Source organism: Cyprinodon tularosa, unplaced genomic scaffold (assembly GCF_016077235.1).
Source record: "Cyprinodon tularosa strain WSP-4 unplaced genomic scaffold, ASM1607723v1 ctg478, whole genome shotgun sequence".
Taxonomy (NCBI): Eukaryota; Metazoa; Chordata; class Actinopteri; order Cyprinodontiformes; family Cyprinodontidae; genus Cyprinodon; species Cyprinodon tularosa.
The window spans coordinates 616,162-680,370 of record NW_024039205.1 but is presented as its reverse complement, the minus strand read 5'-3'; the positions used below and the strand labels follow the sequence as shown (position 1 = coordinate 680,370).

Here is a 64,209-nt window from a genome sequence, read left to right as displayed (position 1 = left end):
TGACGGGGTTTATAGGCATGTCAGATTGTGTTCCCCCCTGATGTAATTTACGCTGAGTTGCAATAAATGCAAAACTCTCTGCAGGTTCTTGTCTTTGTCGTTCGCTCTATTCAGCTGGCTTTTGAAACACACAGCGAGAAGGTGGGGGCCGGGTGGTGAGGGTTACAGGGGCGAGAAATGCAAAAGTAACACAATAGTTACTTTTACTAGTAACTAGTTACTCAGTTAGTAACTCAGTTACTTTTTGGGAGAAGTAACTAGTAACTATAACTAATTACTTTTTAAAAGTAACGTGCCCAACACTGACAGTATGTCCTTCTAGATCAGTGTTTTGGGCAATTTTTCGTACCATGATTTCCCCTCTCAGTAAAAAGTATTGATGATTATCCAAAAGTGGAACGTACAATACCTAAAATAAAGACTATTTTACTTAATCTTTTAATTTGAGCATTTCATTTTTATAAATGTATGCCTTCCATCTCAAATGAAAAAAACAAACAACATAAATATACGTTACGTTTTGGGGGGAGGTAACTAGTAACCAGTGGTGTCAAAAGTACACACATTTGTTACTTAAGTAGAAGTATAGACACTGCAGTTTAAAAACACTCTGGTAAAAGTTGAAGTATCAACTTGACCTCTTTACTCAAGTAAAAGTGAAAAAGTTTGTAATCCAAAACTACTTAAAGTATAAAAGTATAAAGTAACCTTTAAAAAAACAGCCAGATGCCACTATATGAATTGAAAGCTCAATTTTTCAACTATTTCTAAAAATTCTTTGAGATAGGGCCAAGGATGAGGGAGGTCTTGTTGGTCTACGTCTCCCGATACGCTCTCGCCTGTGTCAGACCTTTCAGACAATTCAACATCTTTTTCAGAATCCCACATTGTAGCATGGCATAGACAATTCACGTTTGCAGTTTGTAGAACACCTGCTTGCTTCTGATGATTTCCTTTAGCTAACCAATGAGTTGGATGTTCTATGACTCATCCAATTACACTAGTTTCACTAGATTTGGATGGAGCCAATGATCTGCATTGGATGGAGCACATGACGGGAAATAAATATTTACAAACATTAAACCAGGGGTAACCAATTAAAAATCAGTGGGTCTGAATAAAGAAAATAATCAACCAGTAAAGGTCTGGAGACATTTTTAATGATCTGTTACTTTAAACAGAATTTAACACTGAAACAAAATGAGGTATTTATGCATTCATGTTATACATTGAATTTTTAAATAAATAAAAAAATAGAAATTGCCAAAAAAAAAAGCATCCTGTGCTACCTCAGAGGAGTTGACACTTGTATGACTGTATTCCTGTATATCCATCAGTAGTTAAAGGTCAAGGGTCAGCAAATGCAAATTCTACCTATAAAACAATAACAGCGTAATTGTCGCTGTCTGATCTGAAGCCTCATTTGGAGCTTCTAAACTGGCTTTTGAAAAACTTTGATAATTTGCTGCGAATATTACAGATTTTTTTTAGAATAAAAAACTAGCAGATGTGCACAAACAAAAATTAGAATTACAATTATAGAGCAATCAGTATTATAAAAAAAGCCCACACTGTTTCTGAATAGATACATTATTGTATTAATTAAGTTCCGTTCCGTTTATTTATCTTTCCTTGAAAATATGAAATGTCCCATGCTCCTGAATGCACCATAGCTATCTGACGCTCGTGAATGCATCACACTGGTCTGTGAACGCTGTGCTGTGTTGATACGCGTTTGATTTTCCGCTTCAGACAAAGCTTTGCAGTTTCCAAACTCACGTCAGCATCACTGTTTATTTTTGTGTGTGAAAAACAAGAGACTAGAACGGGGGTCCCCCTTGCGGCTTCCTGGAGCTTTTCAACAATTTATGAAAATTTATTTTTTTATTTATTTATACGGTGTGCAGGAGGTCAAAGGAAAATTAATTATGTTTTCCAAAGCTGTAAGCATTTGTATAATAAATAAATAAATTTAAACATTATTTGCGTCATAGCCATACAGTTTAGTGGTCATAACTTGCAACCCGCATGGCGCGGTGCCAGGCAAACAAAGCTGCAGGTGTGTCTCCCATGATCCTAAAGGGAAAAAAGGAAATAGCTGATGAGAAAAGAAGATTCAAATATACCGAATAATTTGCTTTCATGATCAATGCGGAAGGATTGCCTGCATTTTTGCTTTGTAATAAGAGGTTGTTAAAAAAAAAAAAAATTTAGAAAAGCAATTCCAGGGAAGGCTGCTAAATATGCAGCCGACCACCAAGCTGGAAGGGAGAGAAAAGGTGCGATTGCAGAACTTATGGATAAATTAGAGGAGCGCAAAGAAATATTTAAGAAGTGGATTATATCTCCAAACTCCACTACTGCTGCTAGTTTTGTTGCAAGGATGGAAAACCGTCCACAGATCAAACAGGTAGCACTCTGATGCAGTGATGGGAACTTTCTTCCATTTTTTCCCCAAATCCTAACAATAGAAATCACATCAAAGAACGCTGGTGACGGAGGATGTGGGATTTCAGGGTTAGAGAGCTCTGCTCTGATGGATGTCAGTTCCTGCTTGGTTCCTCACGACTCAATCAACTCCTCCCAAAAGAAACACGTCCACCATAGAAAGATTTATTTACCGTATCTTGTTTCTATAATTTCATCAATGCAACAAAAACCTAAACTAGGGTGACCAAACGTCCGTATTTCCCAGGACATGTTCGTATTTCACGTCCTGTCCTGGGCGTCCCGGGTTTTTTTTAGAAAGTGAGGAAATGTCCTGTTTTTTAAGTTACCTTCATTGGACCATTAAATTCACAGGCACTAGGGCACTGCGCACGGGGCTGCGTGTGACGTAATCCCTGAGCCGCGTCAGTGCGGGCAGCCCTGTTCTTAATTAGAATATAGATAGCGTGGCTGTCAGTACGCCAACATGCAAAAGCGCAAATGTATGTTTACTGACGATTTACAAAAGAGTTTCCCCGCTTTCAGACCGGGTCGAGACAAATGGGAGGCCTTGTGCACAGTGTGCAAAGCAGGCACATATGTCTCGGTGTCCAATGGAGGTGCAAGGAATCTGAAAAGCCACCTGGACTTCGAAAGTCAAGATATTCTATTGATATGTTTGTTCGTTTTTGGTACATTTTGAGTTATTTTTGCTACAAAAGAGGTATTTTTTGTTAATTAGCTCATTTGTTTATTTTTTCCAATAGCCTACAGAACAGACATTATTTCGTTCATTGCTGAGGCTGAGTATCATCTGTTATTGGGAGTTGAGAGTTATTGTTAACTTTTATTGTTAAGTGAGGGATGTTTAGATGAGACATGATTTCTTTCATTGTGCTATTCATTCATTACAGGATTTTTTAAGCATTTTTAATAAATACATTTTGAATAAAATTATCATTTGTTATTGGAGTTATTGCTGTTGACTTTTACTGGAAAGCATTTTTAATAAATCAACTGTTAATATCATGTTATTGTAGGATTACCTAGGCCTATGCATGGGAACAGATCTCCCGCCGCCCACAGTCCTTTTCTATAGTGGGATAATACACGGGATAATGGCCCCATGTTGCCATATGAGGCATATATAAGACTTTTACATTTTTTGCGGCTCCAGACAGATTTATTTTGTGTTGTTTTTTTGTCCAATATGGCTCTTTAAGCAGTTTGGGTTGCCGACCCCTGGACTAGAACAAATAAATCAGCCGTTTCTCGGACAAAATCTTTGGATTTAATGTTGTTCATAACACCCATATATTTTTTAAATGAATCCACCAAATAACCACAAATGTTTTCCCCACGAGAGGAATATTTAAACCTTTTTATATCATTAATATAACAAGTAGCTCCATTGGTCATAGTTTAATCCGTTTCCCTCATTGACATGTGGTTGTACAGAGCGAGGCACGCTCCCGCTACTGGGGATGCATATTCAGCAGGGATGCACTTTTCCGCATAACACCGGACCGCGGTCCGCTAATCCGTGACCTCTGCATTAAACCGAAGCCAAAAGTAACGAGTAACGGTTGTTTTAATAATGTAAGGAATAGAAAGTACAGATACTCGTGAGAAAATGTAATGAGTAGAAGTCAGAAGTAAGAAGAAAAATTTGTAATGGAGTAAAGTATAGATACCTAAAAAGTGTACTTAAGTAGTAACGAAGTATTTGTACTTCGTTAATTGACACCTCTGCTAGTAACTATAACTAATTACTTTTTCAAAGTAACATGCCCAACACTGGTGACCATATCATTATCATGGGGAACAATATGATCCTTTATTCTGACTCAATACATTAAAAAATTATTGACCCCCGTTTCTTTTTTGTTGTCATTATTGTTTTCTTTTTTCAATTGTTTCAGGGGTTTTCTTTATACAGGTTTTTAGTTTTTTAACTCAACACTGCTCAGTTGGTCACTAAGCTCATCAAAGTAGTTATCAACAAAGCGAAGCATCTGGATGACGGCGCTAAGCAGCAGGATGTCACAGTTCAAGTCCAGCTCCAACTCCTCGCTGTAGTTCTTCACTGGAACAACGCAGGACAGAGGTACACCCACCTTAGCACTGACCTCCTGCATCTGGATCACAGAGGGGTTCAAACTAGTATTCAGAAGCGGTTCATCAAGTTTTTAATCAAGACCAATATTTCTGTATAAGTACAAGAATCCTCACTATTTCCTTGATGTATCTACTCCTGTAGATGTTTCTCAGATCCTCTTTTACCAAAGGACAAGCTTCATCTACTTTAGCGAGCAGCACCAGCTGAGGAATGCCTACAACCAAGAAAGATTAGATTATCCACAACATGCTGTAAACAATTGGAGTTTAAACTTTATTCAAAAATATTTCAGTGATAAATTGTACTGACCCAACAGGTTAGCCTTTCTGCGGATGGCTTCCAGCTTCTCCTCCAACTTTGTGGGCATAATGGAGACCTTGCAGGCATCGATGACATAGGCCACACAGTGGATCTTGTCTTTGAGGCCTGGAGACTTGCGATAGCCATGAGCGTCATCATGCAGAGGAGCAGCAGGGTTGAACTGTGTCGGTGTGAATGAAGAATATCTTTAATCTATTTCACGTTACACAAGTTATCTCCACTAGCTATAATCAATATCACACCTGGTAACGATCTGGCATATGTCCTTTAAGAATGCTGCTGATGTCATCAATATTAATCCCCGCCCCTTTGCTGTCTTCCAGGCCCATGGTATCACATAGGACGATTGGCAGAGGTTTGCCTTCTCGTCCTGCTTTCAGAGAGTAGGTTCGGAACTGGAAAAGGTGAAATATTAGACATAGAAAAACCCAACTGGAAGGATTTCATTTAAATGAGACGCAAGAAGCTGAATGAATAAGAAGCAGAGACACACCTGAGTGGTGAGACTGGTGGAGGAACAACCAGAGATGGCCTGGCAGGTGACATGACCTCTGAATACAGAGTTGATGGAGTTGAAGAAGCTGGACTTTCCAGCTCCAACTGGTCCAATGAGTAAAACTCGAGCCTGGGACACAGAACTGACTGTGGGCTTGTAGGTTTGGATGCTCTCCATCAACTTCTTTTTATTCCTGTAGAGAAACATCAAATAACTGAGATGCTTAAGCCAATTAACATCAGCGACCTGCCCTGGCTCTCACTAAATGTACCATTGAGATAGTTCCCTCTCAAATTTACACGGATTTTAATTTTTACTGCATGTTTGTATACCAAAAAATGCAATGTCTGTTTAATTACGTACACCACCCTCCAACTTTGCATTATTTGCATTTGTTATCCTTTGTTTTCCCCCTTTCCTCTTCAGACTGTAGAAGCTACACCTGGCCTGGTGTTCTATTAGGGGAGTGGCAGCCTAGCGTTTAGGGCGTGGAGCTTGGAATCTTGAGGTTCTGAGTTTTAATCCCACTCCCACAGACTCACTGATCAATATTCTTATCCTCACAATGTTTCCCAGGTGCCACTCAATGGCAGCCCACTGCTCCCCAAGGGGATGGGTTAAATGCATAGAGTCAACTCTCTGTCTACTACTACTACTCTGTCAACTCTTACCCATTGGCCATGAGACTCTCGTATCTCAGTGTCTTTACACATTCTCACTCCATATCCACAATTTTCACGCTAAACAATGACAGACAATAAAACTCAACTCCATTCCACTTATTTATAAATAAAAATACCATGGTAATAAAAATCCAGTCCACGTTTGCAACAAAACCTTAGTACTAACACGCAAGGACATGCAAGGTTTATTCCCAGTCCGTTTTTTTTACCAGCTCACCTGACAGCAGGAGCTGAAGGATCTGTGCCAGATATTAAAAAGGACCAGGATTTCTGAGCGGTTATTATTACGAGGTATGTCATATGATTTTTTTTTATCTTATCTTGACTAAGATAAATAGCTTTGTTAATTAATGAATATTTTAAGCAATCTAGTACTTGAGTAAATATTGATAAAATATACAGCAGCTTAAGTTATCAATGTGGAGACTGAGTGTAGGATCACATCAAATGGTTTGTTTTCTCTATACATGGTGCAGTTTTAGTAAGCTTTACTCCTTGTTTGCTCTAGTATATCCTTCTGATTTAGTCCCAGTTTTAGTTTATGTTTTGCTCGCTAGTAAAATAATTATTGCTCAGTATAGTTTAATAATATCTTGTTGGAATTTAGGACTAATTGAACCAACAAAAATATCTAAATTCTTAAAGCTTTCAGGTATGCCTCACAAACCCATAGGAGGTCCACAAAAAAGAAAAAGAACCATTGCACTTTATTTTTCAAAAGATCAGCCACCCAAGAGAAGACCTTCCACATCCAGAGAGGATGTGCAGAACAGCTCAGTTATCCAGGAATTATAGAGGAGGGAATACAGGGATGTTCTTATTTTATTATTACTCATCTCATTCATTTATCCTTATTTTGGTCCATTGAATATGTTTAGAAACTTAATGTCCATGACATTTTCCAAAATGAGACATTCAGAGAAGTGCTGTCTTGAGTCACTGAAAGTTTCTATAGACTCTACATCCTCCTAGAAGGTCTGAATGAAAAAAATAATAATAATAAGATAATGATTTTTAATCCTTAGCCTTGGTTTACACGGAATTCAATTTCAGTGGTTCCTATATTAGTGTCAGTTACCCAGGAATAACTTTATTTTACTTGAAATGCATAGAATAGTTTATACAATTCTTGAAAAACTTTGTTTACAGTATATTTAAGATGCAATTATTTTAGCAGGGCCCATTCTTCTTTACTTCAGTTCTCTGAAAATCACCTGAATGTAGAAAAAATGTATATTGTGTGAAAAATATTTCCACATAACTACAGATCACTAATTGTTCCTCAGTAACATTCACTGTTCTATCAAAAAATCCACATTTTGCCACTTTCTTTCAGTTAAATCCTCTGAAAACCTACAACCTATAGGTGCACCTATCCTCATAGCCTTTCAATCTAACCCTGACAAGGGTTGCCTGTCCAAGCTATTTCAATATCTCACTCACAGGTTTGGTAAAAGGTTGGCGGCCCTGGAGTTCATTTCACTGCTCTGATGCAGTGGAATGTTGCTTCTTTAGAGTTGCCATGGGCCCTCCTTCTGCTTCTTTCATTACAGCACTCTTTGGCTGCCTGTCCTGTTCCCAAAGCTCAGGATATTATGTTATAACTTAATTCCGCTACAGTTTTATACTAATATGTCTGGTGTGTGACCTTGGTCTTGATAAAGATTTTTTTCACTAATGTTCTCTAAATTGGGGTCCTATTTGATATTTACACATCACATTATTATAAAGGATGTTGGTTGCACTGCATATTATTAGATGTATCAGAGCAAAGGGGGTTTAGTATATATCTATATACCACATATTTGTTTTGGAATTTTGTAATCAAATTTTGTAAAATCTAAACTAAACTAATTTTTACAGTAATGTAAAGATTATAAGTTGACACAATTTGGAAAAAGTTCAAGGGATGCAAATACTTTTGAACCTACCCAGATTCCCAGATGACAGTCCTCCATGGCTTCTCAAATTCAGTAAATTCTGTTAAAATAAGAAAACCTGTTTGATAATTGAACTTTATCAACTATAGCTTTTATTTTATAATAACAAACCTTGTCTACAAGACAGTGTTGATATAATGAAGTCATATTTGAAATATACACTATATTGCCAAAAGTATTTGCTCACCCATCCAAATTATTGGAATCAGGTGTTCCAATCACTTCCATGGCCACAGGTGTATAAATTCAAGCACCTAGGCATGCAGACTGTTTTTACAAACATTTGTGAAAGAATGGGTCGCTCTCAGGAGCTCAGTGAATTCCAGCTTGGAACTGTGATAGGATGCCACCTGTGCAACAAATCCAGTCGTGAAATTTCCTCGCTCCTAAATATTCCACAGTCAACTGTCAGCTGTATTATAAGAAAATGGAAGTGTTTGGGAACGACAGCAACTCAGCCACGAAGTGGTAGGCCACGTAAACTGACGGAGCGGGGTCAGCGGATGCTGACGCGCATAGTGCGAAGAGGTCGCCAACTTTCTGCAGAGTCAATCACTACAGACCTCCAAACTTCATGTAGCTCAAGAACAGTGCGCAGAGAGCTTCATGGAATGGGTTTCCATGGGCGAGCAGCTGCATCCAAGCCATACATCACCAAGTGCAATGCAAAGCGTCGGATGCGGTGGTGTAAAGCACGCCGCCACTGGACTCTAGAGCAGTGGAGACGCGTTCTCTGGAGTGACGAATCGCGCTTCTCCATCTGGCAATCTGATGGACGGGTCTGGGTTTGGCGGTTGCCAGGAGAACGGTACTTGTCTGACTGCATTGTGCCAAGTGTAAAGTTTGGTGGAGGGGGGATTATGGTGTGGGGTTGTTTTTCAGGAGCTGGGCTTGGCCCCTTAGTTCCAGTGAAAGGAACTCTGAATGCTTCAGCATACCAAGACATTTTGGACAATTCCATGCTCCCAACTTTGTGGGAACAGTTTGGAGCTGGCCCCTTCCTCTTCCAACATGACTGTGCACCAGTGCACAAAGCAAGGTCCATAAAGACATGGATGACAGAGTCTGGTGTGGATGAACTTGACTGGCCTGCACAGAGTCCTGACCTCAACCCGATAGAACACCTTTGGGATGAATTAGAGCGGAGACTGAGAGCCAGGCCTTCTCGTCCAACATCAGTGTGCGACCTCACAAATGCGCTTCTGGAAGAATGGTCAAAAATTCCCATAAACACACTCCTAAACCTTGTGGACAGCCTTCCCAGAAGAGTTGAAGCTGTTCTAGCTGCAAAGGGTGGACCGACGTCATATTGAACCCTATGGATTAGGAACGGGATGTCACTTAAGCTCATATGTGAGTCAAGGCAGGTGAGCAAATACTTTTGGCAATATAGTGTATGTTACTGTGTGTGTATGCTAAGGACAAGGATGAAAGTACATTTAACCTAGTATAGAAATGTGTAATTGATGTATTAATGATGATGTATCACAATTGTTGTTTTTAAATTTCAATGAAAATGAAAGGCTGATAACTCACCCTCCACTTGGTAAACTTCACATTCAGTCAGGTTCAGTCTATTTCCATGCATTTCTGCAGTATTGAAGTAGTAATGAACTCCTGTGTTGCTGCATATCACTGGTTTGCTTCCACACACAAGAACTAGGGAATCCCCAAAACAAGGACCACAGTTGCCAATCATTCTGACGGCATGAGAAGGACTATTAACTGGATATTTGTTTAGTTTTCCACCAGTAAAATTAAAAAGAAAAGCCCGGCTATCACTAACATACACTTCAGACTGACTAAAAGCCTGGCTGGTGTAGCCTCCACACACATAACCAGAAGCGTTGTAGCCCACAGACACAGTGGGTGACCGGTTGTCACATCGCTGGTGGAAGGCGGCACCAGTAAAGCCGTGGACGGTGGCCTTGTAGAGAAGCTTCAGTTTAACTCTTCCCAGCTGAGAGCAGATGGTTCTCTGCTGGTCCCTGGAGAGCTCTGACTTCAGAGTAGACATCTGAGCTGCTGATCTTAATGTAAAGCTGAAATTCAAGTTCAGACTGAAAAGAATAAAACAAAACAGATTTGTTAAGGATTTTTGAAAAATAGTTAAACGTCCTTTGAAATCTTTTTTTTAACAATAAGTAATGTTATACATCAAAACCAATAGCTACCGTAGTCTGAAGTCTGATTAATCCTGGAATAATATGCTACAAACTACTACAATAATTACCAGCACAGTAAAATGTTTTTCCAGGAACTTGAATTTCAAATAGAACTATCCAAAACTAGTTTAGAAACAAAAATGTTAAATTTTGATCTAAAAAATCCTGGTTGTATTGAAAGCTGTCCAGCAGACAGACAATGGAGGGCTCCTTAGGAGGAGGAACCAGTAAAGTTCATGCATAGCAACAGGACATGTGGGGGCAGGAAAAAGTGGTAGAAGACGAACAGGTTTAAACACACCCCTGTTAGCACTGTAAAATATGAGCTACAACTGTTTAATTGAGAATGATAACCAACTCCTGAACAACAGAAAACATCAGATACATATTAACTATGCAAATATGTCCAAGATAAACCTTTGTGAATCCTACCAGACTCTACATCTTGTGAATGTCCCCTTAACTCATCACTCTTTTTTTAAATTAACAACACACTTTCGTTTCTCTCAACTTTTCCATTTTATATTATCATGGTTTAATTCTGGCCTCTGTTAATTCACAAGTCTACCTAGATTATTTTCCATAACCCTTTTTTAAATGGTCTTTTGCCTTTTAAGAATCTAAATGAAAGAATTATTTTTGCTGCAGCCTTAATATCAATTGATTTAGATATCAATATTGATATTGAATTTTACTCCTGGAACTGGATGACAATACATGAATTACCTTATGAAGCTGAAGTTGGCTTCCGATTCTAGCTTCCGATTTAGGAAATGAATAAAGGGCGATTCCACTTAATTTTCCCCTGCCTTCAGCATCTTTAATCTACTCTAATTAAAAAACTACAACACCTAAAAACATCAAACCTTGGCTAGATTATTCTGAATTAGTAGTAGAATAATAAAAACCAGGTCTGGGATTTGTGAATTGATAGTGTGCTGAAGTCTCTCTCTCTGTTTTTTTTTTTTTTAAATCAGCCAGTGCAGTGGCCTCAGCAGATGGCCACTCACACTGAGCCTGGTTCTGCTGGAGGTTTCTTCCTTTCCACTGTCACTACAAGCATGCTTAGTGTGAGGGATTGCATTTGAGTCAATGAGTCAATGCAATCAACTGTTTTTTCTTAGAAAACTTTGAATCAATTTGACTGGATGATCTGGTTGAACTGTAAAGTGCCTTGAGATGACATGTGTTGTGAATTGGCGCTATATAAATTAACTGTATTGAATTGAATTGGCAACAACTAAAATAAAGACTATTTTACTTAATCTTTTCATTTGAGCATTTCATTTTTATAAATGTATGCTTTCCTTCTCAAATTAAAAAAACAACGTAAAAATGTTGCCTGGAAGTTAGTAAGGAATCAAAATAAATAAAAAATAAAATCATATTATAAACCTGTATTCATACAAATTGAGCTTCCCTATAATCACATTTAAACTTGATGAATTGGGAACAAAATAATAGAGAAACTGACTTAATTCGTTTTGCTTTGATTTCATCAGAACACCTGAGCTGCTTTGATGAGCTTTGATTGCTCAGTGTGGAAAACAGCTGATCCAGACTGTTCTCTAATTGGCTTGTGTGTCTCAAAGATGAAGGTGAACTCAAACATATAATAAAAACGTACTTTTTGGTTAATTGATTAAAGCTTTTTCAGTTGGGTCCTTACAAAGCAAAACAGACCCCAGCCCTATTTTATTTCACTACCTAAGAAATCAGTCATGTCAGTCACCCTGGCCTGAAAAAATCTCCCAGTTCAGCCCTGTAATCAGGGATTCAGAAGAGTTGGGGGGAAAAAAGTGTGAGAGCAAATTAAGCTTTTCTGACATAATTATTTTAAGTAGTTCAATACAAAAAAAAATGCTGCTTCATCAAATTAAGGGGTTAAGCAGTAATTATGAATCCCACCACACATTGTGAGAGTAAAGTAGCATGTGTATATATTAGACAGTATTTAACCTTAATGATAGTTTCAGTCTTACCTCCGTATATGCCGGTGTAGGTACCAGATTGACTCGGGCTGCCAGATTGACTCGGGGGCCTGCGCCTTTTGAGATGCGTCAGAGCGTCCGCCATCTTAAATGTGGCAAATCTGCAGTTTCTCAGTCACTTAAACAGTATCAGAGGGACTTTAATCTCTGAATCAAAAGGCGCAGGCCCCCGAGTCAATCTGGCAGCCCGAGTCAATCTGGTACCTACACCGGCAGATTCTTATTCTTCTTCTTCTTCTTCTTCTTCTTCTTCTTCTTCTTCTTCTTCTCCTCGAGTTTTATGGCGGTTGGCAACAAACTGTTAGTAGCATTACCGCCACTTACTGGTATGGAGTGTGGTTCGTGATGGTTTAAATATTTATCCTGATATATTCTACCCTAACTTCTTCTAAACATACATTCACACATTCACACTTAAAAATATAAACAAATTTGTGCACAGCTTTGTATATCATTCCTTCACTCACAAACACACTTACTATAATTAAATTCTATGGAATAATTTTGTTTTCTTTAGAAATCGAATAATTATTTGTATGTGTTTACTCCCTAATTTTTTCCTCAGTATATCTAATAAATTAACCTTCTCCTTAATGTCTTCAAACTCTCTTCTCATATATCTTCTCTCTCTTTCATATTTATGACATTCTAATATAACATGTTCTATGGTTTCATATTTATCACAGAAATCACATTTGCCCGTTTTATGTTTTTGTATTTTAAAAAGTGTATAATTAAGTCCTGTATGACCAAATCTTAACCTTGTTATCACTCTTTCCTTCTTTCTATTTCTTCTTCCATTTCTTCTTTCTCCTACCATCTTCTGAATTTTATAAAACCATCTTCCTGTTTTATCTTCATCCCACCTTTTTTGCCAAATTTCCATAAGTTTCTCTTTAATAATACTCTTTCCTTCTGATTTACTTATTTTAACTATAAAACTAATAGAATGTTTAATTGCCCTTTTTGCCATTTTATCTGCCCTCTCGTTTCCTTCTACCCCAATATGTGCTGGAACCCACACAAATGTAACTATCAGCCCCATGTTTCGTATTCTGAACAGTGTATGATTTATTTCTAATAAAATGTCCATCCTACTATCTGTTTGGTTATTTTTTAAACTTAACAATGCAGAGCTTGAATCTGAACAAATGACTGATTTTAACGGTTTTATATCTTCTACCCATTGTAATGCTTGCCGGCAGATTGTTGCAGATCCTTGGTTTTGTACACAGCAGAGCTAAGTGCCTCCAAGTATATCCTGCTGCAGCCTGCGGGAAGGCGGGGCTTGACATCAAGCCCCGCCCACATCAAGGACACCATATTGGAAATGCTGACGTAACAGGGCAGGGAATATATAAAGATATATGTAAAGATAAGTTTTCATCTTAATTGTGAAAAGTTATCCCTCGAGCCCTGACGTAAATAGTCTGTAAATTTAAACAAAAATACGCCGCACAGTGCTGAGGCATCATTAGTGTGTTCAGCTTGAATCAGCATGTTTGAGTAGCAGGTCGACCGCCCCAATATGGCGGCCGTAATTCCTGCGCCGCGACAGCCAATGCGGGGTCTACTGATATTATATTATTATTTGAACTTTCGCACCAGCAAGTACTTGGTTATATTGCTTTTCCTAATCAACGCTGGAGATAGGCACGAGCAACCCCGCGACCCCATGAGGGATTGAGCGGGTCAGAAATTTGATGGATAGATTTTTTCTTAATCTGCGATGGACTGGGAATCTGTCCAGAATCCACTGCACCTGCCCTAACGACACCACTATAGGGATAAGTGTGCGTGTATGACAATTATTGGATAGATAAATGTGTCCTCAATGTGATGTAAATTTGTCTCTAAACTACTAATTTAATTTAAATTTTATGACATTTGTTTTTCATAGGGTTTGAGGATAGATAAATACGTCTTCATAATAATTCCGTATTGTTGTTTATTTTAGACTGTTTGTTACTAATGTTATTTTAACATCTGAAAAATTAATAAAGATTTAAAAATAAAAAGGACATACCACGTGACAGACATACCATGTGACATAACACATTCAGTGGGTAGAGGAGGTTCGACCAGACAGGGTAGTGATATGTACAGACTCTAAAGCAGTGTTAGAAAGTATCCAGGGAGAAGGAAATAATAGGAAAGAGTCAGTATTAGAAATTATGCATAGATTATATAGAGGTGGCATTAATGTCTGGTTCTGCTGGGTTCCAGCTCACGAAGGGGTTAAAGGAAATGAAAAAGCTGATAAATTAGCAAAAAGGGCTTTAGAAATGACAATGAAGATGATAATTCCTTTAGGGAGAGGGAAAGGGAAATCATGTATTAAAATGAAAGAAATAAAAGAATGGCAAAAAAGGTGGAATGAAGATAAGAAAGGGAGAAAATTATATAAAGTGCAAGTCAGTACTAATTAGAAATATTGATGAGAGAAACAGAAGGGAATAAATAATTATGATTAGATTAAGAGTAGGACACACCTATTTAAATGACACTTTACATTTAATAGGGAAGAAAAGTAATGATAAATGTGAAGGATGTGGAGAGAAAGAAAATGTAGAACATGTATTAATGAACTGTAGAACATATGAATCTGAAAGAGAGAATCTGAAAAGAATTGTTGGAAGGACAGGAAAAGAATAGAGTCTTAAAGGAATATTAGGAAATGAAGGAAACATAATGGATATCTATAGAGTAAGGAAAGCTTTATTTACTTTTCTTAAAAACACAAGATTAATAAATAGAATTTAATAAATGTAGAGAAAATGTTGCTACACACTCGTGTACAGCTTGATGTCAAGCCCTGCCTTCCCGCAGGCTGCAGCGGGATGCAAAACGAATCTTAAATCCCGACCAGGACTTCCTGTTCTGGCCATACCGCATGGGCTGCGTTCGAATCAATGGGATGCGTACGGAAGCGTATTGCTGTCACTTGAGAAAATAATTTTTTTTTTGCTCATTATATTGTATAAACGTGATAGTATATTGTATGAATGTGATAATTGTATTAAACGTGACAACTTCTATGCTTTATGCAGTAGTAACCACGAGACTTATTTAAGATGAAGAAGTTTTCACTCTTAGTAGGTTTTTGAGGGAAGTGGAGAGCGGATGGCTGATGGACACCGCTTACTGAGATTCCTTCCAAAGCGCAGCGCACCTGTCACACATGAAGGTGGCGCTCCAAGTAAATGTTTGAACATAATAACTATCCTGACATCGTTATCCAGGTAATCGTGGGACGTTTTTACCCTGCATGTCATCTCGTCTGCAGCACAATGGCGAGTTTACTGGAGTTGATCAAGTTTTACTTGTCGGTCTAAGACAGGAGAGATCCTGATGCTGGATGAGTTAGCCTGCACACATTGAGAAGAATCCTCCACAGAATAGGATTCCATGGAGATAACATCAATTAGATCCTCTAAATGTGGAGGCCTTCCTCGTTGACCAGCTGGAGAGATACTGAAGCCTGCATGGATATACGTTTCACCACCTTAAAGGAATAGTACACCCAAAACATGATTAGCCTTCATTTTCTACTCACCCCCATGCTGAACAAAACTCTGGAGTACTTTTTTGATATCTCAAATGCATCTGGAGATCTGGGAGGCTACTTGCTGTCTGCTGACATTCAAATAATGGAGGTCTACGGTGCCCGAGACAGAAAGGTCCATAAAAGTCCACAAAAAACGTGTCAATATTCCTCCATACTGCTCGTCCAATGTATTCCAAGTGTCCTGAGTGGGTAGCATCCAGAATTTACTCGAAATAAAGTCATTTAGAATATTTTTAGAGCATAAACAGTAGTGTATAGGATTTCCTGAAAGCGCGCGCCGGCACGTTCACGACGCTACAGAAGCCGGCAGACCAAACCAGATGAAAGTGCGCAGGCAGGGTCAAAGCTACAATGGTGCTGACACCAGAAAACCATTCTATGACATCTTACCTTTACAGTGGTACCAAAAGTTTCTTCTTAAATCTAATAGCTGTGAGGCTATAAGTGATTTACTTTTGTGTGTTTTTGTCAGGCAGAAATTTATTTATACCCCCTTAGGGTGTAAGAGGTTAAGAAGGGAGATAAAAATAACTTGAAATGAAATTTTTTTTTTTCTTTGAAACTGATGAAAGGTGCTTGAATGCTGGCTTGAATGAAGAACACCGGATCTCAAGTTCCTGTTAAATAAGACTTAAACCTTTATTTTCCAACATAATCAATATTTTGGTCTCAAGGTGAATCTTGGGCATGTTGCAGGCTGTGAGCCTTGGCACAAATTTTAATTGCCTTTTATTTAGCACTGGTTTCTGGACAGTAATTCTGCCATGTACGGCATTTTGAAACACAATTCTACAAGCTGTTCTTCTTTACACCTGGAGTTGAGGTGACCAAGCCTAGTGAAGCTCTGCTGCAGTGAAAAGAGCTTTGATGACCTGGGATTTTCCAGCCAACAACCAATCCTCCCGAGTAGTTCTTGCGGGATGTGCCAGACCTGGGCTTATTAAAAACATCTTCAGTCTCTTCAACTCTTTTCCTAATTCTATGTACTTGATGCAGAGACATATTGAAGGCGTCAGCCACCTCAGCAGTGAATTTGACCTTCAGCCTCTTGAAAATTGTGGTCAGAAAAATGTCATTACTACTCACATCCATTTTCCTGTTCATTATGAGTCCTAATCTTTACTTACTTACTTTTAAAAGTATTTGCTCAAGCCGAGCATCTCCTAGACAAGGCTGAATTAAGGTCTTATCCAGTGGTGGAAAAAGTACTCCACAGTAATACGTGAGTAAAAGTATTGATACTGTTGTCGGAAAAATTGTATTTATCTTCTATTATATATTAATTTATCCTATTTACTCACTATAAAAGTTTTCACTCAGTCTGTTTCTCTCTCAAGGCCACACAATTCTCTGCAGGATGGTGTTTCTTCCCACAACACATCAGGTTCTTTCTCAAGGTTTATTCATAACATTTTACTGTTTAACCAAAGTGTTTGTAATTTGTTTTGACTCTGACTACTTTCCATTGTTGTAAGTAAGGGGGAACGAACGCTGCCCAGATCAGAACAGGGCAGAATGCTGCGCCATTAGGGCTGTATGATGAACTGTTCTCTCTTTGCAAAGATATGAACAAATGTGCAGACAACAATACTCATAGTAAAATCCTACTCAACTACAAGTAAAAGTTACTTGGTCTAACATCTACTCAAGTCAAAGTATTGAAGCACTCACTTTTGAAAATAATTAAGTATTCAAAAGTACATGCATTTGAAAGTACTTAATAATTCAAAAATCAAAATTACATTTAACAATATAATTATACATTTCTGTATAATTTCCAGTGCAATTTTAAAGAACTTTGTAAATGTCAGAAACCACCTGATGTATTGACATGTATAACCACCTGCTACAGATTCTACACCACCTGTAAAGAACTATTGCATGAAAATGCCAAAAAATTAAGGACAGATATTTTGATTATTATTAATAGTTTGCACTGACAAGGCTTTCCTCCACAGTTTCTCCACCTTTTCCGCTCTGTTTTTCCAGCTTCTATTTTTCCTTCCTCTTTGTGGAAAGCTCAGTGCTTCTCATCACAGCACTGGTCTGAGTGTGAGAGGCAGGCAGGGGCTGAGGGGGGGCAAGGGTGATTATAGGTGCTTAACATCACAATCTCATGGTGCTGAGAGAAGCAGAGGCGATGAGAATTAATTCAAACTGCAATGATTAGAGATTATTTGACATGCTACATGCTTCCCTTTAGTCTGGAATCTTTTTCTACAGTTCTGATCAACATGAATGGTGATTTAACATCTGCTTTTTAGTGTTCATCTGCAAGTTCTGGAGGACCTGAGCTCCATCCTCTGATCATTTATCCCGCTATGTTCGATCCTCTTCTTGTAAACATGCAGCAATTTCTAACATTTTTTCTGCTAAAACCCAGTAAATGGTCTGATTTTTGGTTGTTGTGTCCAGTCCAGCCTTTGAATCTGTCTGCATCTGACTCTTTGAAGCTTTAATGTCTGGTGTGTTACTGTCCTGTCAGAATCAGGTTCGGTGCCACAGACTGCAGGAACAGAACACAATCGTTGCTGCAAAGAACAAAGCTCTGCAGGAGGACACCCTGATATTCTTGAGTGCCAGCAGCAGGAAATGGAGAAGGATATGAGTGAGAATATTAGAATATGAGTGAGATATGAGGTTGAAGAACAGCTGCATGTGGACAAAAGGACCACAAAGAAAGACCTAAAGCTGGTGATCAGACAGGATAGGAAGGAGATGCAGGAGGAATTGATCTTAGGGGAGAGGATGCTGGGTAAGATGCTGACAGAGACTGAAAGCTGCTCCTCCTGACCTTTTGAGGGAACTGATGTTGGTCTAGATGTGGATAGGATCTCTCCTGATGTCTGATGCTAAAGGTTTTTCTGGATCTGATCAGTCTGGTCCCCTGTCTGCTACTGGTTTCCTGTTAGTTTGGGCCTCCAGGTCTGTGAAGATCAGATCATCTCTATCAGAGAACCAATGTCTCTGAACTGCAAACAAAAATTTCGAGTCAGTCAGCAAAGATCACCTGGTTGTATAGGTCCAAACTGAACATCTACACAGAGGTTCCTAAACCTTACAGCTTCTGCCCCACAACACGGTTCTAGAGTTTCATCCTGACCCAAGGAATTTGGTTCTGTCCATTTTTAACCACAATTTTATAATCAGGGAGTAGAAAAGGTCCTGTTCGCAGCAGAAGGTGGCGGGAATAAACTAATTGAACTGAATCAAATCACGAATTCCTCAAACAAACTTTGACCTGATACTCGAGAACAGCATGTTAGTGATTTGTGTCTTTGTTTTCTGTCCCTAACAGCTTCCAGGATAGGGGATCATTAGCAGCAGCTGGTCAGCATGGAGCAGCAGATCCTGAAGAGTGAGTCTCTGAAGGAGATGTTTATTCAGCTAGAGGATCAGGTCAAGGAGGAGAAAAGGTGATTGACATTACACACAGAAGTCCATATTATGGTGTCAGTTTGACAGCTAAGGAGGAGAAGATCAAACAGCAGTTTGAGGAGGAGAGAGGAAAGCACAGCCAGCTCAAATAAATCTGCCAGCTTGAGGAGAAAATAGAGTTGGAGCAGCACAAGGTGAAGAGTTTGAGTCAGACAACAATCAAGCTGAGGATCATCTTCACACAGATCTGCCAAACCCACAGCCTGAAGGAGGTATCATCCTGAGTGGAGGTCTGTCCGAGTCTTTCTTTTTTCTGTAATTCAAAAGAAATGTTCTTCTTAGAGATCAGTGTATGGAGGACCAGTTCTACCATATTTAAAAATAAATACTGAAATAAATAAATGCTCAATAAATAAATAGATAAACAAACAATCAATTTCCCCAAAAAATACAATAAACAATAAAAACAATAAACAAATAAATCTAGGTAGAAATTAAATTATACAGTGAGACATAGTTGTATATATCTCTTTTATTTAGCGTCTTTATTTATTGGCCTTTGTAATAATCACCGTATTTATTTATTGTCTGTTATGATCTTCAACTTTATTTATAAATTACTTATTTAAAGTTTAAAGTATTTATTTATGTGCATGTTATAATATTTTGTCTGTTTTATTCTTCCTTTGTATTGTTTTAACGTATTTATTTTTTCAACGCTATTTATGTCTGCCTGTCGTTTTTACATTCTGTATGCATTTCTGCCTCATTATGCAAATGAGGAGGGGCTGTGTCTTAGAGGGTCAACTTCTGCCCCATAGGGTAGCCTCTTAATGGGAGCTTTGCTGCAGCCAAACAACCTCCTAGACCGCTGCATAAAGACTGGACACTGCCCTCAGTTTGTAGCCGCAATTTTATAAGAAGTAAAAAAATTTAATTGCTATGAATATTTTGCATGTCGTTGTAAAAAGACATTAGGCTGTTTGAGTTTCGGCTTCTAAAGCCATGCTAATATATCAATATGTTAAGCTAGTTGACAATAATATAAAAGGTTGCTACCTCTGTGACATTAACTAGTTATTCCTTTATTCTTCGAATCAACCAAATTGTCTTTCATTTCTGGGCAGAATTTGTGCTCACAATTGCACTCCACATATTTAAAGTCTTTTAGTCTCAATATTGAGGAGGCTCAAGGAAGAAATAAAAAAAGAAAACATTGACATGAAAGGGACTTTAAAGTGTAATGCCAAAGCGATTTTTACTGGTATCTTCCTAATTCTATCTCAAAGTTTTGCTTTGCATGTTTTTTTCATGATTATTGCCTCAATAAAAAGAGCAAAGTCAGGGAGGAGATGGACCAGAGGCTGGCAGCATGAAGAATGATGTAGGGTGAAGATATATATATATATATATATATATATATATATATATATATATATATATATATACATATATACATATATACATATATATATACATATATACATATATATATATACATATCCTCACCTTTATTATATATGTATATTTCATTACAGCAACTCAAAATGGTATTCAGTAATTTGTATGGCCCCCGCATGCATGTATGCAGGCCTGACAACGTCGGGGCATGCTCCTAGTGAGGTGACGGATGGCGTTCTGGGGTATGTTCTCCAGATCTGGACCAGGGCATCACTGAGCTCCTAGACAGTCTGAGGTGCAACCTGACGGCATCAGATGGATCGTAACATAATGTCCCAGAAGTGTTCTGTTGGATTTAGGTCAGGCAAGCATGGGGGCCAATCAATGGTATCAATTCCTTCATCCTCCAGGAACTGCCTGCATACTCTTGCCACATGAGGCCGGGCATTGCCATGCACCAGGAGGAACCCAGGACCCACTGCACCAGCATAGGGTCTGACAATGGGTGCAAGGATTTCATCCTTGCTCCTCCTTGCACAAAGGAGCAGATACCGTTCCTGCTGATGGGTTGTAGGCCTTCTACGGCCCTGTTTAGCTCTCCTGGAATCTCCTCCATGCTCTTGAGATTGTGCTGGGAGACACAGCAAAACTTCTGGTACTGGCACGTATTGATGTGCCATCCTGGAGGAGTTGGACTGCCTCTGAAACCTCTGTAGGGTCCAGGTAGCGCCTCATGCTAACAGTAGTGACAGTGACCCTAGCCAAATGCAGAACTGGTGAAAAACAGTCAGAAAAGATGAGGAGGGGAAACATGGTTTTGTTTTGATAGTCGTCTCGTTGTTGCCCCTCTAGTGCACCTGTTGTTAATTTCATCAACACCAAAGCAGCTGAAACTGATTAACAACCTCCTCTGCTACTTACTTGATAAAATCAATATCCCAGAAGTTTAATTAATTTGACGCTATACTCTGATTACAAAGTCTTCCTTTAATTTTTTTGAGTAGTGTATATATACACACATATACACTACCGTTCAAAAGTTTGGGGTCACCCAAACAATTTTGTGTTTTCCTGAAAAGTCACACTTATTCACCACCAGACGTTGTGAAATGAATAGAAAAGAGAGTCAAGACATTGACCAGGTTAGAAATAATGATTTGTATTTGAAATAAGATTTTTTTTTAGATCAAACTTTGCTTTCATCAAAGAATCCTCCATTTGCAGGAATTACAGCATGCAGACCTTTGGCATTCTAGCTGTTAATTTGTTGAGGTAATCTGGAGAAATTGCACCTCACGCTTCCAGAAGCAGCTCCCAAAAGTTGGATTTGTTGGATGAGCACTTCTTGCGTACCGTACGGTCAAGCTGCTCCCACAACAGCTCAATGGGGTTCAGATCTGGTGACTGCGCTGGCCACTCCATTACAGATAGAATACCAGCTGCCTGCTTCTGCTCTAAATAGTTCTTGCACAGTTTTGATGTGTGTTTAGGGTCATTGTCCTGTTGTAGGATGAAATTGGCTCCAATCAACCGCTGTCCACTGGGTATGGCATGGCGTTGCAAAATGGAGTGATAGCCTTCCTTATTCAGAATCTCTTTTGCCCTGTACAAATCTCCCACCTTACCAGCACCAAAGCAACCCAAGACCATCACATTACCTCCACCATGCTTAACAGATGGCGTCAGGCATTCTTCCAGCATCTTTTCATTTGTTCTGCGTCTCACAAACGTTCTTCTTTGTGATCCAAACACCTCAAACTTGGATCCATCCATCCACAACACTTTTTTCCAGTCTTCCTCTGTCCAATGTCTGTGCTCTTTCGCCCATCTTAATCTTTATCTTTTATTGGCCAGCTCATATATGGCTTTTTCGTTGCCACTCTGCCCTGTAGCCCAGAATCCCGCAGCCGCTTCTTCACTGTAGATGTTGAGATTGGTGTTTTGCGGGTACTATTTAATGAAGATGCCAGTTGGGGACCTGTGAGGTGTCTGTTTCTCAAACTAGAGATATTAATGTACTTATCTTCTTGCTCAGTTGTGCAACGCGGCCTCCCACTTCTTTTTCTACTCTGGTTAGAGCCTGTTTGTGCTGTTCTCTGAAGAGTGTAGTACACACGGTTGTAGGAAATCTTCAATTTCTTTGCAATTTCTCGCATGGAATGGCCTTCATTTCTAAGAACAAGAATAGACTGTAAAGTTTTAGATGAAAGTTCTCTTTTTCTGGCCATTTTGAGTGTTTAATTGACCCCACAAATGTGATGCTCCAGAAACTCAATCTGTTCAAAGGAAGGCCAGTTTTGTAGCTTCTGTAACGAGCTAAACTGTTTTCAGATGTGTGAACATGATTGCACAAGGGTTTTCTAATCATCAATTAGCCTTCTGAGCCAATGAGCAAACACACTGTACCATTAGAACACTGGGGTGATAGTTGCTGGAAATGGGCCTCTATACACCTATGTAGATATTGCACCAAAAACCATACATTTGCAGCTAGAATAGTAATTAACCACATTAGCAATGTATAGAGCAGGGATGCCTAACCAGTCAATCGCGGTCTACCAGTCGATTGTGGGCAGAGTTTCAGTCGATCGCGAGTATGTTAGTTATTTGATTATTATTTTGTTATTGTTTTCTTATTAGTTCCTGTCTTCCAGCTTTTCATTTGTTATCCTCTGCTGGCCTCTTGTGTCCTCTTGCTCTGTTTTCTGTTTTGCTCTCACCTGCTTTCAATTCCCTCATTAGCCTCTCCCTGTCTCTGTCCCCTTTAAAAGCCCTCCCTCTTCAGTTCTTGTTTGCTGGATCCTCGTCTTACTTCTCTTCAACCTCTGAACAATCGTCTGTCTGCCTCATCTCTTCCTGGTTACTTGATTTCTGGTTTTCCCCCTGAAGTACGCCTCCAAGAGTCCCTCAGTGGGCGCGCCAAGCCTTCATGAGCCCTCTGCGGGCGCGGCAAGCCTCCAAGAACCCTCTGCGGGCGCGCCAAGCCTCCAAGAGCCCTCTCCGGGCGCGCCAAGCCTCCAAGAGCCCTCTGCGGGTGCTCCAAGCCTCCAAGAGCCCTCTGCGGCACTCCAAGCCTCCAAAAGACCTCTGCGGGCGCTCCAAGCCTCCAAGAGACCTCTGCGGGCACTCCAAGCCTCTAAGAGCCCTCTGCGGGCGTTCCAAGCCTCCAAGAGCCCTCTGCGGGCATTCCAAGCCTCCATGAGCCCTCAGCGGGCGCTCCAAGCCCCCTCTGAGGCTGTACCTGAGCAACAGTGGGCGGCCCCCTCCATGGTGGTTCCTGTGCCGCAGTGGGCGGTCCCCTCCGAGTCTGTTCCTGAGCCGCATTGGGCGGTCCCCTCCGAGTCTGTTCCTGAGCCACAGTGGGCGATCCCTTCGGAGGCTGTTCCTGAGCCGCATTGGGTGGTCCCCTCCGAGTCTGTTTCTGAGCCGCAGTGGGCTATCCCCTCAGAGGCTGTACCTGAGCCGCAGTCAGCGGCCCCCTCCGAGCCTGTTCCGGAGCCGCAGTCGGCGGCCCCCTCCGAGCCTGTTCCGGAGCCGCAGTCGGCGGCCCCCTCCGAGCCTGTTCCTGAGCCGCAGTGGGTGGCCCCTTCCGAGCCTGTTCCTGAGCCGCAGTTGGCGGTCCCCTCTGTTCCTGAGCCGCAGTCGGCAGCCCCTTCTGTTCCTGTTCCTGAGCCACAGTCGGCAGCCCCTTCTGTTCCTGTTTCTGAGCCGCAGTCGGCGGTCCCCTCTGAGTCTGTTCTTGAGCCGCAGTGGGCGGCCCCCCTCAGAGCCTGTTCCTGAGCCGCAGTGGTCGGCCCCCTCTGAGCCTGTTCCTGAGCCGCAGTTGGCAGCCCCCTCTGAGCTGGTTCCTAAGCCGCAGTCGGCGGCCCCTTCTGTTCCTGTTCCTGAGCTGCGGTCGGCAATCTCCTCTGAGCCTGTTTCCTGAGCTTGTTTCCTGAGCCGCAGTCGGCGGCCCCCTCTGAGCCCTTGCTGAGCAGCTGAAACGGAGGCGGTGTCCTCCTCTGAGGTTCCTGCAGAAACAGAGACGTCGTTCTTCTCAGAGGTTCCTGCAGCAACGGAGACGTCGTCCTTCTCAGAGGTTCCTGCAGCAACGGAGACGTCGTCCTCCTCCGAGGTTTCTACAGCAACGGAGACGTCTGCCATGCCTCCAGCCCTGCGGCTGGCCTCCAGAGCGTCTGCCATGCCTCCGGCCCCGTGGCCGGCCTCCAGAGCGTCTGCCACGCCTCCGGCCCCACGGCCGGCCTCCAGAGACTCTTCCTTGCCTCCGGCCCCAGGGCCGGCCTCCAGAGACTCTTCCTTGTCCACCTCCTGAAACCTTTTGTTGCCCTCGTCCACCCTGGGTGGGTTGTTTTTTGTTGTGGACTTTTTTGTGTTTTCTTGCCCGCCTTGCCTGGTTCCCCCTCCGCCCACCCTGGGTGGGTTGTTTTTTGGTTTTTCTTGGACTTTTCTGGAATCTGGAATCTGGCGTCTGGAATCCGCCCCTGAGGGGGGGGTACTGTTAGGTTTCTGTTATGTTTTTCTTTTGCTCCTTGATTTCTAGTGTTTAGTTTTCTTTTCACCATGTTTCTTTATCCTAGTTATTTGATTATTATTTTGTTGTTGTTTTCTTATTAGTTCCTGTCTTCCAGCTTTTCATTTGTTATCCTCTGCTGCCCTCTTCTGTCCTCTTGCTCTGTTTTCTGTTTTGCTCTCACCTGCTTTCAATTCCCTCATTAGCCTCTCCCTGTCTCTGTCCCCTTTAAAAGCCCTCCCTCTTCAGTTCTTGTTTGCTGGATCCTCGTCTTACATCTCTTCAACCTCTGAACAATCGTCTGTCTGCCTCATCTCTTCCTGGTTATTTGATTTTTGGTTTTCCCCTGATGTCTCCAAGAATCTGGTTCTTGAGCTTTTGTTGGATTTTTTGACTCCTGCCCCAGCGCCTGTGAACCCCCAGCCTCTGTGCCTGTGAACTTTAATTAAACCACTTAAAATTCATCTCAAGCCTACTCGTCTCTGCATTTGGGTCCTCAAACCAACACCACCTAATCCTGACAGAGTAGTTTTACAATATAGACCTATTTATGGCTATGGGAAAAAAAAAAAAAAAGTTTTATAAAACACTAATCGAAACATTGATCACGAGAAGCCAATGTGTATTTTCATAATAATAAAATGAAAAATAAAAAGTATGCAGGGAACCTTTTTTTATGCATGCTGATTACTGGGAAGGGTTTTCCACGGTTGCTAGGTTGTTACCAGGGACTCTAAAGTGCGAAGAGGAATCTGAAGAGATAATGAGATGATGACATCTATCACAACTGATGGGGCTCCATCTATGGTTGGGAGCACTGCTGGATTTGTTGCTCTGTTCCAGCTGTCTGAAACTTTCTCGGATTTTTGGAACGACCACTGCATCATTCATCAACAACAGCTGTGCGGCAATATTTTAGATATGAAGCATGTCATGGATGTTGTGATGAAGATCGCTTGCTCTGTTCGGGCCAGGAATTTTCAGAGGCGTTTATTCCGCGCACAGCTCAAGGAGGCAGGTGCAGACCACACTGATCTGCTGCTGCAGCAGGTGGCTGAGCCGTGGCAGATTCATCGAAAGATTTTTGGAACTTTTGGCCGAAATTAAAGAGTTTCTGAAACAGTCAACAACCCATTCTACGGTATGTTACATCTTCACATCCACATAGTTTGTACTTAGTATTTTCCTATTTTTATCTGTTTTCTGTTGAATTTTAATCCATCTGCCAGTTTCTCTGCCAATGCCAATGCCCAGTGAAGTTGTTCATTCTAAAATAGTGGCTTGTTTACACAAATGTAAAACAAAAAGAAGTTTATGCTGATGAAGATCCTCAGTCATCCAGGTCATAGTCATTGTCAACAAACGACCCACTCATCGGTTTCCATTTGTATGTTTCCAAGCAACACTAGGCCTTGTCTCTATAAAGACTCAAACTCACTGCAGATCCAGACATTTGAATTGAGAAAGCTTCCTGGAGGGGAAGCGAAATGTCTTCAAACCTTGGAAACCGAGTCCAGTGGATTGTTTTTTAAACTTTTACAGAAAAAGAAGTTTAGTTTGGAACAGCTCTCTGGACAATTTCATCTTTTTTAAAAGTGCAGCTTTGAAAAGTAGTAAAAAAAAAAAAAAATATATATATATATATATATATATATATATATATAAAAACAGTGATATAAACATAAGACATATGAGTTCTGTTTTTTTTTTCATCTCTAATGGACTGTGTGTGTGTGTGTATATCAATTGGTTTATTTAGACTTTTTGACTACACAGCCTTTGTCTGTAGAACTTGATTGCTCTTTTCTGTAGTTTTGGTGAGTGAGTGAGTGAGTGAGTGAGTGAGTGAGTGAGTGAGTGAGTGAGTGAGTGAGTGAGTGAGTGAGTGAGTGAGTGAGTGAGTGAGTGAGTGAGAGAAATGGTGTGAAGTTCTTATGAGATTAAGTTCTGTTTTTGCAACCTATTTTTTGACACAATTGATAAATTCCTCATTAGTTGGACATACTGTTTATTCTCCACCTCTGCAAATAAAAAACAAATACTGCCCGTGCCTTGTGTTTGGCTTGGTAGATCTCGGCATGCCATCAACTTCAAAAGTACAGTGCTCAAAAATAAGGACATTTCAATGTGACCCCAAACAGTTTGAACGGTAGTGTATATATATATATATATATATATATATATATATATATATATATATACACTACCGTTCAAACTGTATAGTGTATATATGTTTATGTATGTATATATATATATATATATATTTATTTATTTAATTTTTTTCAAAAAATAAAGGTAGCACTAAGATAACCAATTGTAGGTCTGAATGAAATGTTCTCATTGAATACTGTTGTGGAAAAAGTTGAATGAGCTGACAAAAATCACACAAAAATCATCAATCCTCTGAGACCTGGAATAAAGCACCCGCCAACTCCTGGACAGTCTGTGGTACAACTTGACATTGGTGGATGACATGATGTCCCACATGTGCTCAATCAGATTCAGGCCTGGGGAACAGATTGGCCAGTTCTTAGCTTCAAGGATCATCTTACAGGTGTTGGGAGCTGGAGAAAATCCCATCTTTCTCCAGCAGAGTCCGCCGTGGATCCTCTGAGGGAGCCTCCTGCACAGCTGCAGCTCATCTAGCTCATCAGAGGATCCACTATATAAGCTGTCTTCAGACCTTGCCTCAACGCCGCAGTGTTGTTCCAGTTGGTCAGCGCTAAAGCCTAGATCTTTGTGTTATCTCCATGACTTTGAATCCAGGTTGGATTCTAACCACTCTCTCTGTGTTTCCAGGAAACCCGTGTCTCCTCTGTGAAAGCTCAGGAAGAGCTAACCTGCCGAGCCGACCCTCTGAGCCAAACCCTGAAGATTCTCTGAGAACCCCCAAGCAGCTCAGGACTAGAGCTGGGAAACAAAGCCAAGGTCTGTTCAAACTAGACGTGAGACGCTGAAGCAGCAAACGGACTCTGCTGAATAACTCATCTCCAGAACCAACAGTGACTCTCCCAAAGAGAACCTCAAGAACCCTCAAGGTACAATCTGAGCTCACTTGGAAATCTAATCCTGTCAGCAGTCCATAACCGCTCTGTCCCTCACGCAGACTCCGGTGAAACCAGAACCCAGGCCCGAACCAGTCATCAGTACTTTCTCTGTGTTGTGCTTAATAAACTTGTTAAACTTTTCATCCTCGTGTCCGTCAGTGGTGTTCTGCATAACTGGGTCTCCATTAGAGAACCCATCATGACAGAACACTGCGGCCAAACTCAAGGCCCAGCAGATCACCTCACCCGTCGTTTGGAGGAACAGGATGCTCAACTACAAGGACAAACCCAAACGCTCCGTGAGTTATTCCATCTAGTTGGAACTCATAACCAAATGTTACAGAGTTGCGCTAATTTCCTGAATAACGCTAATGCTGCATCTGTACAGCAACCATTTCCGGGTCCAGTCCCTCCCCCGAGGTCACAACCTGTGACGTCATCAGAATTCCGTCCTAGTCTCCCAGAACGATTCTCCGGTAACATGAAAGATTGTGCCATTGAACTTTTACCTGGTGCTCCTCTTCCTAGCAGCAGATTGTATAACATTTCCAAGCCCGAGAGAGAAACTATGGAAAAATACATCAATGAATCTTTAGCTGCTGGAATAATTCGTCCTTCATCATCTCCATTGGGCGCCGGGTTCTTCTTCGTGAGCAAGAAGGATGGTTCCCTGAGACCTTGCATTGATTATCCAGGTTTGAACCAGATCACTATTAAAAATAAATACCCACTGCCTCTTCTCGCCTCTGCTTTTGAACCAGTACAGGGTGCAACAGTGTTTTCCAAGCTGGACTTAAGAAACGCCTATCATCTCCTTAGGATACGAGAGGGCGATGAATGGAAAACTGCTTTTAAGACACCCTTGGGTCAATTCGAATACCTGGTGATGCCCTTCGGTTTAACAAACGCTCCTGCCTGCTTCCAGGCCCTAGTTAATGATGTTCTCAGAGATTTCCTCAACGTGTTTGTTTTTGTGTACATTGACGACATTCTCATTTATTCCAAGGACCTCCATGAACACAAGAGACATGTTCGTCTTGTCTTACAGAGACTATTGGAGAATAAGCTGTTCGTGAAAGCCGAGAAGTGCGAATTCCATCAACCTTCAGTCACCTTTTTGGGGTTTGTGCTCGAGGGCGGCCAGGTAAAACCTTCAGAGGACAAGATCAAAGCAGTCTTAGACTGGCCAGTTCCTGAAAACCGAAAACAGCTACAGAGGTTTTTAGCGTTCGCTAATTTCTATCGTCGATTCATAAGGAACTACAGTCAAACCGCCCTTCCATAACCTCTCTGACTTCCATTAAACGAACTTTTCAGTGGACTCCCGAGGCTCAAGCAGCATTTGAGAAGTTAAAATCCTTCTTTTCCAGAGCACCTGTACTAATTCAACCAGATCCAGCTAAACAGTTCATCCTAGAGGTGGATGCTTCAGATTCCGGGGTTGGAGCGGTCCTCTCCCAAAGGCTCGACTCAGATCAAAAAATACACCCATGTGCTTTCTTCTCCCGTAGGCTTTCTTCAGCTGAACAGAACTACGACGTAGGTGACCGAGAGCTCCTGGCTATTAAGCTGGCGTTGGAAGAGTGGAGGCATTGGCTGGAGGGAGCTGAGCATCCGGTTCTCGTGTGGACAGACCACAAAAACCTGGCTTACATCCAGTCTACAAAACAGGCAAATCCTCGTCAATCCAGGTGGTCAATCTTCTTCTCTCGATTCAATTTAATCATTTCCTACAGACCCGGATCCAAGAACGTGAAGCCCGATTCTCTCTCTCGTCTCTACTCCGTCGATCATCCAGAGACACCTGAACCTGTCCTCCCAGCTTCATGTACCATAGGAGTGGTCAACTGGGAGATAACGGACCTCATCAACTCTGCCCTAGCCACTGAACCAGATCCAGGTACCGGTCCGTCTAATCGTACATATGTCCCATCTTCTGTCAGGTCCCGTCTTATCCAGTGGATGCATGCCGCCAAATTCACCGCTCATCCAGGAGTGAGTAGGACAGTTGCTCTCATCTCCAGACGCTTCTGGTGGCCCACACTCCACAAAGACGTAAAGGAGTATGTGTTGGCTTGCCCCACATGTGCCCGCAACAAAGCCTCACACCAACCTCCTTCAGGCCTGCTTCAACCACTACCTGTTCCCTCGCGTCCATGGTCCCATATAGCCATTGATTTCGTCACCGGTCTCCCTGTCTCCCGAGGTATGTCCACCATACTAACCATTGTTGACCGTTTCTCGAAATCCTGCCATCTTGTTTCCCTCAGAAAACTTCCCACGGCCTTCCAGACAGCCCAGCTGCTAATTAAACACGTTTTCCGGCTTCATGGCATTCCCCAGGAAATCCTCTCAGACAGAGGTCCACAATTCATCTCACAGGTATGGAAGGCTTTCTGTTCTGCTCTCGGCTGCAAACCATCTCTCACTTCAGGTTACCACCCTCAATCTAACGGCCAGACAGAACGTATGAACCAGCAACTGGAATCCACCCTCCGCTGTCTCACTTCCAATAACCCCGTGGATTGGAGTCAATACCTCCCGTGGATAGAATATGCCCACAACTCTCTCCGTTCTGCATCCACTGGACAGTCCCCATTCCAGGTCAGTCTCGGACACCAACCACCTCTTTTCCCTGCAGATGAGAGAGAGATATCGGTGCTGTCCGTTAATCAACACATCCGTCGCTGCCAGAGGATTTGGAGGGAGACCATCGCCACACTCAACCAGTCATCCGAGTCTGTTAAGCGTTTCGCCGACGCCAAGAGACGCCGACGCCAAGAGTATTCTGTGGGCCAAGAGGTGTGGCTCTCCACTCGAGACATCCCCCTCAAGGGGATGTCTCGAAAACTCTCCCCGAGATTCATAGGACCCTTCAAGATCTCACACATCATCAATCCTTCTGCTGTCCGCCTTCAACTTCCCCAGTCCCTCCGAATCCACCCTACTTTCCACGTCTCCCAGATCAAGCCTGTTTCCTCAAGCCCTCTGTGCCCACCGTCCGACTCCCCACCACCCGCCCTGGAGGTCGATGGCCATCCGGCCTTCACAGTGCGCCGCATCATAGACTCCCGTCAACGAGGTCGCGGATGGCAGTACCTCGTCGACTGGGAGGGCTACGGACTGGAGGATCGTCAGTGGGTCCCAGGCTCGTACATCCTCGACCCTACGCTCATCGAGGAGTACGAGCGTTCCTGCCCATCTACCTCTTCCGGACCGCCAAGGGGCGGTCGTTGAGGGGGGGGTACTGTTGGGAGCTGGAGAAAATCCCATCTTTCTCCAGCAGAGTCCGCCGTGGATCCTCTGAGGGAGCCTCCTGCACAGCTGCAGCTCATCTAGATCATCAGAGGATCCACTATATAAGCTGTCTTCAGACCTTGCCTCAACGCCGCAGTGTTGTTCCAGTTGGTCAGCGCTAAAGCCTAGATCTTTGTGTTATCTCCATGACTTTGAATCCAGGTTGGATTCTAACCACTCTCTCTGTGTTTCCAGGAAACCCGTGTCTCATCTGTGAAAGCTCAGGAAGAGCTAACCTGCCGAGCCGACCCTCTGAGCCAAACCCTGAAGATTCTCTGAGAAAACCCCAAGCAGCTCAGGACTAGAGCTGGGAAACAAAGCCAAGGTCTGTTCAAACTAGACGTGAGACGCTGAAGCAGCAAACGGACTCTGCTGAATAACTCATCTCCAGAACCAACAGTGACTCTCCCAAAGAGAACCTCAAGAACCCTCAAGGTACAATCTGAGCTCACTTGGAAATCTAATCCTGTCAGCAGTCCATAACCGCTCTGTCCCTCACGCAGACTCCGGTGAAACCAGAACCCAGGCCCGAACCAGTCATCAGTACTTTCTCTGTGTTGTGCTTAATAAACTTGTTAAACTTTTCATCCTCGTGTCAGTGGTGTTCTGCATAACTGGGTCTCCATTAGCGAACCCATCATGACAACAGGAATTGCTGACACACTCCAACCACATGAGGTCTAGCATTCTCCTGCATTAGGAGAAAACCAACCGGACCAACATATGGTCTCACAAGGGGTCTGAGGATCTAACCTCGGTACCTAATGGCAGTCATGCTACCTATGGCAAACACATGGAGGGCTGTGCGGCCCTCCAAAGAAATGCCACCCCATACAATGACTGAAACACTGCCAAACCGGTCAAAATGAATGGATGTTGCAGGCAGCAGATCGGTATCCACGGTGTCTCCAGACTCTTTCATATCTGTTACATGTGCTCAGTGTGAACCTGCTTTCATCTGTGAAAATCGCAGTGCAACAATGACGAATTTGTCAATCCTGTCATTTTACTGGCAAATGCCAAGCTTAATGCATGATGTTGGGCTGTGAGCAAAACACTCATCTGTGGAAATCAGGCCCTCATACCAACCTCATGGAGTCAGTCTCTAACCGTTTGTGCAAACACATGCATATTTGTGGCCTGCTGGAGGTCATATTCTGGGGCTCTGGCAGTGCTCCTTCTTGCGCAAAGGTGGAGAACGCGGTCCTATGGTTGTTGCCCTCCTATGTTCTCCTCCACATCTCCCAGAGTACTGACCTGTCTCCTGGTAGTGCCTCCAGCCCCTGGACAATATGCTGACAGACATAGGAAACCTTCTTGCCACAGCTTGCATTGATCTGCCATCCTGGGTGAGCTACACCAACTGAGACACTTGTGTGGGTTTTAGAGTCTGCATTATGCTACTATAACATACCAACATTCAAAAGTGACCAAAATATCAGCCAGCGGGCATAGGTACTGAGTTGGGGTGTAAACAGAGTTCGAAAGCCCCCCCCCCCCCGATATGAGCCACATGTGTGGGTTGTAGAGTTTGTGTCATGCTACCACAAGTTGAAAACACAACCAACATTCAAAAGTGACCAAAATATGAGCCAGCAGGCGTAGGTACTGAGAAGTGGTATGTGGTCCCCACCTGAAGAACAACTCCTTTATTGAGTGTGTCTGGCTTATTGTCAATAATTTCAACCTATTGTCTATTCCATTTGCACAACAGCAGGTGAAATTGATTGTCAGTCAGTGTTTCTTATTGTTAGTATTTCATGCCAAGCTAGTTTTTTTTATTTTTTACCTTGATTTATCTGTTATACTTTAAGACACAAATGTGACAATATCATTATCATGGGGAACAATATGATCCTTTATTCAGACTCAATACATTGAAAAAGTATTGACCCCCTTTCTTTTTGTTGCCATTATAGTTTTCTTCTTTCAATTGTTTCAGGGGTTTTCTTTATACAGATTTTAAGTTGTTTAACTCAGCACTGCTCAGTTTGTCATTAAGCTCATCAAAGTAGGTATCAACAAAGCGAAGCATCTGGATGACGGCGCTAAGCAGCAGGATGTCACAGTTCAAGTCCAGCTCCAACTCCTCGCTGTAGTTCTTCACTGGAACAACGCAGGACAGAGGTACACCCACCTTAGCACTGATGTCCTGCATCTGGATCACAGAGGGGTTCAAACTGGGATTCAGAAGCGGTTCATCAAGTTTATAATCAAGACCATTATTTCTGTAAAAGTACAAGAATCCTCACTATTTCCTTGATGTATCCACTCCTGTAGATGTTTCTCAGATCCTCTTTCACCAAAGGACAAGCTTCATCTACTTTAGTGAGCAGCACCAGCTGAGGAATGCCTACAACCAAGAAAGATTAGATTATCCACAACATGCCGTAAACAATCTGAGTTTAAACTTTATTCAAAAATATTTCAGTTATAAATTGTACTTACCCAACAGGGTAGCCTTTCTGCGGATGGCTTCCAGCTTCTCCTCCAACTTTGTGGGCATAATGGAAACCTTGCAGGCATCAATGACATAGGCCACACAGTGGATCTTGTCTTTGACGTCTGGAGACTTGCGATAGCCATGAGCGTCATCATGCAGAGGAGCAGCAGGGTTGAACTGTGTCGGCGTAAATAAAGAATATCTTTAATCTATTTCATTTTACACTAGTTGTCTCCACTAACTATAATCAATATCACACCTGGTAACGATCTGGCATATGTCCTTTAAGAATGCTGCTGATGTCATCAATATCAATTCCTGCCCCTTTGCTGTCTTCCAGCCCCATGGTATCACACAGGACGATTGGCAGAGGTTTGCCTTCTCGTCCTGCTTTCAGAGAGTAGGTTCGAAACTGGAAAAGGTGAAATATTAGACATAGAAAAACCCAACTGGAAGGATTTAATTTAAATGAGATGCAAGGAGCTGCATAAATAAGAAGCAGAGACACACCTGAGTGGTGAGACTGGTGGAGGAACAACCAGAGAAGGCCTGCCAGGTGACATGACCTTTGAATACAGAGTTGATGGAGTTGAAGAAGCTGGACTTTCCAGCTCCTACTGGTCCAATGAGTAAAACTCGAGCCTGGGACACAGAACTAAATGGTGGCTTATAGGTTTTCATGCTCTCCATAAGCTCCTTTTTCCTCCTGTAAAGAAGCTTGAAATTACTGAACAGTCAGGATACACTGACGTCAATATTGACATCCGCTGTGTTTAGGGGTACCCTGGCTCTCTGCCAATGATTGTTGGAGATAGAAACAGCTCTCCCCAACTCTGTGATAATAAACAGGTAAAGACAGCACATAGATGCTTCTTAGTACTGAAATAAAAATTGTGCATAATAAATTTAAGCATGAAATCTTCCATCTCAATTGTTCTAATTAACATGCTGTGGAGAAATTTGCATTTTTAATCAGCATCCCTGGGGAGTTCTGTATATAGAACTACCACTGCTGTAGTTACAGTGGCATACATTCTCATACAGACTGGAACACCCAGAAAAGAATATTTTGCCAATTCTTCTTTGCAAAAACAGATCAGTTTTAGCAGGAATATGAGCATCACTTTTCATGACTTGTCACAAACTGTATGCTTTGATCTAACCCATTTATTGGGTTACTATCCTGCTGAAAACTAAACCACTACCTCAGTTCCATGTTTTCTGCTTCTTCCGACAGGTTTTCTCCCAGTTTAGTTCTGAACATTACCTGCTCCCATGGAATCTTTTCCAGGAAAATATGGAAATTCAGCAGAACTTTCCAAGCTTTTCAGGTGAAGAGACCCCTGCCTACCAGTTCTTGATTTTAGTTTGATTAGTAACTAAAAAAGCATAACCCTATTTGCACAAAATGTTCTTGCTGTTCTTCTCTCAAAGGTGAAATCTGGATTTTATGTTTGAATTTGACATAACAGATGTGATAGCTTATGCATCCTCCTGCACCAATACGTTTATTCTACTGTAAATTCCGGACTATAAGCCGCTACTTTTTTCCCGCTGTTTGAACACTGTGGCCTATAATACAGTGCGGCTAATAAATAATTTTTTTTTTCATGGCGCGAAAAACAGACCAACAAAATTGATGGATATTCAGAGAGGTCAAATGAAATTGTGCGATACATAATTCTCACTTTCATTGTTATTTGTAGTCTTGTAAATCAGTCATTCATACTGACCCTCAACATGGATACTCGAAGAAAAGCATACAATGCCGCTTTTAAATTAAAGGCAATAAATCTGCCGATTGAAAACGGAAATCGAGCTGCTGCAAGTCATTTTGGGATAAATGAGTCGATGGTGAGACGGTGGAGACAACAGCATGAGGAACTGACTCGGTGCAAAAAGACCACGAAAGCTTTCAGAGGTAATCACAGCAGGTGGCCGGAGCTTGAAAACTGTCTTGAAGACTGGGTGAACACACAGCGAGCGGGATGCCGCGGTGTTTCCACCGTGCAGATCAGGCTGAAGGCTAAAGAAATAGCCACCGACATGAAAATTCAAGATTTCAGAGGTGGGCCATCGTGGTGTTTCAGATTTATGAAACGAAAAGGCCTGGTGGTCCGGGCGCGCACGACATTGTGTCAGCAGCTCCCTCCCGACTATGAGGAAAAACTCGCTCTCTTCCGTACTTTCACCCAAACAAAGATAGCGGAGCATTCCATCGGGCCAAATGAAACTATAAACATGGATGAAGTACCTTTGACTTATGACATGCCTCTCATGCGGACTGTTAATAAAAAAGGTGACAGTACATCTCAGTAAAAACCACGGGTCACGAGAGGACGCACTTCACCTGTGTTCTGAGCTGCACAGCATCCGGACTAAAGCTTCCACCCATGGTGATTTTTAAGCGGCTGACAATGCCAAAGGAAAAAATCCCAAAAGAAATCGTGGTGAAAGTTAATAAGAAAGGCTGGATGGAAGAAAGCCTAATGAAGGAATGGCTTACGGAGTGCTATGGCAAGCATCCGGGGGGATTTTTTCATCAAAAAAAAGCACTGCTCGTGATGGACAGCATGAGGGCCCATATTACAGATTCTGTAAAAGCTGCCATCAAGAGGACAAACTCAATTACAGCTGTGATTCCTGGGGGCACCACCAAGTATTTGCAACCACTGGACATCAGTGTGAACCGTGCATTTAAAGTGGCACTGCGCAGTGAGTGGGAGACGTGGATGACCAGTGGCGAGAAATCCTTCACCAAAACTGGTCGCATGCGAAGGGCATCTTTCACCGATGTCTGCCAGTGGGTTCTCAATGTGCAGAGCCGTGTAAAAACATCCAGCATCACCGGCGGGTTTCGGAAGGCTGGGCTGCTGCGGGATGAAGAGGACCGCGAGTGCTCAAGTGAGAGCTACAAGGATGAGACTGAAGTCAGTGACGGCATCCTGAAGCTGTTCCACTCAGACACCGAGGAAGAGGACTTTGAGGGTTTTAGTGCACTGGAGGAAGAAGAAAATGATTAAGGACTTTTCCTGGTCGGCTGCAATGTTCTGTTCAATGCGTTGTTCAATTAAAAGTCCCGGCACATGCAGCGTTATTTGCGTGTTACCGGCACATGTGTTTTAAAATGTGTTACAGGTAGTTTGAAAAAGAAAAACCGTTCATAATATGTACCGTATTTGTTTTTTTATCATACGGATTAAATCAAACGTTAAGAAATGCTCACGTGTAATATCTTTATTTGTAAATATCTCATACATTGTGGGAAACCTGCGGCTTAAAATCCGGTGCGGCTTATAAAAGTACAAAATTTATTTTCTTTCTAAAATTAGAGCGTGCGGCTTGTAATCAGGTGCGCTTTATAGTCCGGAATTTACGGTAGTTTTGCTGAGGGCTCTGCACCTCAGCTGAATGTTCTGCCTTAAACTATAATGCAAAATGATTGGCCAACCTGATTTTAGTCACTTCTGGAACGGCTACGGCAGTACAGGGCAAGATGGATTTCCGTATGTTTGTTAACAGAATAATTCAACAAGTAGGCAGATTATGCTTTTTAAATAAAAGTTTTTACATTGCTGCTCTAGATTGGTAATGGGGATTGGAGGAATGGGGACTTAATGCAAATAAATGCCAAATTTCTAAGATTTATATTAGTTCAGTACAAGTTAAAATACTGTAAACTGAGGTTCTATGTTGACATAACTTGCAAAAAGTTTAAAGGATGTAAATACTTTTTAACATACTCAGATTCCCAGATGATAGTCCTCCATGGCTTCTCAAGTTCAGCTGATTCTGTTAAAGAGAAAACTTGTTTAATCATTAAACTAAATCAACTATAGCTTTTATTTTATAATAAAAAAAATCTACAAGACAGTGTCGATATAATGAAAAGTCATCTTTGAAATATAGTTTATTTGTATGTTAAGGAGATGTAATAAAGTAAATATTACCTAGTATAGAAATATGTAATTGATGTATTAATGATGATGTATTACAATTGTTGTTTTTAAATTTCAATGAAAATGAAAGGCTGATAACTCACCCTCCACTTGGTAAACTTCACATTCAGTCAGGTTCAGGTCATTTCCATGCATTTCTGCAGCATTGAAGTTGTAATAACCTCCTTGATTACTATAAATTACTGGTTTGTTTCCATTAAAAAAAGCCAGTGCATTTCCAAAATAAGGACCAGAGTTGCCTACCATTATGACAGCATGCGGAGCACTGGTAACTGGATATCTTCTGAGTTTTCCACCAGAAAAACCAAAAAGAAAAGCCTGGTCATCATTAACATACTGTTCAGACTGACTAAAAGGCTGGCTGGTGTAGCCTCCAAACACATAACCAGAAGCGTTGTAGCCCACAGACACAGTGGGTGACCGATTGTCACATCGCTGGTGGAAGGCGGCACCAGTAAAGCCGTGGACGGTGGCCTTGTAGAGAAGCTTCAGTTTGACTCTTCCCAGCTGAGAGCAGATGGTTCTCTGCTGGTCCCTGGAGAGCTTTGACTTCAGAGTAGACATCTGAGCTGCCGATTTCAACAATTTCCAGGTTAAAGTCAAATCAAATCTGAAAAATAGAATTGATTTGATAAGGATTCAATTAATCAAATTGTTGAAACATCTTTAAGTTCGAATAATATTTTACAGGAAGTAAAAATTAAAATCATAACCATAATCCACTCTAAAGTCAAATCAATCCTGCAATAAAACACTAAAAGGTTCAACTTTGGCCCCATCGGCATCACTTGTTATACTTATTATATAAGGTATTCCCAATTATTATGGCTTACGGCTAATTAAAACCCCAACTAGAACTTTTCATTAAATTTATTTTTTAAGTTTTTGATAAAGAATTATTGTCCCCTGCAAGTTTTAGGATCCAAAAACAATGTTACGCTACGGTACACAGACAGTGTTCAAACACTAGGACCAAGAGGAAAACTGCAGCTCAAGCTGAAGCTCGCTTCCTTGAGTTTAGACAGCACACAAGCTCCTGATTGGCCAACCGTCTTTTCTTTAGTGATTGGCTGTCACTCCTTAGCCCAGTGGTTCCCAAAGATTTTCTTCTGGGCCCCCCTTTGGATTACAATAAAATTTCCACGACCCCCCCCCAAAAAAAAAAAAAAAAAAAAAAAAAGAATAAACTGGGCACACACATCGTTCAACCAGATATAATAAATCTATACACATACCGTAAATTCTCTAATATTGGCCTGTATTCCATACCAGCGGCCGGGACTCTAACATTGGCCGGTCTCGCTGTCAGAGGAGGTAAATAATGGCCGGTCTCTCATACAGGCCGGGGCTATAAACGTTTTTTCTGGGCATACCTCAACATTATACTTGTGGTAGTAACATACAAGTACCACAGCCCTGCGCTGCTGGACGACAGGCCCTGACTGCTGCCCGTCTGCGCGAGGAAGAGAACAGACACGCAGCAGAACATGAGGAGGAGCGCGAGTGATGAGGAGATTAAAGGAAGAGATGAAGAGGAGAAGGAAACTGAGGAGGAGGATTAAACAGAATTGGAGGATTTTTTTTTTCTTTTTTACTTCAAACAAAGCGAGACATGGTAACTGTACTTTTTCAATAAATGAACCTAGTGTTTTATAGGTTCAAATAGACACAAAATCTCATTTTTATTCATTCCACTGGTAGTCTGTTTTGCTCAAATAGCAATAGAGGCCTGTCTCTAATTCTGGCCTCTTTCCAATAAAGGCCTGGACCGCGATGCACTTGAGTGAAATAAAGGCCCGGGCCTATATTAGAGGATTTACGGTATTTTGTTTTCAAACTCCACTGAAGTTTATTTCACACTTCAGGTTGCAACAAAACAAACTACACCATCTTTACATTGGAACACTTTTGTGTAACTGTATTTTTTTCATAGTTCTATAATGTAGATTAGAAGAGGATTCTTTGTTGTCTGTTTTATTTTAAACATATTTCTTTTTTTTTTATTTGTAACAATATTTAACTTTGCTATAATCTATACATTAAAAAAGCCTCTGTGCAAAATGGAGTGAAAACATTTAACAGCTCCCTGAGAGTTTTTTCTTTGTACTTTAATCCTCCCATCTTTTCAGTGGCTGTAGTGAGCCTGCTTTTTGCTGTAGATCTTCTCAAATCTGGGTTGCAGTGTTACAACTGTCCATTATGCTCAGTCAAGCAAGCGCTGTTTTTTTTGTTGTTTTTTTTTCTTCATTCATCCATACTGTACAGCTTCCTGCGCCCCCCCTGCAATGGCATTGCGCCCCCCTTAGGGGGCGCGCCCCACACTTTGGGAACCACTGCCTTAGCCACTGACTTGGGTCTGTAATTGGATGGTCGAACACGCTGAAGTTAGTTATATTAAAAATTCATGAACATTTAGGTTTTGGACCAAACTTTGTTTATTTAATAAGAGGTCTATATCAAGGCATTAATAGTTGTGTTATTCTTCCTAAAGGCACCACAGCTAGATTTAATGTTAATGTTGGAATTCCTCAAGGCTGTCCCATTTCCCCATATCTCTTTAACTTAGTAGCAGAAATGTTAGCAATTTAACTAAAAAAACTGTACAGACATTGACAAATTAGATGTTTAGAATGTACCGAATTAATCATTAGCCAGTTAGCAGATGACACCACTGTTTTCCTAAAAAAAAAATCACAAGCAAGTTCCAATTGTAATTGATAAAATTAAACTTTTTTCAGAAGCTTTAGGACTAATGCTAAATAATAAAAAATGTGAACTTTTAGCCATTCATGACACCCCCCTACAGTAAAAGAGATTTCTAGCATACCAGTTCAATCTGAAATTAAATACTTGGGGACTATTGTAACCAAAAATCAAAACGCAACCTTAACTATTGAAAATAAAATTAAAGAAGGTAAATCCAAACTTAAGTCATGGCTCCAATGCAACCTCTCTATTTTGGAAAGAATCTACTTATCCAAAATGGGATATTTGTCAAGATTGATTGATTTAACTTATAGCACCGCCATGCCAAATAACTTAACCAAGACTATTAATCAAATGAACATTAACTTTATTTAAGAAACAGGCCGCACTACTTAAGAAAAAGTCTTATGGCCAAAAAAATTAAAGATTGCGGTCTAAAAGTAATTGACTTTGAATGCCTTAACGGAACCCTAAAGATACTTGGTTGAAATCCTGGATTAAAAATTCTCAGTTATTGTGGTATTGTGTTCCTAATTATATATTTAGCAAAATAGATGGTTCCATAAATAAGTGTTACCATACTGGAAAATTATATATGTTCATAACTACTCCCCACACTCCTCTATCATATGAAATACTAGATTCATATTACATCACAATAAATCCTTCTTTTACAAAGAGTGGATGGAGAAAAATATTTGGTCTATTATACACTTAATGGATGGTAATGGTTGCAAGTTAAATTACGAACAATTTTGTGCAAAATATAAATTCTTCCCTCCAAAAGCTGAATTTACCAGATTACTTAATGCCTTACCAAAACAATTTATTAATTAGATTAAAAATATAATAACACATTATCCAGTGACCCTAGTCTACCCAATTTATCTATTCATGGAACATCAATCACTGCCCAAAAATTCAACAACCACACAATTAGGAACTGTCTAAATGAAACTTTGTTCCCTTCGAAAATAAATAAAAACAACATTCCTTGCAAATTTGAGGAAAAAATCAATTGAAACACTGAGAAATCTTTATCTAAAACTCCCCATACAACCAAAAGCTAAAGAAACTCACTTTAAAAATTTAAATGCAATTTACCCCTCAAAAGAACTACTAAGAATTTGTTTTAATATTGATGAAAATAAATGCTTATTCTGAAAGTGATATAGAAACAATTGACCATGTCTTCTATGAATGAAATCCAACCAAAACATTTTGGAATTGCTTAGAAAACATGTATCAAATCAAAAATTGCACTTCCTGAATCTATTTCTAGAGATATGGTAACTTTTGGAATATTATTGAAAAACAGAACAATAGAACCCTGTTGTAACCTAATTTTGTGTTTAGTAAAATTCTTTATTCATAAACAAAGAGTGTTGAGATCATCCACAATCTTTAAAGTTTCTTTTATCTGAATTCAAGTTATATTTGAAATCTCTTAAATGTATCGAATCATTAGAAATCCTGACTGAAATACTGATGGGTTTGCCCACAGATGTTCATCAAGCTTAACATCAATCCCCTTGTTGCCATGTTAGTAATTATTTCATTATTATCAGCCATTCCTTTTATTTTTATTTTATTTTTTCCTTATCAATTATGCCTTGTACTTCCATTTTTGAAATCTGCCTCTACTATGCCTTCCACAGATTTGTACTGTTGCTATTGCCAAGGGCGTAAGTTTGATTTCCACTTTGGTGGGGACAATATTGGTCCTAAGTTTCATTAATGTCATTTTACCTATGCAAAAATATGCATGCTTTTTTTATGCTTGATGTGAGCATCAGGGTGCATTTCCTTTAAAGAGAAAAGATTTGCATTTAAACTTACCAGTAACGAAGACATTAGGTAAATATGTGCCTAACACATTCAAGGGACGCAAATACATTTATTGTAATAACATTTAGTGGCTTCATCTACAAAACAAAACAGTAAGAATGAGACTAAATTTATTCCAATATAAAATCACTTTCAACAATTATTAAAAGAAGATATAACACTATCTTTTCTGTAATGTAATAATATTCAAAATAAACAGCCGTATTTAAACATTTTTAATTTAACATTCAAACACTAATGTTTGTACTAATTAACTTATGGACTATGTGGAAATCTATGTGAAATAAAATCAATGTAAATAGTGTTCCTCTGTTTGTTATTGTCTTTATACTATTTTTAAAAGTAGAAATAGTTAAGAAATAGCAACATTATGTGGAACCATAATTATGCTTTCTAAACAAAAATTATCAGATGTTTAGGCGCCATGTCGTTTTGTTATACTATATAAAAGAAATTCTATTTATAGCTGAACTGCCTCAAAGGGTTGTCATAAAATGAAAACGGTAATTGCAATGAAGTATTGTTAAAAGGGAAACCCTCATATTTTCTTTTTCAGTCGGCTGTGGCTAAGAATCAGCAATCAGCCGCTTTCACCTGTTTTAGTGTATATAGAATTAAGTAATTTTTTTTTCATTAGGACTAGTTTTGTAGCCTAATATTTATAGAAGAAACTAGCGTGAATAAAATTCTTATTTCCTGCTCTAAGCACGCACTCACTCATACGGACTAGAAAACAGCCAATCAGGAAGAGAGAAGGCGGAACTAGAGGCAGAACAACCAATGAGAGTGGAGTTAAACTGCGCAGTTACTGACTTTAAGATACAGGAAAGACTGGTAAACACTCATACGGAGCGCAGCAGCAACTACAAACACAGTGTGTGATCCACCACGCTAAATTGTAAATTATAAACATGTTATATAAGCATGTTATTTACATCGAACTTTTGGTAGGGAAAAATAGGTCCGTCCAAAGTTTGGTAGGGACATGTCCCTATGGTCCCTATGCAAACCTACGCCCCTGGCGATTGCCTGACTTGTTTATTTACTTTGTTTAAATAAAGCAAAAAAAAAAAAAAAAAAAAGTCTCTCTTTAAAAGTTGTACATGCGCAGTAGCTCTGCAAAACAAAGGTATAGGAGAGCTGACGGGGAAGTGTATTTGCTCACCACCTTCCGCCACAGCACAGATGTTTTGCACCCGCAAATTGACAGGTCGAGTCACGGGGGTTGGAGATGCATTGGAGAGAGATGGTGCAAGAAATTTCCTATTCAGGACCTGGTTTGGCAAGAAGGCTTGGCTAGCAGCCTGTAGCTTTATTCCGCTTTCCCTGTCTCCTTTACAAACGTCAGGATCTGACCCAGCATGGATAAAGACAGCTAGGACTGATTTAAAGCACTTTTTAGGAAAGCAAAGAAGAAAGAACAATCCAGGATTCACACGGAAAATAATATATTGCACTTTTTCTAGATGTTTGTTAATTTGCAGAGTTGCTCATAAATAAACACATTCTCAGAAATTTGTTTTTATATATTAAAAAAAGTAAAGCTGTCCTGTAGCCTCTCCATTATTGAACTGGTACATTGTTTTGTTTTTTTAGGTTTGTGACATCATATTGGACCATACAAAACACAGATGAGATAGGATCCCAGTTTTCGTCTGCTAAATGTTTTTGTTCAACAAATTGCTTAAAAATTTACAGCTGAATTTTACAGTTTTTCTTGAGTTCTAATACAGATTTAATAGAAAACGGTAATTTTCACTTAAATTATGTCAAAATATGTTAAATTCATAAATTATGAATGTATATTGACCTTATAAAGCATAGAATTGTAATTGAATCTAATAGAATAGAAATTTCCCTTAATGCAGCTCTCTTAATATATTTGATTCCGTTCCGTTGCCCCCCCGCCCAGAAAAATCCACCCGCTGCCACTGTTGAGAAGGACACGTATTTAAAATAAGCTGTAATATGCTGTAAAATGTTTACAGCGTTCGGAGAGGCATAGGTTTCGATTTTCTGACGGCCTGGATAATGAAACTTCACGTTTTCAAAGGGAAAACTATTTCCCTAAATACAAGATTGAAGTACAATGATATATAATTAAACATATTCAGTCTTAGTAATAGTATCTGTCTTACCTTTGTATCCTGACAGGTTGTGACTCTCAAAGCCTCACCGTAAAAGCTACTGGAGAAATGAAACTTAAACTAAAACTTATACAGGCCTCTTAGTGGCCATAAAAGGGAAGTACAATCATGAAAATACTACACCACCCATTATTTCTTTAATTTCTTCTGAAGTTATCATTCTTTTAGAATACTATGAAAAGAAAGAAAAAAGAAAAACCAAAAAGAAACAGATAAACACAGTTGCGTCTCCAGAAGTCTGTTGTCTAAAGTAAACACCAAGATATTTAGTGTAGAAAAGATAGATTTCCAGGACCTAACATTATACCTTTATCTAAAACTTTGACATTATAGTCAGAAAGGTAATGAAAAAACTCAGACATTTTATGAGATGGAAAAAGGACGGCAATTGCAACAAAAAAGGCTAGAAGTTCTGTAGGATTGAAGTGGTAAATCCATAAGGTGCCTCTTGAAATCTTCTCAAGAGTAAGTGCACATTCAGTCTCTTCCTGTAGGATAACAATATCTACCGAGTTCAGGACTGCCATGAATGGGTTCTGGAATAAATGCAGGGCTGAAAAAGTAAGGAAGAAGCTGCAATATGGCTGCACCAGGTCAGCCATATTGCATATATATATATATATATATATATATATATATATATATATATATATATATATATATATATATATATATATATATATATATCTATGTCTTGTTCCAGTAGCCAATCAGTACAAGATCAATAGAGGCCAGGGTCTACCACACCAGGCAGGACCCCCGATGCAGACTGTGCAAAGATGCCTCTGAAACAATACAGCACATAACAGCAGGGTGTAAAATGCAGGCAGGAAGTGCATACATGGAACGCCACAACCAGGTAGCTGTCATAGTGTACAGGAACATCTGCCATGAGTATGGGCTGGAAGTCCCAAGGTCAAAATGGAAGACACCTCCTAAGGTAGTTGAGAATGACCGAGCTAAGATCCTATGGGACTTCAAGATCCAGACTGACAAACAGGTGATGGCTAACCAACCAGACATTGTGTTGATCGACAAACAGCAGAAGAAGGCAGTAGTGATAGATGTGGCAATCCCAAGCGACAGCAACATCAAGAAGAAAGAACACGAGAAGCTTGAGAAATACCAAGGACTGAAGGAGGAGCTAGAAAAGATGTGGAAATTAAGAGCAGCAGTGGTGCCAGTGGTAATTGGAGCACTAGGGGCTGTGACCCCCAAACTGGGAGAGTGGCTACAGCAGATTCCAGGTAAAACATCAGAGGTCTCTGTCCAGAAGAGCGCAGTCCTAGGAACAGCTAAGATACTGCGCAGAACCCTCAAACTCCCAGGCCTCTGGTAGAGGACCCGAGCTTGAGGATGACACATACCACCCCACGAGGGGTGAGAAAACTGTTTTTTTTTTTTTTTTTTATATATATATATATATATATATATATATATATATATATTTATTTATTTTTTTTGCTAAAAAAATAAAGGTAGCACTCATAAAACATATCCTAGGTCTGAATGAATGAAATGTTCTCATTGAATACTGTTCTGCACAAAGTTGCATGTGCTGACAGAAAAAAATCAAATGACAATCATCAATCCTCTAAGACCTGGAATAAAGCACCCGCCAACTCCTGGACAGTCTGTGGTACAACCTGACATTGGTGGATGACATCACATGTGCTCAATCAGATTCAGGCCTGGGGAACAGATGGGCCAGTTCTTAGCTTCAAGGATCATCTTACAGGAACTGCTGACACACTCCAGCCACATAAGGTCTAGCATTGTCCTGCATTAGGAGCAAGGGCGCCACCAGGGGGCCCCCCCACTGGCCAGTGTAAATTGTAGTAGCATCGGTTTAGCTTTTCACCCCAGTAAAAATTTCAGTAAAGGTGTCTGAATTCAGGAAATATTTGAGATGCGATTTCTAATAAAAGCTATGATAATATCCTTAACCTCTATGAGGCATTACAGACATTGAGTGAACGCAAGAAGTGAGGATTCCTCTGCTGTCACAGCAGTAGAATAAAACACAGAAATTATGTTTCTGTGTGCCACCCCAAGAATTTAAGAGACCCCATCTGGCCACCCCTATGAAATATTTCAAGAGGTGCCCCTGATTAGGAGAAACCCAGGACCAACCGCACTAACACATGGTCTCACAAGGGGTCTGAGGATCTAACCTCGGTATCTAATGGCAGTCATGCTACCTATGGCAAACACATGGAGGGCTGTGCGGCCCTCTAAAGAAATGCCACCCCACACAATTATTGACCCACTGCCAAACCGGTCAAAATTAAAGCGGTCCTATGTCTGTTGCCCTCCTATATTCTCCTCCACATCTCCCAGAGTACTGACCTGTCTCCTGGTAGTGCCTCCAGCCCCTGAACAATATGCTGACAGACACAGGAAACCTTCTTGCCACAGCTCGCATTGATCAGCCATCCTGGATGAGCTACACTAACTGAGACACTTGTGTGGGTTTTAGAGTCTGCATTATGCTACTATAAGAGTGAAAACACAACCAACATTCAAAAGTGACCAAAATATCAGCCAGCGGGCATAGGCACTGAGTTGGGGTGTAAACAGAGTTCGAAAGCCCCCCCCCCCGATATCCCCATGAGACCCCTGAGAGCCTAAAAAGCAAAATTACACGGGCAACGCAGAACAGATTGAGCGAAGACAGCAGGTCTTTACTCCTGTTTGTGGACCTCAACAGACCTCCTCTGGAGAAATTCAACTGCCTTTTTGCACTAGCATAAGTATTGTATATTTTATATTATTGTACATTTTATTGTGAAATTGAATGTTTAAATTTTGGTATTAGGAACTAATCTAGTCTGTTGTGCCTGTGCATTTGATCTGTTTCACTGTTGAATGAGAAACGTCCTCTTGAGTCCTTGTATGTCTGGTTAATGTGAAGAATTGACATTATAGCTGACTTTGAAATGTTATAGGCCTACTGCATATTGAGAAAATTTAGATCGACGGGACCCCCCCAAATCTTGACAGGTATTTCGCACACTGGGTGTAAATAATAATCGTTTGGTATCGATCTATCGATCCAACAGCCGACTTTCCGATTGGATCGACATGTCCGCAAGAGTAGCGATTCATGTTTTTTTCCCCCTCCGGTCTATTTTTATCCATTTGCTCCTGGGCATAATTCTAACTCCCGTGCTGCGGTGGCGCTAAACCTATTTTGCCCTCCTACCTCGCTTCCTTTAGCCATTACCCTCTTTTCGCATGCACACACGTAAATAGTATGCAAAACAAACATGGTGGAGATAGCGGAGGTGAAAGAAGAGGTAGACAAGACAGACATTGTGGAGGACAAAGAAGATGACTTACACATCCCTTGCGGGTTTTTTTCTGAGGACAGCGATTGTCAGAAGTGTCAGGTACCACCTGGAGGAAGCAGTCTTCCAGCCTCAATACCCCGGTTATAAGGTTAAGGGAGTGAGGACTTCTGACATCGAGGTCCCTGGAGGTCAGCAGGAGGATCAAAACAAACCATTTTATTGAGACGGTGAGATGATCTTTTGTCGGCACAGTTTAAATTAAATTTCAAAAAATAAATTACAAAACAACAGATTGTTAACACATTTAAAGATTACTAGAAATCAAATACTGGAAAATTAGCTCAAACAAAGTCCTCTTGTTCTCCATTAAAAATTATAATCTAGCAAAAAACTAACTAAATTAAAGATTAATAGGTTAATCATTTAATGCACTAAAATTAGTATAATACTAAAGATTATACACATGAAATAACAGATAATTTTTGTTTTGGGGAGCAGAAAGGCAATTCAGGTTTTTTTCCACCTGTGAACCAAAAGACCTCGCACAGGAACGTGAGGCTCTCTCTAAGGGTGAGAGGAAGGCTGTAGGTGCCACCAGAAGGCATTTAATTTTACTGAGACGTCGGTAATCTAGAGTGGGATCCCCCCCAGTTATCCAGGTCTGCACCAGAGGAATGGTGTGCATATTGGAAACCGGTAAATTACCTGTAGATAATGGGAAAGGTTTTGCAGTTCTATGGTAGAACAAAAGGCAAGGTTCCAGAGAATTGTCAACTCCTCAAGAAGAAATTTTTGATTTAATGTTGCAATAGAGAAAATGTTGAAGATAAGATAAACGAATATCATGAGAAGTTAGAGGCTAAAAGAAGGTAAGGTAAGAAATTTACAGATTTTGAAAAAAAAAAAAAACAAAGAAAATGGGAAAAGAAAAAAGAGAAGAAAACTGTTTAAAATGATGGATGGTTAAAAGGAGAGTTCAAAGAAACTCTCAGCTTCAAAAGAAATGGGTTAAAATAAGAAGTCAAAAAAGGCAGTGTTTAAACCTTATACTAAACATATTTACACTGTATTACATATTAAACTTAGACTATACTAAGTTATAATAATGAATTTTAATTTCAATGGTGCTTTTAAAGAAACAAAACTCTCTCAATTTTTACAGGAAGTTAATAACTCATAGCTAAAAATAAAAAACTATTAAATTATTACAGAAAAACAAGTAAATAGGGCATCAAATATGGTCAAATTAAAAGTTTAAAAACTGAAAAAACTTAAAATAGAATAAAATGGATGAATTAACCTAAAATTAAATAAAGAAAACAAACAAAATTAAATAGAGAAAAGTAAGGTTGATGATAAAAACAAAATTTGAGAAATTTAGATGAGAAAAGTTTGTGACGAGAGGGAAACGTACTTAAAGTGACTGAAGGATGAAGTGGGGTGAATGACGAGACATTTCCTTCCTGAAAAGGCTTCTTCTTTTTTATGGTAAAGATGAACAACTTTATATAATTTTTTTAAATTATTATTATTCATTTGAAATATTGAAACTTAAACTAATCATTGTTTTTTTTTTACTCCCTGCCCTTCAAACATGGACTCGCTGATCGGAGCCGCTCCTTGTGGAATTCAGACCTGGAGGAGTTGCCACCCCTCCCATCAGCCCGCCGGAGAAAGACAGCCTGCTTCAAGCATCAATCTCCCCCCACCCCCCAAGGCACACACACCGACACAGCAACCGGATGGAAATGATGGGTTAAAATCTGGGGAAAGCAACACAAAAGGATTTTCATCTGCTCTGAACCCCTGACCCTAATAGCTCACCTGAGCTGCAACCTGCTTCACAATTTGTGTGTGCAAAAACCATGAGGACAGAGACACTGGAGAATTATTATTTTTGTGGGGAAACAAGGAGGAGGTGCACCAACATAAGGCTTTCGTTCTCTCCGGTGCTAAATTATTTTTTTTAATTAATGTATAATCTTTTTTTTTTTTTTTTTTTTTTTTTTTTTTTTTTTTTGAGAAGTGGCTGACCTTTTTGACTGAGGTGGTGGAGCTCCAGGACTGAAACCGCCTGTTGGCAGAAATCAGTAAAGGTAAAGTGATCGATTATATATTTTCTTTTTTTTCTTTTCTTTTATTTCATATTCTATTTCCATAGACTTCCAACTATTCAAGAAAAGTTTGATAACTTTCTCTTATTAGATTCCTTTCTGCATCTTGCAATGAAGAAAATGCTTGCTGACAGACTTTCTGACTGACATGACTTTATCTATGGGAAAATGTCTAATGAGGGTGATAATGTACGGCCTGGTTGGCGTTCACTAAACTATGATTCTTTTAGTGTAATTTCTGATCAAATTAGAACTAACCTTAAATATCTAAACCAAAAATTATCTTTTTAAAAGAGAAAAACTCAGTAGCAACTGTCTTTTCCTATGTCGGCTTCAGGACTGGAAAACAAAACGTTTATTATCAGGCCTGTGGTTGTTTAAAAACAGGACGGGTCTCGTTTTGTTCATTTCCTGCTGTCACCATGTTCCATAATGTTATGGACGGACCTGGAGATGAAAACTTAGGCAAATCCAGAGAGAGAAAAGGGTCCAAACATGGGCTGACACAGTAAAATGCGCACAGGTTTTAGTCACAAACCAAATTCTCTATTTCCACAGCAGCCACTCGGAGAGATTAGCTTTATCTCTTCATGATTTTGTGGTATGTTGCTTTGTCCCTGTGCCATGAATGTCTGAGGTTCTGACTAAGACAGAGAAAAGGTGATTGTTGCTCTGACTTATGAAAATGTAAACAAAACAGCAACTTATAGAGGAAAAAGAATGAATAATATAATCCAATAGGATAAAATCTAAAGTTATGTGTCAGTTTAATCTGAATTAGATTTCACTGAATGAAAACTAAAAGAATTAGATTTTCCTTTCCTCCAAAAATATATGAATACACATGTATATCATTTAAAACATATAAACAATGAAATCAACAATTTTCATCCCTTAAGTGTTTAAGATAAATAAACCTTACAGTTAACCAAATATATGGGATGTAGTTTGGGAAAATCCAACTAAAATACACTATATTGCCAAAAGTATTTGCTCACCTGCCTTGACTCACATATGAGCTTAAGTGACATCCCGTTCCTAATCCATAGGGTTCAATATGACGTCGGTCCACCCTTTGCAGCTAGAACAGCTTCAACTCTTCTGGGAAGGCTGTCCACAAGGTTTAGGAGTGTGTTTATGGGAATTTTTGACCATTCTTCCAGAAGCGCATTTGTGAGGTCGCACACTGATGTTGGACGAGAAGGCCTGGCTCTCAGTCTCCGCTCTAATTCATCCCAAAGGTGTTCTATCGGGTTGAGGTCAGGACTCTGTGCAGGCCAGTCAAGTTCATCCACACCAGACTCTGTCATCCATGTCTTTATGGACCTTGCTTTGTGCACTGGTGCACAGTCATGTTGGAAGAGGAAGGGGCCAGCTCCAAACTGTTCCCACAAAGTTGGGAGCATGGAATTGTCCAAAATGTCTTGGTATGCTGAAGCATTCAGAGTTCCTTTCACTGGAACTAAGGGGCCAAGCCCAGCTCCTGAAAAACAACCCCACACCATAATCCCCCCTCCACCAAACTTTACACTTGGCACAATGCAGTCAGACAAGTACCGTTCTCCTGGCAACCGCCAAACCCAGACCCGTCCATCAGATTGCCAGATGGAGAAGCGCGATTCGTCACTCCAGAGAACGCGTCTCTACTGCTCTAGAGTCCAGTGGCGGCGTGCTTTACACCACCGCATCCGACGCTTTGCATTGCACTTGGTGATGTATGGCTTGGATGCAGCTGCTCGACCATGGAAACCCATTCCATGAAGCTCTCTGCGCACTGTTCTTGAGCTAATCTGAAGGCCACATGAAGTTTGGAGGTCTGTAGTGATTGACTCTGCAGAAAGTTGGCGACCTCTTCGCACTATGCGCGTCAGCATCCGCTGACCCCGCTCCGTCAGTTTACGTGGCCTACCACTTCGTGGCTGAGTTGCTGTCGTTCCCAAACACTTCCATTTTCTTATAATACAGCTGACAGTTGACTGTGGAATATTTAGGAGCGAGGAAATTTCACGACTGGATTTGTTGCACAGGTGGCATCCTATCACAGTTCCACGCTGGAATTCACTGAGCTCCTGAGAGCGACCCATTCTTTCACAAATGTTTGTAAAAACAGTCTGCATGCCTAGGTGCTTGAATTTATACACCTGTGGCCATGGAAGTGATTGGAACACCTGATTCCAATAATTTGGATGGGTGAGCAAATACTTTTGGCAATATAGTGTATATAAAAGCTATTAGTTTATTAACTAAAATTATAGATTTGCAAAAATAAATAATTAATTCCTGAAAGATTTGAATCAAAGTGGCATATTTTCCTGAGAGAGTGAAATAATATTAATAACAATTTTTGGCACATTTAAAAACAACTATGTTTAAAAATAAATAAAACCTAAAACCTGCTTAATGTATTTAAATCAAGTATGATAAAAACAAAAAAAAACATCCTAACTTTCAGAATTAGGACTGAAATAGCACCTGACATAAAGTTATAAATGGTTGGCTTACAGCAGAATAGTAACTGATTCGCTGTTTAGAGTTAAAGTACCTGCGTATAAATAGACAGAAAAGCGTCCATTTTACCGTTGAACCAGTTACAGGAGGTTCGGTAAAGATGGGCGGGCTAAGGGATATTTTACCATAAAAGTATCATCATGGGGAAAAACAGTAAATATTTTTGCCAACTAAGGTGTGATTCCAGGGCTCTATTTATTGGCAACATATTTTAGCTATCATAATCCTTTCCAGAATTTTTCCATCTATTATAATCATTTAACATTGTCCACTGACTTAATGCAGTTGTAGAATTTTGATTCATTAATTTTTAATTATTATTTTTCTTCTTATTATTTATATATATATACATTATATTGCCAAAAGTATTTGCTCACCTGCCTTGACTCACATATGAGCTTAAGTGACATCCCGTTCCTAATCCATAGGATTCAATATGACGTCGGTCCACCCTTTGCAGCTAGAACAGCTTCAACTCTTCTGGGAAGGCTGTCCACAAGGTTTAGGAGTGTGTTTATGGGAATTTTTGACCATTCTTCCAGAAGCGCATTTGTGAGGTCGCACACTGATGTTGGACGAGAAGGCCTGGCTCTCAGTCTCCGCTCTAATTCATCCCAAAGGTGTTCTATCGGGTTGAGGTCAGGACTCTGTGCAGGCCAGTCAAGTTCATCCACACCAGACTCTGTCATCCATGTCTTTATGGACCTTGCTTTGTGCACTGGTGCACAGTCATGTTGGAAGAGGAAGGGGCCAGCTCCAAACTGTTCCCACAAAGTTGGGAGCATGGAATTGTCCAAAATGTCTTGGTATGCTGAAGCATTCAGAGTTCCTTTCACTGGAACTAAGGGGCCAAGCCCAGCTCCTGAAAAACAACCTCACACCATAATCCCCCCTCCACCAAACTTTACACTTGGCACAATGCAGTCAGACAAGTACCGTTCTCCTGGCAACCGCCAAACCCAGACCCGTCCATCAGATTGCCAGATGGAGAAGCGCGATTCGTCACTCCAGAGAACGCGTCTCCACTGCTCTAGAGTCCAGTGGCGGCGTGCTTTACACCACCGCATCCGACGCTTTGCATTGCACTTGGTGATGTATGGCTTGGATGCAGCTGCTCGACCATGGAAACCCATTCCATGAAGCTCTCTGCGCACTGTTCTTGAGCTAATCTGAAGGCCACATGAAGTTTGGAGGTCTGTAGTGATTGACTCTGCAGAAAGTTGGCGACCTCTTCGCACTATGCGCGTCAGCATCCGCTGACCCCGCTCCCGTCAGTTTACGTGGCCTACCACTTCGTGGCTGAGTTGCTGTCGTTCCCAAACACTTCCATTTTCTTATAATACAGCTGACAGTTGACTGTGGAATATTTAGGAGCGAGGAAATTTCACGACTGGATTTGTTGCACAGGTGGCATCCTATCACAGTTCCACGCTGGAATTCACTGAGCTCCTGAGAGCGACCCATTCTTTCACAAATGTTTGTAAAAACAGTCTGCATGCCTAGGTGCTTGAATTTATACACCTGTGGCCATGGAAGTGATTGGAACACCTGATTCCAATATTTTGGATGGGTGAGCAAATACTTTTGGCAATATAGTGTATATATATATATATATATTTTTTTTTTTTTTTAGTGTTTTAGTTTTTAGCTTTCTTTACATATACTCACAATTTTAGTTTCTTAGTTTTTTATATTCATAAATTTTCCTTTTTTTATGATATCGATTACACAAGTTTAATATCCTTTTATAATCGAAAGGGTGGACTGTTGTGGGAAAATTTATATCTTTCTCTAATTATATATTAATATTCATATTTACTCACTATAAAAGTTTTCACTCAGTCTGTTTCTCTCTCAAGGCCACACCATCCCCTGCAGAATGTTGTTTGTAGACCAGACATAGCTTCTTCCAATAATAAATCAGATTCTTTCTCAAGGTTTATTCATAACATGTTACTGTTAAGCAAAATGTGTGTAATTTGTTGTGACTCTGACTGCTTTCCATTGTTGTAAGTAGGGGGGGACAAACCCTGCCCAGATCAGAACAGAGCAGAATGCTGTGCCATGATGACTGTTCTCTCTTTGCAAAGATTATTAATAAATGTGCCGACTGAGTGAAATCCATCGATCTCTGTTTATTTAACTAGGATGAATAGTTGAATACTTTTTTCCCACGACAATGTCCAAGGCGAAGAAAAAGAACAGCCCTCTACATCGCCACTGACAACATTTTTCCCTCAGAAGTTTTCACACAGCTTTAAGAGGGCAAGGAATATATCTAAGGCAATCGCGTTCTTCATATGTACAGACATGCATCCCTATTGCGTGGTGGAGAACAAAGGCTTCCGATACCTGCTCGACACTCTGGAGCTGAGGTATTGCATTGCACTCATTTTCTGCAGTATTTTTTAATGCAAGGCCTTTCAGAATCTATAACGCAGGAGCATTATTATTTTTCAGTAAATTAGGTTTTAATAGGCCTAGGTGGAGTACAACTTTTCTACTTCTGTTATTTACTGTTGTTTCTCAAATAAAATGCATACAGCTTTCATTGATTTATTTCAAATTTGAAACATTGTGTAGCCTGTAAGGTAAAAAAAATAATTAAAAAATGAACCAATTAATCGAATCGGGGTGTATTCTTGAGTATAGAAAATAATCGCTGAATCGCTGGGTTGAATCGAATCACCATGATGGGTGTGATTTACACCCCTAGTACTGAGAAGTGGTTTGTGGTCCCCACCTGCGGAAGCACTCTTCCTTTATTGATTCCATCTGCACAACAGCAGGTGAAATTGATTGTCAGTCAGTGTTTCTTATTGTTAGTATTTCATGCCAAGCTAGTTTTATTTTTTTTTACCTTGATTTATCAGTTATACATTAAGACACAAATGTGACAATATCTTTATCATGGGGAACAATATGATCCTTTATTCTGACTCAATGCAGTGAAAAAGTATTGACCCCCTTTCTTTTTTGTTGCTATTATAGTTTACTTGTTTCAATTGTTTCAGGGGTTTTTCTTTATACAGATACTAAGTTGCTTAATTCAAGACTGCTCAGTTGGTCACAAAACTCATCAAAGTAGTTATCAACAAAGCGAAGCATCTGGATGACGGCGCTAAGCAGCAGGATGTCACAGTTCAAATCCAGCTCCAACTCTTCGCTGTAGTTCTTCACTGGAACAACGCAGGACATTGGCACGCCCACCTTAGCACTGACCTCCTGCACCTGGATCACAGAGGGGTTCAAACTGGGATTCAGAAGCAGTTCATCAAATTTATAATCAAGACAGTGAGATTTTTTCTGTTTAAGTACAAGAATCCTCACTATTTCCTTGATGTATCCACTCCTGTAGATGTTTCTCAGATCCTCTTTCACTGAAGGACAAGCTTCATCTACTTTAGTGAGCAGCACCAGCTGAGGAATTCCTACAACCAAGAAAGATTAGATTATTCACAACATGCTGTAAACAATCTGAGTTTAAACTTTGTTCAAAAATATTTCAGTTATAAATTGTACTGACCCAATAGGTTAGCCTTTACGCGGATGGCTTCCAGCTTCTCCTCCAACTTTGTGGGCATAATGGAGACCTTGCAGGCATCGATGACATAGGCCACACAGTGGATCTTGTCTTTGATGCCTGGAGACTTGCGATAGCCATGAGCGTCATCATGCAGAGGAGCAGCAGGGTTGAACTGTGTCGGTGTAAATAAAGAATATCTTTAATCTATTTCACGTTACACAAGTTATCTCCACTAGCTATAATCAATATTACACCTGGTATCGATCTGGTATATGTCCTTTAAGAATGCTGCTGATGTCATCAATATTAATCCCCGCCCCTTTGCTGTCTTCCAGGCCCATGGTATCACACAGGACAATTGGCAGAGGTTTGCCTTCTCGTCCTGCTTTCAGAGAGTAGGTTCGAAACTGGAAAAGGTGAAATATTAGACATAGAAAAACCCAACTGGAAGGATTTTATTTAAATGAGATGCAAGGAGCTGCATAAATAAGAAGCAGAGACACACCTGAGTGGTGAGACTGGTGGGGGAACAACCAGAGATGGCCTGGCTGGTGACATGACCTCTGAATACAGAGTTGATGGAGTTGAAGAAGCTGGACTTTCCAACTCCAACTGGTCCAATGAGTAAAACTCGAGCCTGGGACACAGAACTGACTGTGGGCTTGTAGGTTTGGATGCTCTCCATCATCTCCTGTTTATTCCTGTAGAAAAACATCAAATAACTGAGGTGCTTAAGCCAATTATCATCAGTGACCTGCTTAGAGTACACCCTGGCTCTCAACAAATGAACCACTGAGATAGAAGCAGTTCCCTCCCAACCCTACACAGATTTGCATTTTGACTGCATGTTTGGATACCAGAAAATACAATGTCTGTCTAATTTCACCACCCTCCAACTTTGCATTATTTGCATTTATGTAATCTTTTTTTTTTTTTTTTTTCCGCTCTTCAGACTGTAGAAGCTACACCTGGCATGGTGTTCTCTTAGGGGATTGGTGGCCTAGTGGTTAGGACGTAGAGCTTGGAATCCTGGAGTTCGAGCCCCACTCCCGCAGCCTGCCACTCTAGTTCCCTGAACAAAACCCTTATCCCCACACTGCTCCCCGGGTGCCCCACAATGGCAGCCCACTGCTCCCCAAGGGGATAGGTTAAATGCAGAGTTCCAGGGCTGTCAACTCTCACCCATTGTTTGTGAGACTGCATATCAATGTCTTTACACACTCACACTCCATATCCCCAATTTTTCACACTAAATGATGACGGACATTAAGTCTCAACTCCATTCCACTTATTTATATAGAAAAACACCATGTTGATAAAAATTCAGTCCACATATGCAATACAACCTTAGTGCTAAAAAAAGGAGGACATGCTAGGTTTATTCCCAGTCCATATTTTTGCACCAGTCCACATGCAAGCAGCGGAGCTGAAGGACCTGTGCCAGATATATAAGACCAGGATATTTGAGCGGTTATTATTATCACGTGGTTTGATTTTTTTTTTGTCTTATCCTTATCTTATCTGGACTAAGATAATTAACTTTGTAAATTAATATAGATTTTAAGCAATCTAGTACTTGAGTAAATATGAATAAAATATACAGCAGCTTGCTTAAATTATCAATGTGGAGACTTCTAAACCGACATCCAGAGAAGTGCTGTACTACATACTCCAAGTAGGTCAGAATTGTTTAACTGTTTTGTCAATTCTAAAAAAAAACATAGTGTTTTTTAATCCTTAGCCTATTTCCAAATATTCATACACAGTGTAGTTTACATGGGATTCAATTTCAGTGGTTCCTGTATTAGTGTCAGTAATCCATTAATACCTTATTAGGTTACCATTGGTTATTTTACTTGAACTGTATAGAATAATTAAGAAACAAAGTTGTGTAATTCTTTGTTTACAGTAATTTTAGGATGCAAGTATTTTTGCAGGGCTCATACTTCATCCATCCATCCATCCATTTTCTAGCATGCTTATCCCGAAAGAGGTCACAAGGGGTGCTGGTGCCTATCTCCAGCAGTCAATGGGAGAGAGGCGGGGTACACCCTGGACAGGTCACCAGTCCATCGCAGGGCAACACAGAGACAAAGAGGACAAACCACCACACACACTCACACCTAAGGGGACTTTAGAGAAGCCAATTAACCTACTAGTCATGTTTTTGGACAGTGGGAAGAAGCCAGAGTACCTGGAGAGAACCCACACATGCTCAGGGAGAACATGCAAACTCTATGCAGAAAGACCCCGAGCCGGGAATCGAACCCAGAACCTTCTTGCTGCAAGGCAGCCGGGCCCATACATATTTACTAAAATGCTCTGAAAATCTACAGAATATAGAAAGTAATTCATATTGAGTGAAAAATTTTCCACATAACTACAGATCACTTATTGTTACTCAGTAATATTTACTGTTCTATAAAAATTCTACATTTTGCCACTTTGTTTCAGTTAAATCCTCTGAAAACCAACAACCTCTAGCTGCATGTATCCTCATAGCCTTTCAATCTAACCCTGATAAGGGTTGCCTGTCCAAACTGTTTCAAAATCTCACTCAAGGTTTGGTAAAATGTTGGAAGCCCTGGAGTTAGATTCACTGCTATATACTGTGACAGTGTAATAATAATAAAAGCTAGAAAAAAAAAAGAAAAAGCTGTGACACCTTCTTGAACATCTGGGCTTCTACTGCTGGCTACCTTATGTTCTCCTCATATATATTACATTGTGGGTTTTCTAACTAGGTTGTTATCTCTCTTACTCTTATAGGAATATCTATTTCCTGAGCTTTAACTGTGACTAACCACATGTGCTCTCTTTCATCTTATAGTCTTGTCTCAAAGCTAATAGAATTACACCAATTCTCTTTTCTTACTGAATATGAAGCCATTACAGGACTCTGTGCTTTTCTTGTCTTGTGTATTGGTGCAATATAAAATAAATCTATCTGAAATTGAATATTGCTTTTTCAGAGTTGCTATGGACCCTCTGTCTGCTTCTTTCATTATGGCACTTTTTGTCCCTTTTTGTACCTGTCCTGTTCTCAAAGCTCAGGATATTATGTCATAACTGAATTCGACTACAGTTTTATTAGTAATATGTCTGCTGTGTGACCTTGGTCTTGATAAAGATGTTTTTCACTAATGTTCTCTAAAATGTGGTCCTATTTGATATTTATTGAATCATTATTATTAAGGCAGTTGGTTGCAATGAATATACGTGTATCAGAGCAAATGGTGTTTAATATTTACATTATCTACAGTACAAACCAAAGGTTTAGACACACCTCATTTAAATTGTTTTCTTTATTTTGATGAATATGAAATTGAAGGCATCAAAACTATGAATTAACACTGCGGAATCATATACTTAACTAAAAAGTGTGAAACAACAGCTCAGATTAGAGACTAGGTCTATGCTACACAGAGTTCTAGCAGCAGACACATCTGTAGAACAACTGATAAGAGGAGACTGTTTGAATCAGGTCTTCATGGTAAAATAGCTGCTAGGAAACCACTGCTAAGGACAGGCAACAAGCAGAAGAGACTTGCTTTGGCTAGAGAACACATGGAATGGACATTAGACCAGTGGAAATCTGTACTTTGGTCTGATGAGTCCAAATTTGAGATCTTTGGTTTCAACCATTGTGTCTTTGTGCGACGCAGAAAAGGTGATTGGGTGGATTCTACATGCCTGGTTCCCATTGTGAAGCATGGAGAAGGAGGTGTAATGGTGTGGGAGTGCTTTGCTGGTGACACTGTTGGGGATTTATTCAAAATTGAAGGCATACTGAACCAACATGGCTACCACAGCATCTTGCAGCGGCACGCTATTCCATCCGGTTTGCGTTTAGTTGGGCCATCATTTATTCTTCAACAGGGCAATGACCCCAAAAACACCTCCAGGCTGTGTAAGAGCTATTTTACCAATAAGGAGAGTGATAGGGTGCTGCGCCAGAAGACCTGGCCTCCACAATCATCGGACCTGAACCTAATTGTTTAGGGTGAGCTGGACCGCAAAGTGAAAGCAAAAGGGTCAACAAATGCTAAGCATCTCTGGGTACTCCTTCAAGACTGTTGGAAGACCATTTCAAGTGTCTACCTCCTGAAGCTCATCAAGACAATGCAAAGAGTGTGTGAAGCAGTTATCAAAGCAAAATGTGGCTAATTTGAAGAACCTAGAATATAAGACATATTTTCAGCTGTTTCACACTTTTCACTCTCACCACTTTTAAGTATATCATTCCACATGTGGTAATGCATAGTTTTGATAACTTCAGTGTCAATCTACAATATTCATAGTCATGAAAATAAAGAAAACTCTTTGAATTAGGTGTGTCCACACTTTTGGTCTGTACTGTAAATATATAACACATTTGCTTTTGAAATCAAATATCAATTTACCAAAATCTAAACTAAAAATTTTTTTAGCTATGCACCATTTGGTTTCAGTCACTCACAGACAGTTTAATTAAAATTCATTAAGATTATTAGTTGACACAATTTGGAAAAAGTTCAAGGGATGCAAATACTTTAGAACCTACCCAGATTCCCAGATGACAGTCCTCCATGGCTTCTCAAGTTCAGTAGATTCTGTAAAAAAAAAAAAAAACTTGTTTGATAATTGAACTTTATCAACTATAGCTTTTATTTTATAATAACAAACCTTGTCTACAAGACAATGTTGATATAATGAAAAGTCATATTTGAAATACATTGTATGTGTATGCTAAGGACATGGATGAAAGTATATTTAACCTAGTATAGAAATGTGTAATTGATGTATTAATGATAATGTATTACAATTGTTGTTTTTAAATTTCAATGAAAATGAAAGGCTGAGAACTCACCCTCCACTTGGTAAACTTCACATTCAGTCAGGTTCAGGTCATTTCCATGCATTTCTGCAGCATTGAAGTTGTACTCAGCTCCTGGGTTGCTGTATATCACTGGTTTGCTTCCATACACAAGAACTAGGGATTTCCCAAAATAAGGACCAGAGGTGCCAATCATTCTGACGGCATGAGGAGTACTAATAACTGGATATTTTCTGAGTTTTCCACCAGTAAAACTAAAAAGAAATGCCCGGCTATCACTAACATACACTTCAGACTGACTAAAAGACTGACTGGTGTAGCCTCCAAACACATAACCAGAGGCGTTGTAGCCCACAGACACAGTGGGTGACTGCTTGTCACATCGCTGGTGGAAGGCGGCACCAGTAAAGCCGTGGACGGTGGCCTTGTAGAGAAGCTTCAGTTTGACTCTTCCCAGCTGAGAGCAGATGGTTCTCTGCTGGTCCCTGGAGAGCTTTGAGTTCAGAGTAGACATCTGAGCTGCTGATCTTAATGTAAAGCTGAAATTCAAGTTCAGACTGAAAAGAATAAAACAAAACAGATTTGTTAAGGATTTTTGAAAAATAAAATAGTTAAACTTCCTTTGAAACCATTGTTTACATTAAGTAACAGTATATATCACAAACAATGCCTAATCTAAAATCTGATTAAGCCTGGAATAATATGCTACAAACTAAGTATTTCAATAATTACCAGTACTGTATAAAGTTTTTCCCGGAACTTGAATTTCACATAGAACTATCTAAAACTAGTTTAAAAACAAAAATGTAAAATTTTAATTTAAACAGGCGTGCTTTGGTGGTGCAATGGTTAGTGCACACAGCCCATGCATGGAGGCCTTAGTCCTCGACGCGAGCGACCGAGGTTCGAATCTGGCCTGTGGTCCTTTCTCGCACGTCTTACCTCCTCTCTCATACCACCATTCCTGTCAGCCTACTGTTCATAAAAACGAGCCACTAGTGCTGTAAAAAAATCAACAACAAAAAAATATCTAAACAATCCTAGTTGTATTGAAAGCTGTCCAGCAGACAGATAATGGAGGGCTGCTTAGGAGGAGGAACTAGTAAAGAAACTGGCTGTTTACTCTGTGTTGTATTCATGCATAGCAATAAGACATTCGGGGGCAGGAAAAAGTGGTACTAGACCAGCAGGATTAAACACACCCCTGTTAGAACTGTAAAATATGAGATCAGACATGTTCACAAGTCATTTTTTGCAAGTCCAAGTCAAGTCTTAAGTCTTGAGAGCTGAAGTCCAAGTCAAGTCTCAAGTCTTGAGAAGGCCCGTCGCAATAATCAATTTATCGCACAAAAAATTCTAATCACTTGATTAATAAAAAAAAGTGCAATAATTTTCGTGCTTGCTTGTTCTCCTTGTGTTTTCATTTCCGTCACTGAGACGGTATAGCTTAAAGGTCACTATTATATCTATGGAATGATCATTATCTTGAACTGGTAAATGAAAAATACAATTGAAAAAAGCACACACGCAAATTTTTTTCCTTTATTTTTTTTCTTTCAAAAACAACTATTTTCCTACAGTATTTACCTGACATTTGTGGTTACAACTTTTTCTAGTTTTAGCAGTAAATGTCTGCTCTTTTATTTTTAAGTGAAAATGAGGAAAAAAACACAATCACAATCCTGCCTTTTATTAATACATATGAGGTTACCAACTTCAAGAGATAAAGAAAAACCCTAAACAAATAGAAGGGACAATAACAATGCTTTTATAAAAGAAACATTGTGGCAATAACTTTTTGTCTCTTAATGCCCTGGAACAGACAGAACCGACTTGGCGGGCAGTATTTTCAATTAAATTCAGTTTATTTATTTAGCGCCAATTCACAACATATTTCTCCTCTACCACTGCGATGAAGTTTTTAAAGCTGGGCTTGTCGATCAAAGACAAGGGGAGTTTGCATGAAATAATAAGGTCCTGAATTATTGCCTTATGTCTGATGTCCCTGGCTGCACTGCACTGTGTCTGATAAAATTAGATGTGGTGGACCCAGCATCGTGTATTTTCTTCTAAAGAAGCTGCAGTTTTCTGCTCTTTTATTCCCGCCTTATGTAAAGTTTTTGTAGCCAAAGGTTGAACGGTGGGACCGAAAAAGGGGGGCTAATCATCTCCTCCATACCTGTATGGGTTGCATGCATGCATGCGCACGGGCGCGCGGGCATATATGTCACGTAGCGTTGCGTCAGTGACGTCAGTGCTACATGACAGTTTGACAGCCCCTCTGCCGTCTTTTTTTTTTTTTTTTTACCTCTGCTGTGTGCGGGTAAGGCGAGCGGCGACCAGTCAAGTTAGTAAAACAAAAAACACTTAGAAATAAATATTGTTCACAAGTCGGAAATCACGAGTCTCAGTCGAGTCTGAAGTCCTTCAAATGCAAGTCTAAGTCGAGTCTGAAGTCATTAAATATGCGACAAGTGCGACTCGAGCACGAGTCACAAACTCGAGTCCCCATCTCTGTATGAGATACAACTGTTTAATTGATAGTGATAACCAACTCCTGAACAAGAGGCATCAGATACACATTACATATGTCCAAGATAATCCTTTGTGAATCCTGCCACAGTCTACATCTATCGCTTGTTTTTTGTTTTGTTTTTTTGTTTTTTTTACAACAGATTTTCCCCTCTCAACTTTTCCATTTTAACTTATCATGGTTTAATTCTGGCCTCTGTTAATTCACAAGTCTACCTAGATTAGGCAATTTTCCATAACCCTTTTTGACTTTTAAGAGTTATTTTTGCTGTAGCCTTAATATCAGTTGATTTAGATATCAATACTTGATATTGAATTTTACTTTTGGAACTGGATAACAATACAATAATTACCTTACGAAGCTGAAGTTGGCTTCCGATTCTAGCTTCAGATTTAGGAAATGAATAAAGGGCGATTCCACTTAATTTTTCCCTACCTTCAGCATCTTTAATCTACTCTAATTAAAAAACTACAACACCTAAACACATGACACCTTAGCTAGATTATCCTAAATTAGTAGTAGAATAATTAAAAGCTGGTGCAGCGGCGGCATGCCTGTCAGTGAGAGGGACAGACCAGACAACTTTGGCCAGAAGTATTTGAGGAGGGACACAGACAGCAGAGTTTGGAGGAAGGGGTGTGTGATGTATGTCTGATGCCCCTGCAAAAATTAGTATCCCCTCGTCGGGAGCACGCAAGGAGTAGGAAGAGCTGACTGAGTTCACTCCGCCTCAATTCCAATGTACTGAACGTGAAATTTGAAAGGTGTTATGTTTATGAAAGATGAGCTTTTCTGTTTTATTCTTCCCTTCACATGTTATAGCAGAATATCGCCAGTGATACTGACAAAAAAAAAAGAAAACATGAGCGTTTGCTTCAAAACAGGTCGTGACAGCACTACTTAGTCTAGTAAACTAGCCCCACCCTCCAGCGGCCAAAATCATTTTTGCCTGCAAGTTTGGTCTAGCCTCGAT

At 40.3% G+C, this 64,209-nt stretch overlaps 1 protein-coding gene across 6 annotated transcripts; it reads right to left on the bottom strand.

Annotated features, from left to right (window-relative positions):
* Positions 1-4,242: 4,242 nt before the first annotated feature.
* On the bottom strand, positions 4,243-61,260 carry LOC119794402 (interferon-induced protein 44-like). 6 transcript variants are annotated; one of them, XM_038301950.1, is made up of 9 exons: positions 13,344-13,358; positions 12,134-12,147; positions 9,523-10,046; positions 7,978-8,026; positions 5,361-5,556; positions 5,110-5,262; positions 4,856-5,027; positions 4,660-4,760; positions 4,243-4,565 (listed from the first exon to the last, which is right to left on the bottom strand). In XM_038301950.1, exons 3-9 carry the CDS (start codon positions 10,001-10,003, stop codon positions 4,371-4,373), a joined length of 1,347 nt encoding a protein of 448 aa, XP_038157878.1. In that variant the 5' UTR covers positions 10,004-10,046; positions 12,134-12,147; positions 13,344-13,358; the 3' UTR covers positions 4,243-4,370. The 6 variants fall into 6 exon arrangements, with proteins under 6 accessions (XP_038157878.1, XP_038157877.1, XP_038157879.1 ...); XM_038301949.1 differs by lacking the exons at positions 9,523-10,046; positions 12,134-12,147; positions 13,344-13,358 and adding exons at positions 37,829-38,355; positions 44,438-44,521; XM_038301947.1 differs by lacking the exons at positions 4,243-4,565; positions 4,660-4,760; positions 4,856-5,027; ... (4 more) ...; positions 12,134-12,147; positions 13,344-13,358 and adding exons at positions 33,181-33,501; positions 33,596-33,696; positions 33,792-33,963; ... (3 more) ...; positions 37,829-38,309; positions 61,218-61,260.
* Positions 61,261-64,209: the final 2,949 nt, after the last annotated feature.

What these genes read in the sequence shown, in the direction of transcription:
- LOC119794402 (XM_038301947.1), bottom strand. Translation starts at nt 38,309, where the DNA reads ATGTCTACTCTGAAGTCAAAGCTCTCCAGGGACCAGCAGAGAACCATC. An exon ending in TGAAGTTTACCAAGTGGAGG is followed by an intron (nt 37,579 to 37,828) that starts GTGAGTTATCAG and finishes TCTCTTTAACAG; the next exon opens with AATCAGCTGAACTTGAGAAG. An exon ending in ACTATCATCTGGGAATCTGA is followed by an intron (nt 34,493 to 37,529) that starts GTATGTTAAAAA and finishes GCTTCTTTACAG; the next exon opens with GAGGAAAAAGGAGCTTATGG.